At 36.9% G+C, this 72089-nt stretch overlaps 1 protein-coding gene and 1 pseudogene across 1 annotated transcript; one reads left to right on the top strand and one right to left on the bottom strand.

The window, feature by feature from the left end:
* Positions 1-27430: 27430 nt before the first annotated feature.
* Positions 27431-52663, bottom strand: LOC136168722 (olfactory receptor 1165-like; annotated as a pseudogene).
* Positions 52664-59660: 6997 nt separating this feature from the next.
* LOC136168721 (olfactory receptor 4C13-like) lies at positions 59661-60590 on the top strand. The gene has a single exon (XM_065936418.1). It carries the CDS (start codon positions 59661-59663, stop codon positions 60588-60590), a length of 930 nt encoding a protein of 309 aa, XP_065792490.1.
* The last annotated feature ends 11499 nt before the right edge of the window (positions 60591-72089 follow it).

Raw genomic sequence — 72089 nt, 5'->3', positions numbered from 1 at the left:
GGCTCAGGGATAAAAAAGAAGTTGCCTGCAATGCAGGAGATGTAGGTTCTATCCCTGGGGTCGGGGAGAAACCCCGGAGAAGGAAATGGCTACTTACTCCAGTATTCTTGCCTGGGAAATACACAGGACAGAGGAGCCTGGTGGGCTGCTATCCATGTATTTGCAAAAGATTTGGACATAACTTGTTGACTAAACAACAACAGCAAATGTTTTCCCTAGGCTCCTGACAACTTGCCAGACTCTACCAGGAAGCCATAACACACCAGAGGCTGTTTCCCACCAGGCACAGAATTATTGTACATAGTGTGATGTTGATCCAAAATCCCACAAAGTCATTATGGCTATTCTTCCACTGAGATAGGCTTGAGGTCCACAATGCATCTTCCCCACATTGCTGACACCTCTGTACCCTGGACTAGCTTTGAAGTCAATATCTACACTCTAGTCACCCAGAGTTAGCAACCTTGTTGGATATTAGTTTTCCATGCTGCACAACAAATTGCCACCAACTTAGAGACTTAAGCTGCTATCACAGTTTCTGTAGCATAATAGTCTGGGAAGTGTTTGCATAACTTTATAAGATACTGCTAAACTATTTTCAAAGTTATTTAACCTTATATTCTTTTTTTGAAATACATAAGCATTCAACTTGTTCCACATTTTCACCAAGATTTGAAACTCTTATTCATTTTAGCTATTCTAAATAGGGTACAGTATTTTCTCCTTGTGGTATAAGTTGTAATTTTAATAAGAATGTCATTGATGACTTATGATGCTTAGTATTTATTCATGTGTTTATAGATGGTTTGTGTGTTTTGTTTTGTCAAATGTGTGCTCAGATAGTTCATCAAACCTTTAAGTAGTTGTTTTTCTTATTTTTTGACTATGAAGACTTCTCTGTATGTTTTACATACAAATAATTTATCAAATATAAGTTTTGCAAATATTTACTCACAGTCTGTAGCTTATATTTTCATTTTATTAAAGGTGTCATTTATGCTTAAGAAACTTTTATCAAATATTTTAATGGTAATTAAGTTCCTTTTACTGTTTTTTAAAGATCCATCATTTTTATGTTCATTCAAAAAATTCTCACCCCAAGTTTTGAAAGATATTTTGTTTTATGCTAAATTTTTTAGTTTTAATTTTTATGTCTACATCTATGATTCATTCATCTATGACTTCTTGGAAGGAAAGCCGTGGCAAGCTTAGCGAGTGTATTAAAAAGTACAGGCATAAATTTGCTGACAAAGGTCTGTATAGTCAAAGTTATGGTGTTTTCAGTAGTCACGTTCAGGTGTGAGGGTTGGGCCATAAAGAAGGCTGAGTGATGAACAACTGTTACTTTTGAATTGTGGTACTACAGAAGACTCTTGAGAGTCCCTTGGACAGCAAGGGGATCAAACTAGTCAATCCCAAAGGAGATCAACTATGAATAGTCATTGGAAGGATTGATGTTGAAGCCAAAGCTCCAATACTTTGACCATCAGATAAGAAGAGCCAACTCATTGGAAAAGACCCTGATGTTGGGAAAGGTTGAGGACAGGTGAAGGGGGCAACAGAGGATGAGATGTTTGAATAGCATCACTGACTCAATGGACATGAGTTTGAGCAAACTCTGGGAGATGGTGAAGGCTAGAGAAGCCTGGTGAGCTGCAATCCATGGGGTGGCAAAGAGTTGGACATGACTTAGTGACTGAACAATAGCAACGATTCATTTCATTTCATTCATGTTAACAGTTGTGTATGCTATTAAGTAAAAATAAAAGCTTATTCCTCCATGTGGATACTCAATTATCTCAGTCTTGTTTATTGAAAATTATTTCTCTATTGAATTATAATAGCGGATATTTTTGAAATTTAAATGACCAGAGACACTTGAGTCCATTTTGGTATCCTATTAGTCTAATATCCTAATGCCTTGATTACTGTAAAAGTTTTTATAATAAAATAAGGATATGAACATGGGGAAGGTAGAATGATATTTTAATTTTGCTTGCTGGTCAGCTGGCTATACATTCCATGAATAGAAATTGACTTCCATCATTTATTATGCAATGATTAGCAAATGATTCATTATAAGCTACAATATGCTGAAACCAGCTCTGCTTAAGCCAGCTCTGGAGTATGATTACTAGTCTAGGGACTTAAGTTTGACATGCACATATCTAATGAACTGAGAATCAGTTTTTCTTTGGAAGGGAAAGTTGCTCAGTCATGTCCAACTATTTGAGGCCTCTTTGGAATTCTCCAGGCCAGAATATTGTAGTGGGTAGCCTTTCCCATCTCCAGGGGATTTTCCCAATGCAGGGATCAACCCAGGTCTCCAGCATTGCAGGCGGGTTCTTTACCAGCTAAGCCACAAGGGAAGCCCTTTCTCTGGAAACACACATATAAAATTATACTATATATGGTAAAGAATTTGTAAAGCAATTGTACTCCAATAATAAAATAAAATAATTAATAATAGTCACTGAAAAGCTTTGTTTAACAATTACTCTTACTATTGTTGACATTTTTATTATCAATAACAAAACATATGAAGTAAAATTGCTTTTCATGGGTTGTAAACTCTAACTGATGGTACCTAATTGTTTTCATAAAGTACAAGTTTGAACCCTAAAAAAATAATAAAGAAACAGGGTTACCAGGGGCCAAGGTGGGAACAAAACCTAATACATTTCATCAAGCTCTCTTTTCCCTGCTAACTCCAGGTGTCTTCTTTTCTAGATTGCTGTCATATGTACCTAAACACCGTAGTTTAAGACAACATTTGGTCTTCGTATGATTAGCATAATTGTGTTGTTGGTTGGTTACTCATGTTTTATTGCTGACTGATGTAGGGATCTGAGCAGGAGACAGAAACAATTTCAGAGTGGTCACAGATAAAACTATTTATGGTGCTAAACTTGCAATAGGATAATGCAAGAAGAAAGTATGTGAGTGTCATGGAGCACACTACACCCCATGAGTAAAAGCCAGCCACCAAGAGAGCACAGCGCTTCGGAGACATCGCAGGGGCATAGAGCAAGTGGTTGCAGACTGCCACAAAGCAGTCATAGACCATTGCTGCTAACACAAATGTTTCTGCTAAACCAAATAGGCAAGCAAAACAAGACTGCACAATGTAACCAGAGAAAGAAATGGTTCTGTCCTCCACGATCAAATTCTGAAACAGTTTGGGTGTAACTACAGTAGAAAAACAGAAATCGACAAAGGACAAGTGACTAAGAAAAAAGTGCATAATCATGTGGAGTTTTGAACTGATCTTGATGATTATGATCATGCCTAAATTCCCTACCACAGTGATCATGTAGATAGACAAGAAAATAAGGAAAAATGGGACCTGGAGTTCTGGATATTCTGAAAAACCCAGGAGAATAACACGGGTATGATACTCTGATTTCCTTCTGATAGCAGAATGATTCCTGTTGGACAAAAGACCAAACATTATTCCTGAAAAATAGAAATGAATAGAAAAGAGAAACAGAGAAGGCAGAAGCTTCATATGTCTCTGGGGAGTTTGTATATATTCACCAGGTATGGTCCTCAAACCAGCAGCAGCAGGGACACCTAAGAATATGTTAGGGATGAAAATTCTAAAGCCCCATCTCCAACTTCCTGAATAAAAAACTCTGGAATGGAGCCCACAATTTGTGATTTATCCAACCCTCCAGGTGATTTCCAATGTGTGATAACTTATGAGAACCACTAAAATACAGACTACTCATGCTATCATTTAAAATTTAACCCTTACTTAGTATTTTTAATATACAACTAAAATATAAATTTGGAACACAAAAGAAAATGTAAATCTCAAAATTTTGAGACCCCCAAACGAAGCAGAGTACTTTGTTATGGTTTGAACAGTTACACTAAAGATCAAGGAGATCACATGATATGTAAAACGTGCCATATAAATCTTAGTATAATTTTTTTATTCTAGTCATATTAAAGAATTAAGCACCCATAAAGTTTGTGAATTGGCATAAATCTTAAGTTGTAACTATTTCATGCCTTCTATCTTGTGCTTAAATTAATTATAGAATCTTATTCATGAAATATGTACCTTCAATCAAAACCTCCATTAAGGTTATACTGCCTCCTGGGGTAATTTTTGGGTTTTTTATATTGACATTTTGCTTAACATTGATTCATTCATTAATTGAAGCTAATTAACTTATATTAATTATTTGTAAATATGATTTTAGATCATCTATTTTAATATAAAAGGCTTCCACAGTGGCTTGATGGTAAGAATCCACCTTCAGTGTAGGAGGCACAGATTCGATTCCTGGGTGGGGAAGATTCCCTGGAGGAGGAAATGGCAACCCACCCCAGTATTGCTGTGGGCCTCTCTGGTGGCTGAGTCAGTAAATAATCCACCTGCAATGCAGGAGACCACCTGCAATGCAGGAGGCCTGAGTTCAATCCGTAGGTCAGGAAGATCCCCTGGAGAAGGAGATGACAACCCACTCCAGTATGACTTAGCAGTTAAACCTTTTTGATATATAATAAAATTATAAGTGAGTGTTAATTGCTCTCTCATGTCTGACTCTTTGCAAAACCGCGGATTTGTTTTATGCTAAATTTTTTAGTTTTAATTTTTATGGCTACGCGGATTGTAGCCCACCGGGTTTCTCTGCCCATGTGATTCTCCAGGTAAGAATACTGGAGTGGATTGCCATTCCCTTCTCCAGGGGATCTTCCCAACTCAGAGATCAAATCCAGATTTACTGCAGACAGACTGTTTACTGTCTCAGTTACCAATATATGGTTAAATATGAGAAACAGAAAGATATAATTATATTTACCAACAATAATTTTATGCAAAATGCATTCAAAAACAATGAAAATTACATATTTTCTCTACCAATGAGTAAACCTCTGCTAGGATGAGGCAAACTTGGACAAGATGGAGAAGCAAGAGCTGCAATGCCTTAAAATGAATGGCCATGAGATACAGACATAAAACTTCAGTAAAATTAGATGGACGGTTAGTTTCATCTTAGTTTTGTCTGGATCAAGTATCAGGCTACAGACTCAGCTCCATGAAATTCTGCTTAATAGTCACTATAAACAACCCTAGATATAAATAATGTGTCATCAGAATATTTTTTTTTCCAATAGCAAGTGGGACTGGGCAGATACATTGTAAATATCCATTATTGTTCAGACTGTTTTAATAAATGGCTTTCCTTTAACATTTGAAAATATTAGCAACACCTTGGTATATTAGGAAGACTGGAATCACTGCTTTAGTTTATTGATGCAATACTCACATCAATAACAAAAGAGACTGAAAAATTGATTTGGTGTTCAACCTTAGCAATTTTAAATAATTTTGGAGAAAATCAGTGGATTAATGATTGGTTTGTACTCAAATTGGAACTAGCTTTATGGAATTACAAAATTCTGTGTATTTTTGCAATTTCCCTATTGCTCATTGCTGCCAGTTTCAGTAATACAAATCTTAATTGTCAAAAACACTTCATGCCATATTAGTGCAAATTGAAATGTCTCTGATCATAGAAAGGGATCCTCTATAGTTTGTGGAATAATCTACATGAGCTGTAGCTCCATCTTTTCCACGTCATTTGAAAGATACAGAAAGTAACATAAGTGAAGTCGCTCAGTCGTGTCTGACTCTTTGCGACCCCATAGGCTGTAGCCTATCAGGGTCCTCTGTCCATGGGATTCTCCAGGCAAGAATACTGGAATGGGTTGCCATTTCCTTCTCCAGGTGATCTTCCCAACCCAGGGACCGAACCTGGGTGTCCCGCATTGTGGGCAGATGCTTTGCCATCTGAGTCACCAAGGAAGCCCAAAAATAACATAAACTGACCTTAAACCAGATGTTCTTTATTAATTTACTGAGAATTTCTTTTTAGGATTAATGAATCTCAGGCATATTTCTTCTCAGTATTCAAACATTCTTTAAGATATTAAACAACAACAACAACAACAACAACAAACTTTAGCTAGCAAAAATGGTAATATATTTCAATGATCATGCCAAAAAATGGCATTTTATTTCTAGGGATATTAGAGGTATAAAAAACTGCAAAGAGAAATTTAAAAGCTGAATTCACAGTCTAAATTCTGCCAAGCCCTGGGTCTTATATTGCCCGCCCCCATGACCATGAAGATATGAAGTACACAGAATTGTAATTGGAGTATTACTCAGTTCAGTTCAGTTCAGTTGCTCAGTCGTGTCCAACTCTTTGTGACTCCATGAATCGCATCACGCCAGGCCTCCCTGTCCTTAACCAACTCCCAGAGTCCACCCAAACCCATGTCCATTGAGTCAGTGATGCCGTCCAACCATCATATCCTCTGTCTTCCCCTTCTCCTCCTACCCTCAATCTTTCCCAGCATCAGGGTCTTTTCAAATGAGTCAGCTCTTCGCATCAGGTAGGCAAAGTATTGGAGTTTCAGCTTCAACATCAGTCCTTCCAATGAACACCCAGAACTGATCTCCCTCAGGATGGACTGGTCAGATCTACTTGGAGTTCAAGGGATTCTCAAGAGTCTTCTCCAACACCACAGTTCAAAACATCAATTCTTTGTTGCTCAGCTTTCTTTATAGTCCAGCTCTCAAATCCATACATGACCACTGGAAAAACCATAGCCTTGACTAGATGGACCTTTGTTGGCAAAGTAATGTCTCTACTTTTTAATATGCTGTCTAGGTTGGTCATAACTTTCCTTCCAAGGGGTAAGCATCTTTTACTTTCATGACTGCAATCACCATCTGCAGTGATTTTTGAGCCCAGAAAAATAAAATCAGCCACTGAGTATTACTCAGTGGACCACAAACCATGTAATTAGTCAAAACACTGTTTCTTGTGTCATTTTACTAGATGCATTTTCTTCTAAGTCATTAAAGATAATTACACCACTACATGTATCCCATTAATTACTATTTTGACATTGAACTTTTGAAATAATAGGTATTCATCAAATAAACATGAAATGTGGACTTTGAAATATGAAAAAATATGGAAATAATTGTTATCAACTACATTTCAAATCCAGTTTTCAAGTTTAGAGTAGAGAAACTTGGCCAGCTCTGCATTAAGCAAAATATAAAGGTGGTCTTCTCCAATGATGTAATGTGGGTATAATTCACCCCTGATATGATTTCATGAGAAAAGCTTCACCTCTGTGATAAAACCATACCAAAAATCTGCAATCCCAGTTTAATGTGAGAGAATCATTAGGTAAACCCATATCTGGAAACATTCTTCAGGATACCTCACCAATATTACTTAGAATTCTCAAAGTCAAGAACAAAACAAGAAAGGAGTGAAAGAGTCTTTCAGACCAGAGGATTCTGAGGAGATATGAAAACTAATTCAATATGGTACCCCAGATTACATCTCAGAAAGAAAAGAGTGTATTAGTGGGAAAGAACAAACTGGATGGAATCCAAATAAAATTTAAATTTTAGTCATCATAAAGTACCATTAATTCTTTCTTAAATTTTATTTTACTGTGGTAAGACACAATATGAGATCTACCCTCTTAAGATATTTTAAGTGTACAGTACAGTACAGGTCAGGAAGCAACAGTTAGAACTGGACATGGAACAACAGACTGGTTCCAAATAGGAAAAGGAGTACGTCAAGGCTGTATATGGTAACCCTGATTATTTAACTTATACGCAGAGTACATCATGAGAAATGCTGGGCTAGATGAAGCACAAGCTAGAAGCAAGATTGCTGGGAGAAATATCAATAATCTCAGCTACGCAGATGACACCACCCTTATGGCAGAAAGTGAAGAGGAACTAAAAAGCCTCTTGATGAAAATGAAAGAGGAGAGTGAAAAAAATTGGCTTAAAGCTCAACATTCAGAAAACTAAGGTCATGGCATCTGGTCCCATCACTTCATGAGAAATAGATGGGGAAACAGTGGAAACAGAGTCAGACTTTATTTTTTTGGGCTCCAAAATCACTGCAGATGGTGATTGCAGCCATGAAATTAAAAGATGCTTACTCCTTGGAAGGAAAGTTATGACCAACCTAGATGGCATATTAAAAAGCAGAAACATTACTTTGCCAACAAAGGTCCGTCTAGTCAAGGCTATGGCTTTTCCAGTGGTCATGTATGGATGTGAGAGTTGGACTGTGAAGAAAGCTGAGCATCAAAGAATTGATGCTTTTGAACTGTGGTGTTGGAGAAGACTCTTGAGAGTCCCTTGGACTGCAAGGATATCCAACCAGTCCATCCTAAAGCAGATCAGTCCTGGGTGCTCATTGGAAGGACTGATGCTGAAGCTGAAACTCCAATACTTTGGCCACCTCATGTGAAGAGTTGACTCATTGGAAAAGACCCTGATGTTGGGAGGGATTGGGGGCAGGAGGAGAAGGGGATGACAGAGGATGAGATGGCTGGATGGCATCACCGACTCGATGGACTTGTGTTTGAGTAAACTCCGGGAGTTTGTGATGGACAGGGAGTCCTGGCGTGTTGCGATTCATGGGGTCGCAAAGAGTTGGACACGACTGAGTGACTGAACTGAACTGAATTGAACAGTATTGTTGACTACACATAAAATTTTGTACAGTAGTACTGTATGTGACTTGCTACACTGAAACCTTTTGACCATTAATTTGTAAATCCCTGCTTCCCTCTCCTCTAACCTCTGGTAACTATTATTCCACTCCTTGATTCTGATATATCATATAAGTGGAATCCTGCAGTATTTGCCTTTCTATGACTGACATTTTCATTTAGCATAATGTCCTCGTTTCATCCATGTAGTCACATATTACACAATTTCCACCTTTTTAAATGTCAGATTGTATTACACTGTTTACATATGCACCACATTTTTATCCAACTATCTGCCCATAGACATTTCAGTTGTTTCTACACCCTGGCTATTATGAATGGTTCTACAGTGAAGGGTGGAATCCTAACATATTTTTGAAAGCCTGACCTCAAATTTTTAGGATAATACCCATAAGCAGGATTTCTGGATCATGTACAATTCAATTGTTGACTTAATAAAGAATCTCTATACCATTTCCCACAGCAGCTGCAACATTTTGCATTCCTACTAACAATGTACAGTGAGGTGTGATGAAAACTATGAAATATCTTTGCAACATATTTTTAATTAAAATTATATAATTTAATTTTAAAGTGTCATCATTCACATTAGTAGTCCCATTTTATTGTATCTCCAACACTACAACCAGCTCTGCTTTATGCAAACATACTATCAATTCTGAACTGAAAAAGTGTAAATGTAATAACTACCTCTCAGTATCCCCACTTTGCATCATTTTGCTACAACATTTGCCAGACTTTGCTTTTATTATCTGTGACTGTCAGTGTTGGGTCCAGGTTGAGAGGTAGTTTTGGGGGTAGTAAGCAATATTTTTAACTTATATACACATATTTTTAACTAAATAGCAGCTAATTAGTGAATGCAAACTTACAATTTCCTAATAATGTTGGGCTGGACATAAAAGTTCATTCCAGTTTTTCCATAATATGTTACAGAAAAACCAGAACAAACTTTTTGGCCAACCCAATATACACATTCCACAAAGAAGTAAGCTAGATACAGCAATTTTATTTTCCTGGGCCAGAAAATTGGTATGTGAAGTAAGGGTTTGAACACTATTTTCTTCACATAAACAGATACTACAAAATGACAGGAGCTTTAGGGTCTCTTCCCCTAACAGGTTCTCTGGTGGCTCAGACAGACAACTTTATTGTCAAGCTGCCAGGTGGAAGAAATGGGTCCAATCCCTGGGTGAGGAAAAATCCCTGGAGGAGGGCATTGCAACCCACTCGAATATTCTTGCCTAGAGAATACTGTGGACAAAGGGTCCTGGTGGGCTACAGTCTCTGGGGTCACAAAGAGTCAGACACAGCTGAGTGAATAAGCACACCAGTAATAGCCATTACTGGAGTAGTTGCTTGGAGTACAGTAATTGACCTAGGAGTACAGAATGAAGCAGGGCAAAGGATAATAGAGTTCTGCCAAGAGAACGCACTGGTCATAGCAAACACCCTCTTCCAACACAAGGTGAGGAGCTAAGATGGTGGAGGAATAGGACGAGGAGACCACTTTCTCCCCAACAAATTCATCAAAAGAACATTTGAACGCTGAGCAAACTCCACGAAACAACTTCTGATCACTAGCAGAGGACATCACATGCCCAGAAAAGCAGCCCATTGTCTTCGAAAGGAGGTAGGACAAAATATAAAAGATAAAAAGAGAGACAAAAGAGCTAGGGATGGAGACCCGTCCTGGGAAGGGAGTCTTAATAGAGGAAGTTTCCAAACACCAGGAAACCTTCTCATTTGTGGGTCTGGGGGAAGTTTTCAAATCTCAGAGGGCAACCTAACTGGGAGGAAAAAAAAATAAAACCCACAGATTACATGCCTAAAAGCAACTCCCAGCAGAAATGTACCCCAGACGCTTGCATCCACCACGAGCAAGTGGGAGCTGAACGGAGAAAAGCGGGAGGCATTGCTTAGGGTAATGACCGGACCGAATGCCCTGAGAGCAATCTGAGGGAGCTAACAAGAGATAGCAACTGTAACTGTGGGATAGCAAGAGAGAGAGAAAATTAACCTGCAAAAAGCGCTAACCGAACACACTGCCATCCCGTTGGTAGAACAAAGGAAGGACTGAGCAATTCCAGAGAAGAGCTAGCCGGCTGCGGACCGGCGCATCCCCCACCAGAGGCAGGAGGCAGGGGGGAGGGGAAAAGGGAAAACGTGGCCCCAGAGAAGCATCCCCTACCAAACTTTCAGTTTCTAACCAAAGACCTCCTGAGATTCTGGAGGGTTGACATCCACTGGGAGGGTCACAGCTCCCTCAGAACAGACACAAGGAGCACCCAACCTGCGCGTGCAGACACTGAGGCTGGGACCGCAGAGGGGAGATGGCTCCCTGCACCCGGGGAGAGTGTGCTTGTCAAACTCTTGGCTGCCTGAGCTGCTCGGGCGGGGAAGGCACAAAACGCAGGCCCAACCGAGTCTGCGCTTTTGTGGAGTACCCGAAAACTGGAACCGCATGCAACCCAGGGCCCGCTCCCTGGAGAGCAGCCTGGAGCCTGAGCAGTGTAGACGGGGAAAGCACACTGCGAGTGCTCCCCACACACACCAGTGACATTTGTCTGCAGGGCCCCTCCCTCCCCACAGCGCGACTGAACAAGCGAACCTAAACAAGAGACCACCTCTGCCCGCTTGTGTCAGGGTGAAAATTAGACACTGAAGAGACCAGCAAACAGAAGCCAAATAAACAAAGGGAACCGCTTCAGAAGTGACAGGGGCAACAGATTAAAATCCCTGTAGTTAACACCGACTACACCAGAAGGGGCCTATAGATATCAAGAAGTGTAAGCTGGAACAAAGAGCTATCTGAAACTGAACCAAACCCACACTGCCCGCAACAGGTCCAGAAAAATCCCTAGATATATTTTTACTTTTTTTTTAATTAAAAATTTTTTTCTTTTTTTTCTCTTTTATTTTCTTTTAAAATTCCCTATTACTCCTCAATTTTCATTTTCTTTTATTTTCTTATAAAGTCCTCTATTACTCCTCTGCTGCTGCTGCTGCTAAGTCGCTATGGTCCTATCCAACCCTGTGCACCCCGTAGACGGCAGCCCACCAGGCTCCCCTGTCCCTGGGATTCTCCAGGAAAGAACACTGCACTGGAGTGGGTTGCCACTTCCTTCTCCAATATTACTCCTCTATTACTCCTTAATTTTCATTTTCATATATTTTTACTATTTTTTAAATTAAATTTTTTTTCTTTTTTCTGTTTTTCTTTTATTTTCTTTTAAAGTCCTCTATTACTCCTCTATTACTTCGTAATTTTCATTTTCATTTCACTATAATCTTGCAAAAAAAAAGACCCTATTTTTAAAGCGAATTTCATATGTATTTCTTAAATTTTTTTGTTTTTGTTTTTAATATTGTATTTTTAAGAGTCTAACCTCTACTCTAGATTTTTAATCTTTGTTTTTAAGTATTTGGTATCAATTTTGGACATTTAAGAATCCAATATTCAGTACCCAGGTTTACTCAGAAGTGTGATGATTACTCTCTCCCCCTTTTGACTCTCCTTTTTCTCCCCCAGATCACCTCTATTTCCTCCCTCCCCCTTCTCTTCTCAATCCAATTCTGTGAATCTCTCTGGGTATTCTGAGCTTCTGAAAACTCTTAGGGAACAGAGTACTGCGTAGATCTGTCTCTTTCCTCTTGAGTCCCCCTTTTCCTCCTCTTGCTCAACTGTATCTCCCTCCTCTCTCTCCTCTTCTTCATGTAACTCTGTGAACCTCTCTGGGTGTCCCTCATGGTGGAGAATCTTTTTACCATTAACCTAGAAGTTTTATTATCAGTGCTGTATAGTTGGAGAAGTCTTGAGACTACTGGAAGAATAAGACTGAAATTCAGAGGCAGGAGACTTAAGGCCCAAACCTGAGAACACCAGAGAACTCCTGACTACATAGAACATTAAGTAAAAAGAGATCATCCAAAAGCCTCCATACCTACACTGAAACCAACCACCACCCAAGAACCAATAAGTTTTAGAGAAAGACATACCACACAACTTCTCCAGCAATGCAGGAACATAGCCCTGAGCATCAACATACAGGCTGCCCAAAGTCACACCAAACACAGAGACCCATCTCAAACTCACTATTGTACACTCCATTGCACTTCAGAGAGAAGAAATCCAGTTCCACGCACCAGAACACTGACACAAGCTTCCCTAACCAAGAAACTTTGACAAGTCAATCATCCAGTCCCATCCACTGGGAGAAACCTCCACAATAAAAAGGAATCACAGACCACCAGAATACCAAAAGTCCACTCCAACAACACAAGACTCTACACATGGACATCACCAGATGGTCAACACTGAAATCATATTGATTATATTCTTTGCAGCCAAAGATGGAGAAGCTCTATACAGTCAACAAAAGCAAGACCAGGAGCAGACTGTGGCTCAGATCATGAACTCCTTATTGTGAAATACAGACTTAAATTGAAGAAAGCAGGGAAAACTACTAGACCATTCAGGTATGACCTAAATCAAATTCCTTGTGATTTGACAGTGGAAGTGACAAGTAGATTCAAGGGATTAGATCTGATAGACAGAGTGCCTGGTGAACTATGGACAGAGCTCTGAGACACTGTACTGGAGACAGGGATCAAGACCATCCCCATGAAAAAGAAATGCAGAAAAGCAAAATGACTATCTGAGGAGACCTTACAAATGGCCGTGAAAAGAAGAGAAGTGAAAAACAAAGGAGAAAAAGAAAGATATGTCCATTTGAATGCAGAGTTCCAAAGAATAGCAAGGAGAGATAAAAAAGCCTTCCTCAATAATCAGTGTAAAGAAATAGAGGAAAACAATAGAATGGGAAAGACTAGAGATCTCTTCCAGAAAATTAGAGAAATCAAGGGAGAATTCCATGCAAAGATGGGCTCAAAAAAGGAAATAAATTGTATGGACTTAACAAAAGCAGAAGATATTAAGAAGAGGTGGCAAAGTCAGGATGGGTGCTTTCCAAAAGTCTACAAGCAATAAATGCTGGAGAGGGTGTGGAGAAAAGGGAACCCTCTTACACTGTTGGTGGGAATGCAAACTAGTACAGCCACTATGGAAAACAGTGTGGAGATTTCTTAAAAAACTGGAAATAGAACTGCAATCCCACTCCTGGGCATACACACTGAGGAAATCAGATCTGAAAGAGACATGTGCACCCCAATGTTCATCGTAGCACTGTTTATAATAGCCAGGACATGGAAGCAACCTAGATGCCCATCAGCAGACGAATGGATAAGGAAGCTGTGATACATATACACCATGGAATATTACTCAGTTGCTAAAAAGAATTCATTTGAATCAGTTCTAATGAGACGGATGAAACTGGAGCCCATTATACAGAGTGAAGTAAGCCAGAAAGATAAAGAACATTACAGCATACTAACACATATATATGGAATTTAGAAAGATGGTAATGATAACCCTATATGCAAAATAGAAAAAGAGACACAGAAGTACAGAACAGACTTTTGGACTCTGTGGGAGAAGGCGAGGGTGGTTGTTTCGAGGGTGGTTATCTAGGTGGGATGCATGAGACAGGTGCTCGGGCCAGGTGCACTGGGAGAACCCAGGGGAATCGGGTGGGGGGGGGGGAGGTGGGAGGGGGGATCGGAATGGGCAATACATGTAACTCCATGGCTGATTCATGTCAATGTATGACAAAACCCACTGCAATGTTTTGAAGTAATTAGCCTCCAACTAATAAAAATAATTGAAAAAAAAAAAAAAAAAAAAAAAAAGAAGAAGAGGTGGCAAGAATACACCAAAGAATGTACAAAGAAGATTTTCACAACTCAGAGAATCACGATGGAATGATCACTCACCTAGAGCCAGGCATCCTGGAATGCGAAGTCAACTAAGACCTAGGAGGCATCACAATGAACAAAGCTAGTGGAGGTGATGGAATTCTAGTCGAACTATTTCAAATCCTGAAAGATGATGCTGTGAAAGCGCTGCACTCAATATGCCAGCAAATTTGGAAAACTCAGCAGTGGCCACAGGACTGGGAAAGGTCAGTTTTCATTCCAATCCCAAAGAAAGGCATTCCCAAATAATGCTCGAACTACCGCACAATAGCACTCATCTCACATGCTAGTAAAGTAATGCTCAAAATTCTTCAAGCCAGGCTTCAACAATATGTGAACCGTGAATTACCAGATGTTCAAAATGCTTCTATAAAAGGCAGAGGAACCAGAGAATAAATTGCCAACATCTGTTGGGTCATCAAAAAAACAAGAGTTCCAGAAAAGCATCTATCTCTGCTTTATTGTTTATGCCAAACCTTTGACTGTGTGGATCACCACAACTTCGGAAAATTCTGAAAAAGATGGGAATACCAGACCACTTGACCTGCCTTTTGAGAAATCTGTATGCAGGTCAGAAAGCAACAATTAGAACTGGACATGAAACAACAGACTGGTTCCAAATAGTAAAAGGAGAACATCAAGGCTGTATATTCACCCTGCTTATTTAACTTATATGCAGAGTACATCATGAGAAACTGGGCTGGATGAAGCTTAAGTTGGAATCAAGATTGCTGAGTGAAATATAAATAACCTCAGATATACAGATGACACTATCCTTATGGCAGAAATCGAAGAACTAAAGAGGCACTTGATGAAATTGAAAGAGGAGAGTGAAAAAGTTGGCTTAAAGTTCAGTATTCAGAAAACTAAGATTATGGCATCTGGTCCCATCACTTCATGGGAAATAGATGGGGAAACAGTGGAAACAGTGGCAGACTTTTTTTTTTTTGGGGTGGGACGGGGGCTCCAAAGTCACTGCAGATGGTGACTGCAACCATGAATTTAAAAGAGGCTTACAGGGGAGGTCCTAAGATGGTGGAGGAATAGGATGGGGAGACCACTTTCTCTCCCACATATTTATTGAAAGAACATTTGACTGCTGAGCAAATTCCACACAACAACTTCTGAATGCTGGCAGAAGACATCAGGCACCCAGAAAGGCAGCCCGTTGTCTTCAAAAGGACGTAGGAAAAAATATAAAAGATAAAAAGAGAGACAAAAGAGGTAGGGATGGAGATCCCTTCTGGGAAGGGAGTCTTAAAAACGAGAGAAGTTTTCAAACACTAGGAAACACTCTCACCAGTGAATCTGTGGCGAGCCTTGGAACCTCAGAGGGCAATACACAGGCTGCCCAAAGTCACACCAAACCCATTGACATCTCAAAACTCATTACTAGACACTTCATTGCACTCCAGAGAGAATAAATCCAGCTCCACCCACCAGAACAGCGACACAAGCTTCCCTAACCAGGAAACCTTGACAAGCCACACGTCCAACCCCACCCACAGTGAGGAACCTCCACAATAAAAAGGAACCACAAAGTGCCAGAATACGGAAAAGCCACCCCTTAACATAGCAACATAAACAAGATGAAAAGGCAGAGAAATACTCAGCAGGTAAAGGAATAGGACAAAAGCCCACTAAACCAAACAGAAGAGGAGGAAATAGAGTCTACCTGATAAAGAATTCTGAATAATGATAGTGAAAATGATCCAAAATCTTTATTTATTTTTTTAATATTATTTTATTAGTTGGAGGCCAGTTACTTTACAACATTTCAGTGGGTTTTGTCATACATTGACATGAATCAGCCATATAGTTACACGTATTCCCCATCCAGATCCCCCCTCCCACCTCCCTCCCCACCCAACTCCTCAGGGTCCTCCCAGTGCACCAGGCCCGAGCACCTGACTCATGCATCCCACCTGGGCTGGTGGTCTGTTTCACCATAGATAATATACATGCTGTTCTTTCAAAACATCCCACCCTCACGTTCTCCCCCAGAGTTCAAAAGTCTGTTCTGTACTTCTGTGTCTCTTTTTCTGTTTTGCATATAGGGTTATCACCATCATCTATCTAAATTCCGTATATATGTGTTAGTATACTGTAATGTTCTCTATCTTTCTGGCTCACCTCACTCTGTATAATGGGCTCCAGTTTCATCCATCTCATTAGAACTGATTCAAATGAATTCTTTTTAATGGCTGAGTAATATTCCATGGTGTATATGTACCACAGCTTCCTGATCCATTCATCTGCTGATGGGCATCTGGGTTGCTTCCATGTCCTGGCTATTATAAACAGTGCTGGGATGAACATTGGGGTGCACGTGTCTCTTTCAGATGTGGATTCCTCAGTGTGTATGCCCAGAAGTGGTATTGCTGGGTCATATGGCAGTTCTATTTCCAGTTTTTTAAGAAATCTCCACACTGTTTTCCATAGTGGCTGTACTAGTTTGCATTCCCACCAACAGTGTAAGAGGGTTCCCTTTTCTCCACACCCTCTCCAGCATTTATTGCTTGTAGACTTTTGGATAGCAGCCATCCTGACTGGCATGTAATGGTACCTCATTGTGGTTTTGATTTGCATTTCTCTGATGATGAGTGATGTTGAGCATCTTTTCATGTGTTTGTTAGCCATCTGTATGTCTTCTTTGGAGAAATGTCTGTTTAGTTCTTTGGTCCATTTTTTGATTGGGTCCTTTATTTTTCTGGAATTGAGCTTCAGGAGTTGCTTGTATATTTTTGAGATTAATCCTTTGTCTGTTTCCTCATTTGTTATTATTTTCTCCCAATCTGAGGGCTGTCTTTTCACCTTACTTATAGTTTCCTTTGTTGTGCAAAAGCTTTTAATTTTCATTAGGTCCCATTTGTTTATTTTTGCTTTTATTTCCAATATTCTGGGAGGTGGGTCATAGAAGATCTTTCTGTGATTTATGTCGGAGAGTGTTTTGCCTATGTTCTCTTCTAGGAGTTTTATAGTTTCTGGTCTTACATTTAGATCTTTAATCCATTTTGAGTTTATTTTTGTGTATGGTGTTAGGAAGTGTTCTAGTTTCATTCTTTTACAAGTGGTTGACCAGTTTTCCTAGCACCACTTGTTAAAGAGATTGTCTTTTTTCCATTGTATATCCTTGCCTCCTTTGTCAAAGATAAGCTGTCCATAGGTTCGTGGATTTGTCTCTGGGCTTTCTATTTTGTTCCATTGATCTATATTTCTGTCTTTGTGCCAGTACCATACTGTCTTGATGACTGTGGCTTTGTAGTAGAGTCTGAAGTCAGGCAGGTTGATTCCTCCAGTTCCATTCTTCTTTCTCAAGATTACTTTGGCTATTCGAGGTTTTTTGTATTTCCATACAAATTGTGAAATTATTTGTTCTAGTTCTGTGAAAAATACCGTTGGTAGCTTGATAGGGATTGCATTGAATCTATAGATTGCTTTGGGTAGAATAGCCATTTTGACAATATTGATTCTTCCAATCCATGAACACGGTATGTTTCTCTAACTGTTTGTGTCCTCTTTGATTTCTTTCATCAGTGTTTTATAGTTTTCTATGTATAGGTCTTTTGTTTCTTTAGGTAGATATACTCCTAAGTATTTTATTCTTTTTGTTGCAATGGTGAATGGTATTGTTTCCTTAATTTCTCTTTCTGTTTTTTCATTGTTAGTGTATAGGAATGCAAGAGATTTCTGCGTGTTAATTTTATATCCTGCAACTTTACTATATTCATTGATTAGTTCTAGTAATTTTCTGGTAGAGTCTTTAGGGTTTTCTATGTAGAGGATCATGTCATCTGCAAACAGCGAGAGTTTCACTTCTTCTTTTCCTATCTGGATTCCTTTTATGTCTTTTTCTGCTCTGATTGCTGTGGCCAAAACTTCCAACACTATGTTGAATAGTAGTGGTGAGAGTGGGCATCCTTGTCTTGTTCCTGATTTCAGAGGAAATGCTTTCAATTTTTCACCATTGAGGGTGATGCTTGCTGTGGGTTTGTCATATATAGCTTTTATTATGTTGAGGTATGTTCCTTCTATTCCTGCTTTCTGGAGAGTTTTAATCATAAATGAGTGTTGAATTTTGCCAAAGGCTTTCTCTGCATCTATTGAGATAATCATATGGTTTTTATCTTTCAATTTGTTAATGTGGTGTATTACATTGATTGATTTGCGGATATTAAAGAATCCTTGCTTTCCTGGGATAAAGCCCACTTGGTCATGGTGTATGACTTTTTTAATATGTTGTTGGATTCTGTTTACTAGAATTTTGTTAAGGATTTTTGCATCTATGTTCATCAGTGATATTGGCCTGTAGTTTTCTTTTTTGTGGCATCTTTGTCTGGTTTTGGAATTAGGGTGATGGTGGCCTCATAGAATGAGTTTGGAAGTTTACCTTCTTCTGCAATTTTCTGGAAGAGTTTGAGTAAGATAGGTGTTAGCTCTTCTCTAAATTTTTGGTAGAATTCAGCTGTGAAGCCATCTGGTCCTGGGCTTTTGTTTGCTGGAAGATTTCTGATTACAGTTTCGATTTCCTTGCTTGTGATGGCTCTGTTAAGATCTTCTATTTCTTCCTGGTTCAGTTTTGGAAAGTTATACTTTTCTAAGAATTTGTCCATTTCATCCAAGCTGTCCATTTTATTGGCATAGAGCTGCTGGTAGTAGTCTCTTATGATCCTTTGTATTTCAGTGTTGTCTGTTGTGATCTCACCCTTTTCATTTCTTATTTTGTTAATTTGGTTCTTCTCTCTTTGTTTCTTAATGAGTCTTGCTAATGGTTTGTCAATTTTGTTTATTTTTTCAAAAAACCAGCTTTTAGCTTTGTTGATTTTTGCTATGGTCTCTTTAGTTTCTTTTGCATTTATTTCTGCCCTAATTTTTAAAATTTCTTTCCTTCTGCTAACCCTGGGTTTCTTCATTTCTTCCTTCTCTAATTGCTTTAGGTGTAGAGTTAGGTTATTTATTTGGCTTTTCTCTTGTTTCTTGATGTGTGCCTGTAATGCTATGAACCTTCCCCTTAGCACTGCTTTTACAGTGTCCCATAGGTTTTGGGTTGTTGTGTTTTCATTTTCATTTATTTCTATATATACTTTGATTTCTTTTTTGATTTCTTCTATGATTTGTTGGTTATTCAGAAGCGTGTTATTTAGCCTCCATATGTTGGAATTTTTAACAATTTTTTTCCTGTAATTGAGATCCCACTCCAGACACAGCAATCTGAACAAGATGAAAAGGCAGAGAAATACCCAACAGGTAAAGGAACATGAAAAAAGCCCACCAAGTCAAACAAAAGAGGAGGAGATAGGGAATCTACCTGAAAAAGAATTTAGAATAATGATAATAAAAATGATCCAAAATCTTGAAAGCAAAATGGAGTTACAGATAAATAGCCTGGAGACAAAGATTGAAAAGATGCAAGAAATGTTTAATAAAGATCTAGAAGAAATAAAAAAGAGTCAATTAAAAATGAATAATGCAATGAATGAGATCAAAAACACTCTGGAGGGAACCAAGAGTAGAATAATGGAGACAGAAGATAGGATAAGTGAGGTAGAAGATAAAATGGTGGAAATAAATGAAGCAGAGAGGAAAAAAGAAAAAAGGATCAAAAGAAATGAGGACAACCTCAGGGACCTCTGGGACAATGTGAAACGCCCCAACATTCGAATCATAGGAGTCCTAGAAGAAGAAGACAAAAAGAAAGGCCATGAGAAAATACTCGAGGAGATAATAGCTGAAAACTTCCCTAAAATGGGGAAGGAAATAGCCACCCAAGTCCACGAAACCCAGAGAGTCCCAAACAGGATAAACCCAAGGCAAAACACCCCAAGACATATATTAATCAAATTAACAAAGATCAAACACAAAGAACAAATACTAAAAGCAGCAAGGGAGAAACAACAAATAACACACAAAGGGATTCCCATAAGGATAACAGCTGATCTATCAATAGAAACCCTCCAGGCCAGAAGGGAATGGCAGGACATACTGAAAGTAATGAAAGAGAATAACCTACAACCTAGATTACTGTACCCAGCAAGGATCTCATTCAGATATGAAGGAGAAATCAAAAGCTTTACAGACAAGCAAAAGCTGAGAGAATTCAGCACCACCAACCCAGCTCTTCAACAAATGCTAAAGGATCTTCTCTAGACAGGAAATGCAGAAAGGTTGTATAAACGTGAACCCAAAACAACAAAGTAAATGACAACGGGACCACACCTATCAATAATTACCTTAAATGTAAATGGGTTGAATGCCCCAACCAAAAGACAAAGATTGGCTGAATGGATACAAAAACAAGACCCCTATATATGCTGTCTACAAGAGACCCACCTCAAAACAAGGGACACATACAGACTGAAAGTGAAAGGCTGGAAAAAAATATTTCACGCAAATGGAGACCAAAAGAAAGCAGGAGTCGCAATACTCATATCAGATAAAATAGACTTTCAAATAAAGGATGTGAAAAGAGACAAAGAAGGACACTACATAATGATCAAAGGATCAATCCAAGAAGAAGATATAACAATTATAAATATATATGCACCCAGCATAGGAGCACCGCAATATGTCCGGCAAACACTAACGAGTATGAAAGAGGAAATTAATAGTAACACAATAATAGTGGGAGACTTTAATACCCCACTCACAACCATGGATAGATCAACTAAACAGAAAATCAACAAGGAAACACAAACCTTAAATGATACAATGGACCAGCTAGACCTAATTGATATCTATAGGACATTTCACCCCAAAACAATCAACTTCACCTTTTTCTCAAGTGCACACGGAACCTTCTCCAGAATAGATCACATCCTGGGCCATAAATCTGGTCTTGGAAAATTCAAAAAAATTGAAATCATTCCAGTCATCTTTTCTGACCACAGTGCAGTAAGATTAGATCCAAAATCTCTAAAACAAATTGGAGTTACAGATAAATAGCCTGGAGACAAAGATGGAGAAGATACAAGAAAGGTTTAACAAGGACCTAGAAGAAATAAAAAAGAGTCAATATATAATGAATTATGCAATAAATGAGATAAAAAACACCCTGGAGGGAACCAACAGTAGAATAACAAGGCAGAAGATAGGATTAGTGAGGTAGAATATAGAATGGTAGAAATAATGAAGCAGAGAGGAAAAAAGAAAAAAAGAATTAAAAGAAATGAAGACAACTTCAGAGACCTCTGGGACAATGTTAAATGCCCCAACATTCGAATCATAGGAGTCTCAGAAGAAGAAGACAAAAAGAAAGACCATGAGAAAATACTTGAGGAGATAATAGTTGAAAACTTTCCTAAAATGGGGAGGAAAATAGTCACCCAAGTCCAAGAAACCCAGAGTCCCAAACAGGATAAACCCAAGGCAAAACACCCCAAGACACATATTAATCATATTAACAAAGATCAAACACAAAGAACAAATATTAAAAGCAGCAAGGGAAAAACAACAAAAAACACACAAGGGGATTCCCATAAGGATAACAGCAGATCTTTCAATAGAAACTCTTCAGACCAGAAGGGAACTGCAAGACATACTTAAAGTGATGAAAGAAAATAGCCTACAGCCCAGATTACTGTACCCAGCAAGGATCTCATTCAAATATGAAAGAGAAATCAGAAGCATTACAGACAAGAAAAAGCTGAGAGAATTCAGCACCACCAAACCAGCTCTCCAACAAATACTAAAGGATCTTGCCTAGACAGGAAACACAGAAAGGGTGTATAAACTCGAACCCAAAACAATAAAGTAAATGGCAATGGGATCATACTTATCAATAATTATCTTAAATGTAAGTGGGTTGAAAACCCCAACCAAAAGACAAAGACTGGCTGAATGGATAAAAAAACAAGCCCCCAATATATGTTGTCTACAAGCCAAGGTTTTTCCAGTAGTCATGTATGGATGTGAGAGCTGGACTATAAAAAAAGCAGAGCACCGAATAATTGATGCTTTAGAACTGTGGTGTTGGAGAAGACTCTTGAGAGTCCCTTGGACTGCAAGGAGATTCAACCCGTCCATCCTAAAGAAATCAGTTCTGAATATTCATTGGAAGGACTGATGTTGAAGCTGAAACTCCGAAACTTTGGCCATGTGATGTGAAGAGCTGACTCATTGGAAAAGACCCTGATGCTGGGAAAGATTGAGGGTGGGAGGAGAAGGGGATGACAGAGGGTGAGATGGTTGGATGGCATCACTAATGCGATAGACATGAGTTTGAGAAGGCTCCAGGGGTTGGTGATTTACAGGGAGGCCTGATGTGCTGCAGCTCATCAGGTCTCAAAGAGTCAAATACTACGGGACAACTTAACTGAACTGAATAGCAATTAACTTATAGTATATATATATATATATATATATATATATATATATATATATATATATATATACTGTCCTTGTGTATCTTCCTATCACATTCTCTTTTTCTTTTCTACATAATATTCCCTGAATTGAATAAGAAGACTCTGTTACCTTTTTTGTTTTAAGAGACAAATATAATCTTGGTGGGAAAAACTAAGAGGTAAAGGACAATAAAAGAAAATTACAGAACAATCTAAGAATTTTAATCATAGAATTTTATTTTAAAATATACTTAAAATATTGACACATTAAACTAATCAACTAATAAAAAGTAAATATATAATGCTTCCAGTAATTTTCTCAGGAAAAAAACACATATTTTGATTATAAATTTTTTAAAAATTTAATTTACCATATCAAAATATTAAAGGAGTTAAAATGAGGGAAATTAGCTTGATAGATTCAACATTCACTCACTAAAAAACAAAATATAACAGACACATACAAAATAAAAAGAAATACATGAAATAACTTTGCTTAACATTTTAAGCATGAAATGTTAAGTATTGATACTTTCCTTGTTAGATGAGGAAGTCAAGGATACCCACTTTTTCTGTTTATTCAAAATTGTACTAAAGTTTCCAGCTAGTTAACCAAACACAAGAAAAAAATAAAAGGAATAACATTGGAATCAACATATCTAGAAAATTTTTAATTAGAGATTGTATGATATGCATGTTGAAAATCGAAAATAATCTACAAATGTTATAAAATTATTGAGATATTTTTAGAGTTGCCAAAATGCATTGAATCCTAATTGAAAAACAATGCACACATTTGACAAATGACACTTACAGTAGCATGAAAAATAATCCCACATCCTGATTAATTAAAAAATATATTTAATAACTTTATAAAAATATGATATATCTTACATTGTAAAAAGTGAAGTAGATCTAAATAAACATAATGTAGCATGTTTATGATTTGGAAGACTTGAGGATGCAAATTTATCATTTTCTGCAAATAGATCTACAATTCTACTGTATTTCTACACAAAATCTATACAAGAATAATTCTAAAGTTTGTTTTAAAAGGTAAAATAAAGAATATCTTAAGCACTCTGCAAGATGAAGAGTAACTTTTTAGGAGTTGCTCAACTTGATATCAAAGTTAAGGGTAGTTCTGATTATAAAACAGCTAGAAGCATACAGAAAGTTTAGAAACATAACTGTAGATATACTGATATTTACTTTATGAATATTCTTGCACCACAGAGCAGTGTTAAAATGAGTGAATTTTTCAATAAGTATTCCTGGGGTAAATATGCACCAGTAAGTAAAAATATAAAATTAGCTTATAATCATGCACCATCAAAATTTACTTTCAGTTTGAAATAAATTTAAAAATCAATGTAAAAAGAGAAAATAAAGCCCCAAATTGAAAATAAAAGTAGAATGTAAAATATAATACTGTATGAAATTTTTGATAATGTAGCACATAAAATATGAGAATATCTTTATTATTTTGGAGGTAAGAAGTGAATCTTAAATAAGACATTAGAGGCACTTCACTGTGTAAAGAAACAGTTTGATAAACATTGATTCATTAAACATAAGGAAATGTGTGCACCTAAATACATCACCAAGCAAGTGAACAGACCAGCCACAGTCTAGGAGAAAATATTCATGATACACATATCAAAGGATTTTTATTTAGAATACATAATGAAATACATATTTCATAATAAAATATTAACAACCTAATAGAAATATAGGTTAAAAAAATAAAAACCTGAATAGGCCCTTCACAAAAAAGTAAGACAAGTCAAATGATTAATAACTAAGTTATAGGAATTCAACCACATTAGTAAAGTGGAATTGAATTCATCACCAAAATGAAGTACCCCTACTTACCCACCATGAAAATATTAAAATGTCTACTATGACAATATTAAATGTTGGCAAGAATGGACAATAATTAGAACACACATGCAATATCGTTGGAATTTAAACGAATACATCTATTTTGGAAAATTGTTTGATGGCACCTAGCAAAAGATAAGAAACAAGTGCCCTTTGATCCAGAACATTCAGAGATAGGGCATACCTCAGACAATGAGTGCTCATGTGCAATGCAGCACATTCTTGTGTAAGAATGTTCATGCAGCATTTCCATTAAAGATAAAAAGATAGAATAACCAAGAGTGAAATTGCTGGATCATATGGTGGTTCGATATTTAGCTTTTGTGTGTGTGTGTGTGTGTGTGTGTGTGTGTGTATAAAACTCCATGCAGTATGTAACTCAATCAGTTCAGTTCAGTTCAGTTCAGTTCAGTCACTCAGCCGTGTCCGACTCTTTGCGACCCCATGAATCCCAGCACGCCAGTCCTCCCTGTCCATCACCAACTCCTGGAGTCTACCCAAACTCATGTTCATTGAGTTGGTGATGCCATCAACCATCTCTTCCACTGCTGTCCCCTTCTCCTCCTGCCCTCAATCTTTCCCAGCATCAGGGTCTTCTCAACTGAGTCAGCTCTTCGCATCAGGTGGCCAAAGTATTGGTGTTTCAGCTTCAACATCAGTCCTTCCAATGATCATCCAGGACTGATCTCCTTTAGGATGGACTGGTTGGATCTCCTTGCAGTCCAAGGGACTCTCAAGAGTCTTCTCCAACATCACAGTTCAAAAGCATCAATTCTTCTGCACTCAGCTTTCTTTATAGTCCAACCCTCACATCTCTCTTATAGTCCAACATCTCACATCACTCTCATACATGACCACTGGAAAAACCATAGCCTTGACTAGACAGACCTTTGTTGGCAAAGTAATGTCTCTGCTTTTTAAAATGCTGTCTAGTTTTGTCATAACTTTCATTTCAAGGAGTAAGCATCTTTTAATTTCATGACTGCAATCACCATCTGAAGTGATTTTGAAGCACAAAAAATTAAAGTATGTAATTGGCTATACCAATTTACATTCCCACCCACAATGCACAAGATTTCCCTTTTCTCTAATTCTCTGCAATAATTGTTATTTGCTTTATATATAGAGGAAAGGAGGAGGGACAATTTAGGAGTTTAAAGTCTACAAAATAATCTGTATAAAATAGATAAGCAACAAGGATACTGTTGTATAGCACCGTAAGTTATAGCTATTATCCTTTGTGTGCTGCACTGGGCTCAGTAACTTCAGTCGTGTCCAACTCCTTGCAAACCCATGGACTGTAGCCGACCAGGCTCCTCTGTCCATGGGATTGGGTTGGCATGCCCTCCTCCAGGGGATCTTCCCTACCCAGGAGTCAAACCCATATCTCAGACATCTCCTGCATTGCGGGCAGGTTCTTTACCCACTGAGTTTGAATAGTGTATAATTGAAAAAAATAATGAATCACTATGCTATGCATCTAAAATTATTATAGCACTGTAAATCAATAATACTCCAATAGGGAAGAGGAAATAGGCAAAGTCCATTAGTCGTAGTATGAATAAACATATTATCATATCAATATATCTTATGGAATATTCTTCAGCAATAAAAACAGAACTACTGTTACAATCACTTAAAAATTCTTTTAAAACAAAGCACTGAGCCAAATTAGCCAGACAAGGGAATGCAATCTAAAATTTTATTAAAACAAATTTCAAAAGCAGTAAAGTTAAGTTTTATACTCTCATAACCTATTCTCAGTTAGAAGAAAAAGTTTTGAACACAGCAATGAAGTTTGCTCCTAGAGGCATCAGAGGGGCACAGTGACTAGAAAAATGCTTACAGAAATGCTGCAAAGAGCTGATAATGTCTTTAATTTCTTGGAGAAAGTAACATACAGGATGATTATACAGAATTATTTGTCTACCTATCTATCACATTTCATAATTCGAGAGAGAGAGAAGAAAGAAAAGGAAGAGAAAAAGAAAGAAAGAAAGAAAGAAGATATGGAACAGAACTCACTTGCAAGTTCTGAGGATTTTAGGATGTGGACAGCCTTTTGCTGTGCTGTGTGCTTAGGCTCTTAGTCGTGTCTGACTCTTTGTGACCCCTGGACTGTAGTCCCCCAGGCTCCTCTGTCCATGGGAATTTTCCAGGCCAGAGTACTGGAGTGGGTTGTCATGCCCTCTTCTAGGGGATCTTCCCTACCCAGAGAAAGAACCCAGGTCTCCCATATTGCAGGGAGATTCTTTACCATCTGCGCCACTAGGGAAGCCTATGGACAGCATTAGATGATCATTATTTAGCCTATAACACTCTGAAAGTGAGACATATACAGAATTTTATTTCTTTTTATTCTTTTAAACTGAAGGTGATATTTTAAAAGAATAGTGCAGTTTAAAAATCACATTATATTTATATGATAGATATCACATATGTGTGTGTGTGTGTGTGTGTGTGTGTATATATATATATATATATATATATGTATATATAATTTTCTCAAAAGATTGTATCCCACTGTGGCTCAGTCACTGAAGAATTCACATGCACTGTGGGAGACATGGATTCCATCCCTGGATTGGGAAGATCCCCTGGAGGAGGGCATGGCAACCCACTCCAGTGTTCTTGGCTGGAGATTTCCCATGGACAGAGAAGCCTGGCGGGCTGCAGTCCATAGGGTCACAAAGAGGAGAACACGAATGAGCAAATGAGCACACGTTTGAAGAAAAATGTAATAACTGCCAAAACACTGTATAAATTACATTTAAGAAAGTGCTTTCCTCTATCTCTCTTCTCACTCAAAATTACATTGGGTGAGAAAACATTTCGGTGTTGGCTAATTTTCTGATGGTCTCCTTCACATCATTATTTCTAAGGCTGTTGATAAGGGATTTAGCATGGGGATCACTACCGTGAAAAGCACAGTGGCTACTTTGATAAAAAGCCATGAGTTTCTGGAGTTGGGTACACATTAGAGAAGAAGAATGACCCCATGGAAAACGGTGATGGCAGTCAGGTGGGAGGTACAGGTGGAGAAGGCTTTTCAGAGTCCACTGGCTGAAGGCATCTTGTTGATTGTGACAACTATGAAAACATAGGAGGCGAGAATAATCAGGAAGCAACACACCTCATTGAGAGTAGAAATGGTAAAACATGTCATCTGACTGAAGTAAGAGTCAGAGCAAAAGGCAGAGACGACGCAGAATACTCACACCCAAAGTGATGTATGACATTAGAACCGCAGAAAGACAGCTCCAAAAGAGAACGTGTGATTGTCAAGGAACACATTCCACCCCACGTGTAGGTTCCAGCGACCAGGAGGCTGAGAGCTTAGGAGACACAGCAACTGTGTAGAGCAGTGGGTTATAAACAGTCACAAACCAGTCATAGGCCATCACTGCTAGCATGGACATTTCTGTAATCACAAGTGTGCAACCAAAGAATTGCATCATGCAACCCATGTAGGAGATAGTCCTTATGTCCACAAACAGGATCCCTAAGAGTTTGGGTGTGGTTACAGAAGAGTAACAAAAATCTTGAAAGGAGAGGTGGCTGAGAAAGAAGTACATGGGGGTGTGAAGCTTGGGACTGATTCTGATGATCACAATCATAACCAGGTTCCCCAGCACAGAGACTGTATAGACAGGGAAGAAGACCAAGAAGAGGGGCACATGGAGCTGTGGGTATTCTGAGAAGCCTGAGAGGATGAAGGTGATTCCAGCACTCTGATTTCTCTCATCCATCACTATGGTTCCTGCAGAGAAAATCAGAGAGTCCACCCTAAACAACCAGACATGACAGAAATAGAGGGTATTTTTTCCCCAGCTTGGACAGGGGACTGGTCTGCAGTGGTGAAGTCTGGGGTTTCCCAGGAATGCAGATAAGGCATGTTAGGAGCCCAAATGGTATCCCGTGTGTCTACAGGTGTGGAGAGTGCAAGTCAGCTTCTGATGGAGGGGCAAGGAGAGGATGGACTGGGATGAACTGAGTATCACAGTGACTCAGAAAATGCCCTTGTTTGAATTTTCTCAACCTTCTCAGTTCTGTCTCCCTTTTCTCCACATGGATATTTCCTTTATTTAGCTTCATTTAATTGAACTTGTTGATTACACTTGCAAATTCTTATGTTTGTTCAGGCCATTCTAACTGCTCAAGATGTCTTCTGTTTCTCACTTTTCCTTAAAGCTCTCTGATCAGAGAAAGGGTTCTCAGGTAGTGCAGTGGTAAAGAATCCTCCTGATAGTTTAGGTGATGTAATAGGCATGAGTTCAATTCCTGGGTCAGGCATATCCCCAGGGGAAAGAATTAGCAACCCACTCCAGTATCCTTGCTGGTGAAATCTGATGGGTGGAGGAGTCTTGCCGGCTACAGTCCATGCAGTCACAAGTCACACAACTGAGAGATTCAGCACCCACCTTATCAGGGAAGCCTCAGATTTATGTCCCCTTAATGATTTCACCAACTGGCTAAACCTTGGTAAAAAGTCACATATTGAATCTCCTATAGAATATGAATGATTTCTTGTTAACAAACTAGACTTTTTAATCAAGTCAACTTGCCTTCAAGTTTAACCTCAGTCACTTATTAATATGTCGCTGTCAAGTTAAACTCTCTGAAACCTTACCTATAGAATATAATTCTATTATAAGAATTTGTTTTTACTACACAATTATGTATAAAACATAAATTAGTGAATTATTTTCTAAAATGTTTAAGACTTTAATTTCACATGTAATAATTGCCCCCCACCAAATTTAGTTTAGAATACTGGAGTGGGTAGCCATTCCCTTCTCCAGAGGATCTTCCCAACTCAGGGACCGAACCTAGGTCTCCCACATTACAGGCAGATTTTTTACCAGCTGAGTCACAAGGGAAGACCAGGAATACTGGAGTGGGTAGCCTATCCCTTCTCCAGCAGATCTTCCTGACCCAGGAATCAAACCGGGGTCCCATACATTGCAGGCAGCTTCTTTACCAGCTGAGCTATCAGGGAAGTCCAACTTTAATTATTTTCTAAAACATTTAAGACTTTAATTTTGCATGTAATAAATGGCCCCCACAAAATTTAGTTTCTTCTCTTGTATTTCTAATGCTGTTTTTTGTGTTTATTTTGAATTTGAAATATATGACCTCAAAATATCCTACAATGTAGCACCACCTATAATTTTATGAAGTCTGAAATGGTGCAAATAGTGACTAAGAAGTAGAAAAAATGCATACACAGAGGAAATCTTTTTCTTACTTATTTGTTAATGTTTCCTTCTTAGCTGCACATTTCCATTAATGTCTCAAGCCATCAAGTCATAAGCTTTGTGTTGTCCATTTTTCTTTGTCCTTGTCTGTATCTCTATGATTTCCTTTTCATCCAAGGTTAAGACTGTGAAAAGTATATTTAGGGCAAAATGAACATATTCTTCAAAATACACTCCCATCTTTATTGCTAGCTACCACACATCTATTAAGCAGCTATCTTTATTTAGTCTACCTACGGCCATCCTTCAGGACTAATTGTGTTTCAACATTAGTTTAAAATCATGCTCAAATGCTTACCCATATTCAAAATCATCTTCATACAAATTACTTGCAATCTGAATGATTCTGTCTGGATTTCTGTGATATCTAAAACCTAAACTACCAATGCAGCAGATTTAAGGGACCCAGGGTTCTATCCCTGGGTTGGGAAAATCCCCTGGAGGAGTGTATGGCAACCCACTGCAGTATTCTTGCTTGGAGAATCCCATGGACAGAGGAGCCTGGAGGACTACAGTCCACAGGCTTGTAAAGAGTCAGAAAGGACTGAAGTAACTTAGCATGCACAGTATCACTGCATTATCTAGATTCGATAGCTACTTCTTTCATTTTACTTTGATTTTTGTGCACAAAATACACACATTTTGGTATGTAAAAGTATTATTATATTTTAATATCCAATACCAGGGAACATATTTCAGATTACTTTGGGGTTTAATTCAGAACTCAAATTTGCTGTACTGCTCCAACTTGCTTTCACCTGCATGATTTTCAACTCAAAAAATTTAACGCAAAGTCTGGCATATTTCTCTACAATTTTATAGATTTCTTTTATTTCCCTATTTTTTAAAATTTTTAATTGAAAACAAATACTACTACTTGAATGTCCAATGCACGATGCAAGAATCCTTAACAAAATTCTAGCAAACAGAACCCAACAACATATTAAAAAAATCATACACCATGACCAAGTGGGCTTTATCCCAGGAATGCAAGGGTTCTTTAATATCCGCAAATCAATCAATGTAATACACCACATTAACAAATTGGAAGATAAAAACCATATGATTATCTCAATAGATGCAGAGAAAGCCTTTGGCAAAATTCAACACTTATTTATGATTAAAACTCTCCAGAAAGCAGGAATAGAAGGAACATACCTCAACATAATAAAAGCTATATATGTCAAGCCCACAGCAAACATCACCCTCAATGGTGAAAAATTGAAAGCATTTCCTCTGAAATCAGGAACAAGACAAGGATGCCCACTCTCACCATTACTATTCAACATAGTTTTGGAAGTTTTGGCCACAGCAATCAGAGCAGAAAAAGACGTAAAAGGAATCCAGATAGGAAAAGAAGAAGTGAAACTCTCGCTGTTTGCAGATGACATGATCCTCTACATAGAAAACCCTAAAGACTCTTCCAGAAAATTACTAGAGCTAATCAATGAATATAGTAAAATTGCAGGATATAAAATTAACACACAGAAATCCCTTGCATTCCTATATACTAACAATGAAAAAACAGAAAGAGAAATTAAGGAAACAATACCATTCACCATTGCAACAAAAAGAATAAAATACTTAGGAATATATCTACTTAAAGAAACGAAAGACTTATACATAGAAAACTATAAAACACTGATGAAAGAAATCAAAGAGGACACAAACAGATGGAGAAACATACCGTGTTCATGGATTGGAAGAATCAATATTGTCAAAATGGCTATTCTACCCAAAGCAATCTATAGATTCAATGCAATCCCTATCAAGCTACCAACGGTATTTTTCACAGAACTAGAACAAATAATTTCACAATTTGTATGGAAATACAAAAAACCTCGAATAGCCAAAGTAATCTTGAGAAAGAAGAATGGAACTGGAGGAATCAACCTGCCTGACCTCAGACTCTACTACAAAGCCACAGTCATCAAGACAGTATGGTACTGGCACAAAGACAGAAATATAGATCAATGGAACAGAATAGAAAGCCCAGAGATAAATCCACAAACCTACGGACACTTATCTTTGACAAAGGAGGCAAGGATATACAATGGAAAAAAGACAATCTCTTTAACAAGTGGTGCTGGGAGAACTGGTCAACCACTTGTAAAAGAATGAAACTAGAACACTTTCTAACACCATACACAAAAATAAACTCAAAATGGATTAAAGATCTAAATGTAAGACCAGAAACTACAAAACTCCTGGAGGAGAACATAGGCAAAACACTCTCTGACATAAATCACAGCAAGATCTTCTATGACCCACCTCCCAGAATATTGGAAATAAGAGCAAAACTAAACAAATGGGACCTAATGAAAATTAAAAGCTTTTGCACAACAAAGGAAACTATAAGTAAGGTGAAAAGACAGCCCTCAGATTGGGAGAAAATAATAGCAAATGAGGAAACAGACAAAGGATTAATCTCAAAAATATACAAGCAACTCCTGAAGCTCAATTCCAGAAAAATAAAGGACCCAATCAAAAAATGGACCAAAGAACTAAACAGACATTTCTCCAAAGAAGACATACAGATGGCTAACAAACACATGAAAAGATGCTCAACATCACTCATTATCAGAGAAATGCAAATCAAAACCACAATGAGGTACCATTACACGCCAGTCAGGATGGCTGCTATCCAAAAATCTACAAGCAATAAATGCTGGAGAGGGTGTGGAGAAAAGGGAACCCTCTTACACTGTTGGTGGGAATGCAAACTAGTACAGCCACTATGGAAAACAGTGTGGAGATTTCTTAAAAAACTGGAAATAGAACTGCCATATGACCCAGCAATACCACTTCTGGGCATACACACTGAGGAATCCACATCTGAAAGAGACACGTGCACCCCAATGTTCATCGCAGCACTGTTTATAATAGCCAGGACATGGAAGCAACCTAGATGCCCATCAGCAGATGAATGGATAAGGAAGCTGTGGTACATATACACCATGGAATATTACTCAGTTGCTAAAAAGAATTCATTTGAATCAGTTCTAATGAGATGGATGAAACTGGAGCCCATTATACAGAGTGAAGTAAGCCAGAAGAATAAAGAACATTACAGTATACTAGCATATATATATGGAATTTAGAAAGATGGTAATGATAACTCTATATGCAAAACAGAAAAAGAGACACAGAAGTACAGAACAGACTTTTGAACTCTGTGGGAGAAGGTGAGGGTGGGATGTTTCGAAAGAACAGCATGTATATTATCTATGGTGAAACAGATCACTAGCCCAGGTGGGATGCATGAGTCAAGTGCTCGGGCCTGGTGGACTGGGGAGACCCAGAGGAATTGGGTAGAGAGGGAGGTGGGAGGGGGCATCGGGATGGGGAATACGTGTAACTAATGGCTGATTCATATCAATGTATGACAAAACCCACTGGAAAAAAAAAACAAGCAAACAGTAAAGCAATGGAAAACCACAAATAACATACAAGGGAATTCCCAACAGGCTATCAGCTGATTTCTCAACAGAAACACTACAAGCCAGAAGGGAATGGCACAATATATTTAAAGTGATGAAAACGAAGAACCTACAACCAAGAATACTATATCCAGCAATACTTTCTTTCAGATTTGGTGGAGAAATCAAAAGCTTTCCAGACAAGCAAAAGTTAAGAGAATTCAGCACCACAAAACCAGCTTTACAATAAACGCTAAAGGAACTTCTCTAGGCAGGAAACACATGAGAAGGAAAAGACCTACAGAAACTCAACCCAAAACAATTAAGAAAACGGCAATAGCATCTTACATATTGATAATTATCTTAAATGTAAATGAATTAAATGCACCATCCAAAAGACATAGACTGGTTGGGTGGATGAAAACATGTGCATGCATGCACTTCCATTTACTGAAACTCAGTTTGAGCCTCCCCCTCCCCAAATTGTATGTAATTATTTTCTATTGTTAAGTTAATCATGTTCCCAATATGGCTTGCAATTGTAATTATCTTTTAAAAAGAATAAATTTTTAATTGAAAACAAATACTACTACTTGAATGTCCACCAAGGACATCATTCAGCTATATAAGTAAAGTTCAAGACTAAGTGAATCCCATGAATCTTAAAGATTTAAGAAATAAGTTCAATATCTTGTATTCTTACCCTTAAATGAATTAAATGAATACCACTTCATTGCTACTAGGATTGCATAGGTGTTTCTCTGTCAAAAATATTGTTAATTTCGGAGTTTCCCCCATCAGAATTAAAGTAAATCACTTAACTTAAACAAGTCACCAGAAGCCATATAGTCTTAGATTGATTTACTGAAGACTTCTTTGATTTAAATAAGGATCTTGAAAAGCATTTAACAAAAATACTTACATTTAATAAAAATTGTTGTAACGTGTAATAAGGGCATTGTAACCTCTTCTGAAGTATATTTCAGTAAACTCATCAAGAAAATTACATTTTTTTCTCATTAAAAATAGACACTCTCAAAGGTAAACCATACTTACCTAAACTAAACTTAAGGATCATGCTGTATATTTATGTCTACCTGAGTGACTTTGGGGATTCACACCCCAGAGAATTTTGATTGGCTACATGAGCTACAAACAAGACAATTTAAAGAAAATCCCATATTCCTCATTTAGAGTATAATTTATTTTAAATCATTAAATCATATATTATCTTGCCATCTTTAGAAAAATAACACTACCAATCAACATGTTTGTATTTATATTTATCATGGAAGATGTGAATTCCAAAATTCAGAAAGAGAAAATCACAATTACTGTCCAATAGGACAAGCATAGTGTTGTTCCTGCATTATGTTTATTTTGGTCTTTCCTCTAAGTTTTCTTATTTGGACATCTACATTTTTGTAAAAAACACATTCAGTATCACACTGAATAGAAATATGATATCATGGCATTTGCAGTTATCATTGTATCCCAATGTTTCCCTGTTTTATTAAGACTTGTTGAATATACATTTTTTGATAATTCAATTGATAGGTTTGCTGAATTATGCAGTATATTAACGGTCTATTTCATCATAATAAACTGCTACAGATTTGGTGGCTTGAAAAACACTCATTTATGAACTCACAATTTTCTTTTTTTAAAAAAATTTTAAAAATTTTTAATTTTTTCCATTTATTTTTATTACTTGGAGGCTAATTACTTTACAATATTGCAGTGGGTTTGTCATACATTGACATGAATCAGTCATGGATTTACATGTATTCCCCATCCCGATCCCGCCTCCCACCTCCCTCTCTACCCGATCCCTCTGGGCCTTCCCAGTGCACCAGGCCCGAGCACTTTTCTCATGCATCCAACCTGGGCTGGTGATCTGTTTCACTATAGATAGTATACATGTTTCGATGCTGTTCTCTTGAAACATCCCACCCTCGCCTTCTCCCACAGAGTCCAAAAGTCTGTTCTGTACATCTGTGTCTCTTTTCCTGTTTTGTATATAGGGTTTTCATTTTTATACATATTTTACATATTGGGAAGTAGAAGCTTAGAGAAGTTAACAATTCTACCTAAACTCAGGGAGCTACAAAGGACAGAGGTAAGATTACTTTAAGTTACACTTTAATTTGTTGATACAAATTGTTAAACCATAACCTATAAAATTATTACAATATACAATGCTGAATTAGTAAACCTTTGAAAATATAATCAATATAGTCATATTTATGTTTATCCTACTTCAGAGGCATATATATATATATATATATATATATATATATATAGAGAGAGAGAGAGAGAGAGAGAGAGAAATTTAATCAAATAGTTGAGCTATTTCAAATCCTAAAAGATGATGCTGTGAAAGTACTGTACTCAATATGCCACCAAATCTGGAAAACTCAGCAGTGTCCACAAGACTGGAAAAGGTCAGTTTTCATCCCAATCCCAAAGGAAAGCAATGCCAAAGAATGTTCAAACTACTGCACAGTTGCCCTCATCTCACACACAGGTAAATGCTCAAAATACTCCAAGCCAGGTTTCAACAGTATGTGAATCATGAAATTCCAGATGTTCAAGCTGGGTATGGAAAAGGCAGAGGAACCAGAGATCAAATTTCCTATATCCATTGTATCATCACAAAAGCAAGAGAGTTCCAGAAAAACATTTACTTCTGCTTTATTGAATATGCCAAAGGCCTTGACTGTGTAGATCACAACAAATTGTGGAAAATTCTTCAAGAGATGGGAATACTAGATCAACTGACCTGCCTCCTGAGAAATCAGTATGCAGGTCAAGAAGCAACAGTTAGAACTGGATATGGAACAACAGACTGGTTCCAAATTGGGAAAGGAGTATGTCAATGCTGTATATTGTCACCCTGCTTATTTAACTTACATGGAGAGCACATCATTCGAAATGCTGGACTAGATGAAGCACAAGCTGGAATCAAGATTGCTGGGAGAAATATCAATAGCCTCAGATATGCAGATGACACCATCCTTATGGCAGAAAGCAGAGAAGAACTAAAGAGCCTCTTAATGAAAGTGAAAGAGGAGAGTGAAAAAGTTGGCTTAAAACTCAACATGCAGCAAACTAAGATCATGGTATCCAGTCCGATCACTTCATGGCAAATAGATGGGGAAACAATGGAAACAGTGGCAGACTTTATATTTGGAGGCTCCAAAATCACTGCAGATGGTGACTACAGCCATGAAATTAAAAGACATTTGCTACTTGGAATAAAAGTTATGACCAACCTAGACAGCATATTGAAAAGCAGAGATATTACTTTGCCAACAAAGGTCTGTCTAGTCAAGGCTATGGTTTTTCCAGTAGTCATGTATGGATGTGAGAGCTGGACTATAAAAAAAATGATTGCCAAAGAATTGATGCTTTTGAACTGTGGTGTTGGAGAAGACTCTTGAGAGTCCCTTGGACTACAAGGAGATCCAACCAATCCAGTCCATCCTAAAGGAGATCAGTCCTGGGTGTTCATTGGAAGGACTGGTGCTTAAGCTGAAACTCCAATACTTTGGTCACCTGATGTGAAGAACTGGCTCATTGGAAAAGACCCTGATTCTGGGAAAGATTGAAGGTGTGAGGAGAAGGAGTTGACAGAGGATGAGATGGTTGGATGGCATCACCAACTCAATGGACATGAGTTTGAGTAAACTCTGGGAGTTGGTGATGGACAGGGAGGCCTCGCGTGCTGCATTCCATGTGATTGCAAGAATCTGACAGGACTGAGGGGCTGAACTGAGCTGAATCAACCTATACACAGGCTCAGAGATGTACACTCATATTATAACTTACTAAAGTAATTAATATTAATCAATATTAATAACTATATGGTACTGCTTTCATTTAATGGTCTGTTTTATTGTTTTCTCTTCCCTACCCACATTCTTCCATTGAAAATTCCCCTATATAGAATGAACTCACATTCTTCTGCAAAATGTTGCAAATGACATTGAAAATGGCAATCCCATTCGGTGAGCATATTGGTTTGGTTATCAGAAGGTTCAGATTAGAATATTTTCTCGCTTGCTACTTGTTGATCTGAAGTGTATTTCTTGGAATCTTACATTTTTGCTTTTCAATATCAAGTGAGAAGTATAATTCACCTCACCTCACAGGCTTATGAGAACTGATTGAAGAAACATTGGAATGTGTACTCCACACTGTTGAGGACACACAGAGGACGTTCCTTACTTTTATGGCTATTAATGCACTCAGCATTAGGATGAATTGATATTTTTGGCAATAATACATCTAAACATTTGACCTTACAATGGGCTGAGGAAGAATTATCTCCAATTTTACTTTTAAAGAAGTCACAGAGATCCATATTATATTTAGCATTTACTCCCAGGAAGTTCTTCATATTCATGTGTGAACTAAATAAGTGATGGTTCATATCATCTAATATTCACATTGATATTTTTTATGTGTGAAATTCATTTAAGTTTTGTTTTCATACTCATGAGTAGTCTTAATTATTAAAATAATTGTCCAATGACAAAATAAGTATATCTGATGTTAAAGAAAAGGGTCTTAACAAATTTCTTAATCTCAGGGAGATTAGTATTTTCTTCTGTCAAATTGAGTTTGTGACATTTGCTAAATATCTTTTGAAGAAAGTGGATTTATCATTGTATTTGAAAAGTATTAAAATATAACAATTACTATATATGAAAAGCAATCTTTACTAAACAATGGGACTTTTGAAAAACTTACCTTCTGGTCTTAGATGATATTAATGATATTTGAGGTTGTTCAGAACTAATTCCATTTTAAAATTGCCCTCCTCTTTGGATGAGAAACTTTCAATAGGAAAGATGTGACATGCTCAGAAAGAGGCTATTCAGATAATTTAATATCAAGTCAATAGAAGGTAAGTAAATCTTTGTATAGGTCTAAATCTTTTCTTATAGCCTAAAGACTGAAAAATATTTCACAGAAAGTATGGGACTTGAATTTAGAATAAATTCACTTAGAATACCAAGGCAAAATGATCTTCCATGAATGGTCTGATCAAAAGCTAGGAGGCAGAATGTGTGGTGGAAACATATTCAAATGGGTCCTTCCACTCTTGACAAAACTTTCTCTGGAAATCTAAGCAACAAGGAAAGACATTTTCAATTGCATATGTGTCTATTTACCAAGTTTGCCATATAGGTTCTAGGACCTGGTCTATAGCTGCAATTTTCTCTCCCTGGAACTAATTATCTGCTTTGATGGAAAGACTTTGTCTTAGAAGCAAGTATTCTCTAGGGACATGTTGGGAAACACTCATTCTTGAGTAAGGAATTGTATTCCCTGCACTTGCAGCCAAAAGATATGAGCGCCCCTTCTCTATCTGAACCTGGCTTTCTAAGTAGGCTGACTGTTGTCTAAATAACAAGGATGGTGTAATTCCTTCACAGTAATATTTGTGATGTAGTTACCCTGTGAGTTCACGTCAGAGAGAAAACTTCCATTATATATAGGTACTGTATCTTCCTTATCCATTCATCTATTGATGGACCCTTAATCGCTTCTTTGTATTGGCTATTGTAAACAGCACTGCGATGAACACTGGAGTGCATGTATCCTTATGAGCCATGTTTCCTCCAGATAAATAGCTGGGAGTAGGATTGCTAGATCATATGGTAGCTTTATTTTTAGTTTTTTTTTTTTTTTTTTTTTTTTTAAGAAAAATCCATATTGTTCTCCATACTGGTTGTATCAATTTACATTCCCTTCAACAGTGTTGGGGTGTTCTCTTTCCACCACACTCTCCCCAGTATTTACTGGTTGTAAATTTTTATGATGATGGTCACTCTGACAGGTGTGGGTTGATGTTTCATTGTAGTTTTAATTTGCATTTCTCTAATACTTAGCAATATAAGCATTTTGTCATGTGCCTCCTGGCATCTGTGTGTTTACATTGATGAAATGTCTATTTAGATCTGCTCATTTTTTGAGTTTTTTTTTTTTTTTTTTTAATTGAGCTGCCTGAGGTTTTTGTAAGTCTGGGGATCTAATCCCTTTTTAGCTGTGTCATTTGCAAATATTTTCTCCCATTCTATGGGCTTTTTTGTTGTTTTGTTTTGTTTATGGTTTCTTTCACCATGAAAAAGTTTTGAATTTAATTAGGTACTGTTCTTTATTCTCGTTTTTAAATTTCCTTTACTCTAGGGAGATGGATTGAAAACTATTTTGCTCTAATTTATGCTAGACAGTATTCTGCCAATATTTTCTAAGTTTTATAGTATCTTATGTTTAGTTCAGTTCAGTCGCTTAGTTGTGTCCAACTCTTTGTGACCGCATGAATCACAGCACTCCAGGCCTCTCTGTCCATCACCAACTCCTGGAGTTTACTCAAACTCATGTCCATTCAGTCAGTGATACCATCCAACCGTCTCATCCTCTGTCGTCCCCTTCTCCTCCTGCCTTCAATCTTTCAGAGCATCAGGGTTTTTCCAATGAGTCAGTTCTTTGCATCAGGTGATCAGATTATTGGAGTTTCAGCTTCAGCACCAGTCCTTCCAATGAATGTTCAGGATTGATTTCCTTCAGGATGGACTGGTTTGATCTCCTTGCAGTTCACGGGACTCTCAAAAGTCTTCTCCAACACCACAGTTCAAAAGCATCAATTCTTCGGCTCTCAGCTTTCTTTATGGTTCAATTCTCACATCCATACGTGACTACTTGAAAAACCGTATCTTTGACTATATGGATCTTTGTATTGGTAATGTCTCTGCTTTTTAATATGCTGTCTAGGTTGGTCATAGCTTTCCTTCCAAGGAGCAAGCATCTTTTAATTTCATGGCTGTAGTCACCGTCTGCAGTGACTTTGGAGCCCCCAAAATAAAGTCTTTCACTGTTTCCATTATTTCCCCATCTATTTCCCATGAAGTGATGGGACCGGATGGCATAATCTTTGCTTTTTGAATGTTGAGTTTTAAGTCAGCTTTTTCATTCTCCTGTTTTAATTTAATCAAGAGGTTCTTTGGTTCCTCTTTGCTTTATGCCTTATGGGTGATATCATCTGCATATCTGAGGTTATTGATATTTCTCCTGGCAATCTTGAATCCAGTTTGTGCTTCATCCAGCCAGGCATTTTTCATGATGTACTCTGCATTTAAGTTAAATAAGCAGGGTGACAATATACAGCCTTGACGTACTCCTTTTCCTATTTGGAACCAGTCTCTTGTTCCATGTCCAGCTCTAACTGCTGCTTCCTGACCTGCATATAGGTTTCTCAAGAGTTCACTTAATCTCCTACCAAATATGTGTAGACTGACTACAATCCACAACTTGTCAGCACTATATATTAACACACTACATCACAAAGATTGCTTTATTCAAAAATGGGTTAAAATGTTACCTAATTTGATATTTAATTTGAATGTATTTAACTGTGAATGAAATTAAGCATCTTTACCTATGTTTAGTTGAACAACACAGTATAATTTAAATACTAAAATTAAAAAAAAATAGGAGCTGAATTTAAGATTGTCAACATCTGGGGACTTTCCTGGTGGTCCAGTGGTTAAGATTTTGCCTTCCAACACAGGGAGTGTGGGTTCAATTCCTGGTCAGGAGCTAAGATTACACAAGCCTTGCATCCAGGAAAATCAAAACAAAAAACAGAGGCAATATTGTGATCAATTCAATGAAGATTTAAAAATACTAAAAAAAAGAAAAAAAAAACAACTTAAAATTGAAAAACTTTAAAATTGTAAACAACTGAAAGGTTTAAGAAGTAAACTAAAAATTAAACTTAGTCAAGGCAACAGATTAAAATAAATTTAATGATAGACTGGATCAACTGGCTGTTACTCATTGCTAAAATTTTATGCTTTTTTTTTTCCTCTCCACTCAGTCTACTATCATATGTGTCTATGTGTGTAATGCAGTGTGTGTTTGTGCATATATTTTAATGTGTGCTCTCTTGTAGTTCAGTCACTAAGTTATATCTGACTCTTTACAACTGCAGGTACTGCAGCACACCAAGCTTCCCTGTCCTTCTCTATCTCCCAGAGTTTACTCAAACTCATATTCTTTGAGTCTGTGATGCCATTCAAGCGTTTCATCCTCTGTTATCCTCTTCTCCTGCTTTCAATCTTTTCCAGCATCAGGGTCTTTTCAATGAGCCAGTTCTTCTCATCAGGTGGCCAAAGTATTGGACCTTCAACTTCAGCATCAGTCCTTCCAATGAATATTCAGGACTAATTTCTTTTAGAATTGACTGGTCTGATCTCTTTGCTGTCCAAGAGATTCTCAAGAATCTTCAGGTTTTATTATGAAAGACATTTTGAAACGTTTAGACAATCACTACTCAAAACAATATTGACTAGAAGAGTATTTTATCACTGGACATTTTGTTGAAGATGTGACAGCATATTGAGTAAATTAGGTAAACTCTTTCTCTACTTCTGCAATACAAAACATTAATTCCGATATGTTCTTGATAGAAACTGAAGAAAATCTTCAGCTGAAAAAGTTATTCACTCTTGTGAAATAACTCAAATTAAAATTCATGGCATCTGAAGAATTATTTACTTTTTTGTTATTTTCAATTTCTTATATTATTATTTTCAGATGCATTTGATAAACAGGTTGAATGAGTATTATGAATTCCATTTAATTCCTTTTTCCTTCCTTTCTTTCTTTCCTTCTTTCCTTCCTCTTCCTCCCTCCCTCCCTCCCTCCCTTCCTTGATTCCTTCCTTTCTTTCTTTCCCAGGGAATATTAGCCTCTTTCCTTCTTTCACTTTCTCATTGTCGACTCCAGACCACCAGGTTCTGATCCATTAAAGGACCAACATATGACCATAAAATTCAGCTGGACACTTGGGAGCCCCATGTACTTTTTCCTATTTTATTTGTCTTTGGTTGATACCTGCTTTTCAACTTCAATAGCCCCAAGATTAACCTGTCTGCAAAGAAAAGCACATCTTGCAATGAGTGCCAGACTCAAGCCTTTGCGCTGCATTTATTTGGATGCATGGAGATCTTTGTCTTTGTCCTCATGGCCATGGATCAGTACATGGACATCTGTAAACCCTTGAATTATGCAACCAACATGAGCTGGCAAGTCTGCATCATCCTGATTGTTCTTGCATGGATAGGGTCTTTTACACATTCTATGGCTCAGATTATTCTGGCCTTGAAATTGCCCTTCTGTGGATCCAATTTGATTGATCACTATTGCTGTGATATGCAGCTACTGTTGAAACTTGCCTGCATGGATATTTATGTCACGAACTTACTCGTGGTGATTAACAGTGGGGCACTTTGCTCAAGCAGTTTTATAATTCTGATGATCTCTTATATTGTTATCTAGCATTCTCTGTGAAACCACAGTGCAGAAGGGAGGAAAAAGGCCCTCTCCACTTTTACCTCCCATGTCATTGTAGTTGTCTTATCGTTTGGTCCATGTATGTTTACATATATATCCGGCCCCCAACCACATTCCCCATGGACAAAATGGTGGAAGTATTTTACATGATTGGAACACCCTTGCTCAATCCACTCATCTACACACTGAGAAATACAGAAGTGAAAAATGCCATGAGAAAGTTATGGCATGTCAGAATTACCTCAGAAAGCAAAAGATGACTTGTGAACCTGGATTGATTATTGAGTCATAGTTTTAGTGAATCTGTACAAATTATCATATATGACAATGATTGACTCTTGTGGGAATAGCATAAATAAAATCAAAGTAAGCTTTGCTTTATTTATTTATTTATTAGTTCACAGGCAAGATGAATACCAAGGCTTCTCATTCTTACAGGGACAAAACTTGCCAATTCTAATCATGATCCCCTGTCAAAGTTTATTTTTCAATCAGTTCAGTTCAGTTAACTCACTCAGTTGTGTGCGACTCTTTCCAACCCCATGGATTGCAGGACACCAGGGTTCCCTGTACATCACCAACAGAGTAAAAATAACATGAGTTTTTTTTTTTTAATTATCATATATTTGTACTTTTTGGAACATTGCAAAGTTCAGTGTCTAAACTGGTGGCTCGAAAGATTCATGTGATGCATCAGGAGGCCCGTATGTATAAAAGAGAATAGAAGTGTCATGATTTTGTTACAAGCTCATCTAGTCTAAATATCCCTCATGTCAATACACAAACAGGCACAGACACATACACTTACTATACAGGGGTTTGTGGTTATTTATACTTCAGATGATTTAATGGGTGAACAAATGTAAGAGATAAAAAAGAGAAGAAAATAGCTCACATGCAGATAAAAAAAAAAGTTTAGACAATAGAATAAGATGTTATACAGGGGAAGAAAACTAGGAAATTTTTATGTGGTTCAGAAGTATTTGCAGCCAAATTAAAAAGGGGAAATGGTGTAATATTAAATGATTTTTGGAAGATGCTATTATTATAAACAGAGTGTATAATTGTGAATAGTCATCTGCCCTCAAAAGTGATTCACCTAAAGGAGAAATTCTCAATTCTAAGTATACTTTCATTTCTCTCAGGAAGAAGTAGAATTCCTGATAAGTTTCCTGTGCTTTTTTTCTATCTCAGTTATGTCTCAAATATATTATAAAGTTTAATATGTCTTTCAAAAACATACAAATAGCAAATTCAGAACAAATAGCAATTCTCTGAAGTTCCCAGAGTAAACCCATCCTCAAGATTGTTCTGCTGAGAAATATAAGAAATATAAGAAGGAAGGTTTCAAAACAGTTTCATATGTCTTCCTTATCTCTAATCCATAATAAATGCCTCTAATCCACTTTATTTAAACATCTGCAATGTGAACTAAAACACAGGAAACATTAGGAATTGATGAAGTGGTCATGAACTGGTTTTAGTCTAGCTTTGAAATGGGGAGTAGAATATAATGATTAAGAGCATTAGCTTTGGATTCAGTCTAGATGAATCCAAATCATTGTTCTATTACCTCATAGACCTGTAACTTCAGGAAAGAGAGATGGACTTCTAGGCCGCAATGTTTGTCTATAAAATGGAAATTAAAATAATCTCTATGTTATTGGCTTGTCATGAGGGTTCAAGATTGCATACATAACAAAATTTAGCATGGGTTATTGTTATCATAAATGAATTTTAAAATACTTGCTAAAATTTATGTTTTTAATTAATGGCCACCACATATGTCTGCCAGCAATATTTTATTTTATTCAGAGAATACAAGTTACAGTCATAATGGAAGGAAAATCAAACTGAAGATATTCATCAAGCATTGCTTTTGTGTGTGTGTGTGTTGTTTTGACATTTTAAAATATATTGGTACATTGTCAATTTACAATGATCTGTTGGTTTCAAGTATATGGAAAAGTGAATCTGTTATGCATATACATATATCCACTCTTTTTTTTAGATTATTTTACCATATAGGCCATAACAGAGTGTTGAGTAGTTCCCTGTGCTATATAACAGGTCCTTATTAGTTATCTAGTTTTTATATAGTAGTGTATACATGTCAATCCCAATCTCCCAATTTATCCTTGCCCCTTCTTATTCCCTGGTAAACATAAATTTATTTTCTACATTCATGACTCTACTTCTGGTTTATAAATAAGTTCATTTATACCCTTTTTTTTGTTCCCTTCAAAATCTTTTTAAAAATCCCACATATAAGTGATATCATATGATATTTGTCTTTGTCTGACTTTCTTTACTCAGTATGACAATCTCTAGGTCCATCCATGTTGATTCAAATGGCATTATTTTGTTCCTTTTATGACTGAGTAGGGCTTCCCTGGTGGCTCAGAAAGTAAAGAAAAGAATCTGTCTGCAATGCAGAAGACCTGGATTCAATCCCTAGGTTGGGGAGATCCCCTGGAGGAAGGCGTGACAACCCACCCCAGTATTCTTGCCTGGAGAATCCCCTGAACAGTGGAGCCTGGTGGACTACAGTCAATGGGGTTGAAAAGAGTTAGACAGGGCTGAGCAAATAAGCACAGCACAGCATGATTGAGTGACATTCCGTTGTATATTTGTACCACAACTTCTTTATCCATTCCTCTATTGATGCGCATTTAGATAGCTTCCATGTCCTGACTATTATAAATAGTGCTGTAATGAACATTGTGGTGCATGTACCTTTTAAAATTGTTTTTTCCTAGATGTATGCAAAAGCGTGGGATTGATAGGTTTATGGTAGTTCTATTTTTAGCTTACATCATGAGAAACGCTGGACTGGAGGGAGCACAAGCTGGAACCAAGATTGCTGGGAGAAATATCAATAACCTCAGATATGCAAATGACACCACCCTTATGGCACAAAGTGAAGAAGAACCAAAGGGCCTCTTGATGAAAGTGAAAGAGGAGAGTGAAAAAGTTGACTTAAAGCTCAACATTCAGAAAACTAAGATCAAGGCATCCGTCCCATCACATTGTTGCAGGAAGGGGGAACACTTCTAGGACCGGAAATTGGGCTCTTGTCTAACACTCGGAAATGAATTGCCCGAGGAGACACATTTGCTGACAAAGCAAGAGATTTTATTGGGAAAAGGCGCCCGGGTGGAGAGCAGGAGAGTAAGGGAACCCAGGAGAACTGCTCTGTCACATGACTCTCAGTCTCAGATTTTATGGTGATGGGATTAGTTTCTGGGTTGTCCTTAGCCAATCCGTCTGAGTCAGAGTCCTTCCTGGTGGTGCACGCCTTGTTCAGCCAAGACGGATGCCAGAGAGGATTCTGGGAGGTGGTCGGAACAGGTGGTGTCTCCTTTTGACCATTCCTGAACTCTTTTGGCTGGTGGAGGCTTATTAGTTCCCTGTTCCTTACCAGGACCTCCTGTCAGAAAACAGCTCATGTAAATGGTTACTATGGTGCCTGGCCAGGGTGGGTGGTTTCAATCAGTGTGCTTCCCCTAACAACTCCCCTCTGAGAGACTTCATACTCAAGATACTTCTTGGGAATTGGGGTGGAGGTCTCTTTCTTCTGTAACTTCTTTCTGCTGTGCATGGACGTAGGCCTGCCTAGCAGAGCAGAAGTCTCTCTCTACCTGATCTAAGTCAAGGTATTTTTTGGCTTAACTGAAACTAGCATTCACCCTTATAATATAGCACTTTAGTTAGAAACTGTTGGCTCCTCTCAAAGATGAAATAGACAGGGGCCAACAGGAGACCTTACAAGATGGTCATCAGTGATTCCCAGAAATAGGAGGCAATATTTGGGGTGAGGGTTGCAGGGTTTGTGCTTTTTTTTTTTTTTTTTTTTTTGATTTGTTGGCAGTGAAGCAACAGAGCTATGCTCCAGGAATCTTGTGTTTAGTCTGACATTACCATCCTCCACCTGGGTGGGGGCTCCAGTTCTGTAGAAGAACTCAAAGACATTGTTATGCATATTTCTTTGAATAGGAACCAGGACCTTGTCTCATTGTACCACCATTTGATTGTTTCTCCTTGGTTTCTGTATTCCCTCCCTTCCCTGATTAGCAATTACCTGAATCCACACTTTGGAACTCAGGGAAGGTCAAGGAGGCTGAATGAAGCCTATATCATACAGAGAAGAAATGGAGAACACACAGCAGATCTGTACTCCAGGGTCACCACCCCACAGAGTCCTGCTCAGTTTTAATTTAGGGAAGTGGGCAACTATGACTGTGATAACTTCCTGTCAAAATGGGGCATAGGACTACCTCAGCTTGGTGAATAGACACAGAATTGGAAGTATTCCTGAGTTCCAAGTCCTAGATCTGAGCCTTGCATGATTAAAATCTCAATTCCTTGGTCTGCCATTGTGTTGTAACAGACCCAATTAGAAATAGCTGGAGGAGGGATAACTGGAATTTTAATAGACAAAATAAATCTCATTTCTTTTAAGAATAATAGGTCTGAAACCCAGTCTGGACCTGGCACTTTGGGGAGGCTTGTAGCCAGGTAGCCAGTTGCCTAGTTTTATAAAAAGTAAGGTAGAAGTTACTAGCTTCCAGCAGACATTGTTTTGAGAATGGTGTCATCTAAGTCTGACACAACTCAGAAAACTCGTGTTTAGCAATATATCTAATCTGAAATTACACCCATAGTGTCACCTAGTTATTTCCCAGGATGTCTGAACCATAGCTACTCTATTTTGACTTTTAATTGTAAAATTTTCCTTAGCAGCCAAGGCAGATGTCACCATTAATGACGTCAGAGTTTCTCTAGGTATGAGAAGATGCAAGAATTGGAACTCATAAAATCTTCTCCTGAAAAGATCTAACTATCTGAAGGTCTGTCCTGCCAGTTTTTCCCAGAGCACGGAGTGCCTCATTCCTGATTTTCACCCTGAACTCCTTTCAGGGGTGTTGAAAGTCAGCAGTTGCAGTGGCCATGATTTAATCTTTGTAGACATAGATGGCAAGTATCAGTTTTCAGTTGGCAGAGCCCCTTTTTGCTCATAAACTTGACCATGATTTTGAGGGGGGCACTTCATGACCATTTTATCCCATGGTGTTGAGAATGTCCATTCTCAGGTTTGGCAAAGATTTTGTTGACAGGACACTCAATGTGCTGTTACTGGACTAGGCCATAAAACAGTATCCAAAATTCTCTGGAACACCTGTCATACTATCTTCTTGGTCCAGGAAAATATTCCCTCTTGTTGCTTCTTCCCATATCCAGAGTTACACTGTTGCTATCATCGATCTCATAGGGAACTATATATTATTCTCTCAGAGGCCTCAGTCACACATTTGGCAGTGTAAGAAACAGCAATTTTGTAAAACAGGTGAAATACAAATAACATAGCCAGCAGTATTAGTAAAGTCAAGAGTAAGACTTAAGCACTTCCATTAGATGTAGCCCAGTATATCTCAGGTCATCTGACTTAGTATACTCTGTAGAATCTTTATCTTCTAGGGAAATTACATATTTGCACCGTCTATAAGGCACATAGCTCAATTTTCTAGTGCTACTAGACTGGTTATTCTTAGTATGATTTAATTGTCTCCAACACAGAGGAGGCTTTAAACCTAAATTACCATAACCTGGTGTTATCTATATAAATCCCTCCCATAATTGTGGGTGATTTTTTCCTCTTTTGTTGAAACTGCTTGTGCTCAGAATTAGCTTGAGTAATAGAAGAAAGCTCAAACTTAAGGCCAGAGTCAGAGAAGGCATTATTAATTGGTCCAGTGAGGGGATCACATCTAGTAATATCATAATGACCTGAATATGACTATTTTTTTTTTAAAGTAAATTTTCTCAGGGCCAACAAGTTAGAGCCTTGTAGTAGAGAAAGTTACGAAGGTAACCCAGAACTAGACACAGGTAATTGGCCACAAATCCAACAATTGGATTGACTTCTAAAACTAGCATAGGATCAAGCCTATGATAGAAAAACATTTGATTTATATGCAAAGGTATAAGAAGTCAAGAAAGCATTATAAATGATCATACGAATCAGGTCCACATCTTGGGCAAACTGTCTACCTCTGGTGTCATTATTATCTCATCCTTGTGTAGTGTAGTTTCTCCTCTGTTTGAGTATCATTTTAAGGTGAGATCACGTCAGCTGTCTTCTCTCTAGACCAATCCAGTGTAGGGGTGATTGGAAATGGGAATTAATCTAAAAACTAATTTCCCTTTGTGCATGAGCTAGTTAAGAGTACCTGATTAAAAAATCCTTCCATCCAGGTTGGAGACAGTCCCATAAATTTTGTCTTTATGGGACAAAATCTTCTTCCAAAGATAGATTACTGAAATAAACTTCAGAAACAAACTTAGGGTGTTTTTAAGAATTAAATTGAATTTTACATTATTACACAAAACAGCAAAGAACTATCCAACAAATGAGTCTTACTACATGCAGACCTCCATTAGCAAACTGGAATTTAACATTTATTGAAACATCTTTTTCTCCCTAAAATTATCCTCATTTTTATCAAATATAACCAAATTAAGACTAGCTAGTTTGCAAGATAGGTCTGTTCTCACTAAATTTAGTCTGATGATTTCAGTTCAGTTCAGTAGCTCAATCATGTCCGACTCCTTGCGACCCCATGAATCACAGAACGCCAGGCCTCCCTGTCCATCACCAACTCACAGAATTTACCCAAACTCATGTCTGTCGAGTTGGTGATGCCATCCAGCCATCTCATCCTCTGTCGTCCCCTTCTCTTCCTGTCCCCAATCCCTCCCAGCACCAGGGTCTTTTGCAATGAGTCAATTCATCACATCAGGAGGCTAAAGTATTGGAGTTCCAGCTTCAGCATCAGTCTTTCCAATGAAAATCGAGGACTCTCAAGAGTCCTCTCCAACACCACAGTTCTAAAGAATCAATTCTTCAGCACTCAGCTTTCTTCACAGTCTAACTCTCATATCCATACATCACCACTGGAAAAATCATAGCCTTGACTAGATGGACCTTTGTTGGCAAAGTAATGTCTCTGCTTTTTAATATGCTATCCAGGTTGATCTTAACTTTCCTGCCAAAGAGTAAGCACCTTTTAATTTCATGGCTGCAATCAACATCTGCAGTGATTTTGGAGCCCCAAACACAAAGTCTGTCTCTGTTTCCACTGTTTCCCATCTATTTCCCAAGAAGAGATGGGACCAGATGCCATGATCTTAGTTTTCTGAATGTTGAGCTTTAAGTCAACTTTTTCACTCTCCTCTTTCACTTTCATCAAGAGGCTTTTTAGTTCCTCTTCACTTTATGCCATAAGGGTGGTGTAATCTGCATATCTGAGGTTATTGATATTTCTCCCAGAAATCTTGATTCCAACTTGTGCTTCTTAGCCCAGCGTTTCTCATGATGTACTCTGCATATAAGTTAAATAAGCAGGGTGACAATATGCAGCCTTGACATACTCCTTTTCCTATTTGGAACCAGTCTGTTGTTCCATGTCCAGTTCTAACTGTTGCTTCCTGACCTGCATATAGGTTTCTCAAGAGGCAGGTCAGGTGGTCTGGTATGCCCATCTCTTTCAGAATTTCCCACAGTTTATTGTGATCCACACAGTCAAAGCTTTGGCATAGTCAATAAAGCAGAAATAGATGTTTTATTCTGGAACTCTCTTGCTTTTTTGATGATCCAGCCGATGTTGGCAATTTGATCTCTGGTTCCTCTGCCTTTTCTAAAACTGGCTTGAACATCTGGAAGTTCACGGTTCACATATTGCTGAAGCCTGGCTTGGGGAATTTTGAACATTACTTTACTAGTGTGTGAGATGAGTGCAACTGTGTGGTAGTGTGAGCATTCTTTCCCATTGCCTTTCTTCTGGATTGGAATGAAAACTGGCTTTTCCCAGTCCTGTGACCACTGCTGAGTTTTCCAAATTTGCTGGCATATTGAGTGCAGCACTTTCACAGCATCATCTTTCAGGATTTGAAATAGCTCAATTGGAATTCCACCACCTCCACTAGCTTTGTTCATAGTGTTGCTTTCTAAGGCCCACTTGACTTCATATTCCAGGATGTCTGACTCTAGGTGAGTGATCACACCATCGTGATTATCTGGGTCATGAAGATCTTTTTTTTGTACAGTTCTTCTGTGCATTCTTGTCACCTCTTCTTAATATCTTCTGCTTCTGTTAGGTCCCTACCATTTCTGTACTTTATTGAGCCCATCTTTGCATGAAATATTCCCTTAGTATCTCTAAATTTCTTGAAGGAATCTCTAGTCTTTCCCATTCTGTTGTTTTCCTCTATTTCTTTGCATTGATTGCTGAGGAAGTCTTATTATCTCTCCTTGCTATTCTTTGGAACTCTGCATCCAAATGGGAGTATCTTTCCTTGTCTCCTTTACTTTGCATTTCTCTTCTTTTCACACCTATTTATAAGGCCTCCTTAGACAACCATGTTATTTTTTTGCATTTCTTTTCCACGGGGATGGTCTTGATCCCTGTCTCCTGTACAATGTCACGAACCTCCATACATAGTTCATCAGGCACTCTGTCTATCAGATCTAGTCCCTTAAATCTATTTCTCACTTCCACTATATAATCATAAAGGATTTGATTTATGTCATACCTGAATGGTCTAATGGTTTTCCCTTCTTTCTTCAATTTAAGTTTGAATTTGGCAATAAGGAGTTCGTGATCTGAGCCACAGTTAGTTTTGGTCTTGTTTTTGCTGACTGTATAGAGCTTCTCAATCTTTTGCTGCAAAGAATATAATCAATCTGATTTTTGCATTGACCATCTGGTGATGTCCATGTGTAAAGTCTTCTCTTGCGTTGTTGGAAGAGGGTGTTTGCTATGACCAGTGCGTTCTCTTGGTAACACTCTATTAGCCTTTGCCCTGCTTCATTCCATATTCCAAGGCCAAATTTGCCTGTTACTCCAAGTATTTCTTCATTTCCTACTTTTGCATTCCAGTTCCCTATAATGAAAAGGGCATCTTTTTGGGGTGTTAGTTCTAAAAGGTCTTGTAGGTCTTCATAGAACCATTCAGCTTCAGCTTCTTCAGCATTACTGGTTGGGGCATAGGCTTGGATTACCGTGTTATTGAATGGTGTGCCTTGGAAACAGACAGAGATCATTCTGTCATTTTTGAGATTGCATCCAAGTACTACATTTCAGACTCTTTTGTTGACCATGATGGCTACTCCATTTCTTCTAAGGGATTCCTGCCCACAGTAGTAGATATAATGGTCATTTGAGTTAAATTCACCCATTCCAGTCCATTTTAGTTCACTGATTCCTGGAATGTCGATGTTCACTCTTGCCATCTCCCGTTTGACCACTTCCATTTTGCCTTGATTCATGGACTTAACATTCCAGGTTCCTATGCAATATTTCTCTTTACAGCATCAGACCTTGCTTCTATCACCAGTCCCCTCCACAACTGGATATTGTTTTGCTTTGGCTCCACCCCTTCATTCTTTCTGGAGTTATTTCTCCGCTGATCTCCAGTAGGATATTGGGCACCTACCGACCTGGGGAGTTCCTGTTTCAGTATCCTATCATTTTGCCTTTTCATACTGTTCATGGGGTTCACAAGGCAAGAATACTGAAGTGATTTTCCATTCCCTTCTCCAGTGGACCACATTCTGTCAGACCTCTCCACCATGACCCGTCCGTCTTGGGTGACCCCACACGGCATGGCTTAGTTTCATTGAGTTAGACAAGACTGTGGTCTGTGATCAAATTGGCTAGTTTTCTGCGATTGTGGTTTCAGTGTGCCTGCCCTCTGATGCTCTCTCGCAACACCTACCCGTAGGATTTCTCTTACCTTGGACGTGGGGTATCTTTTCACGGCTTCTCCAGCAAAGTGCAGCCCCTGCTCCTTACCTTGGACGAGGCTGCCCCTCTTGATCTTGAATGTGGAGTATCTCCTCTCGGCTCTCCTGTGCCCGCTCAGGTCCCACTCCTTGGACATGGGGTTGCTCCTCTCGGCCGCTGCCCCAGACCTGATTTATACAACCATAATTGATCATAGACTTTTTATTTTGCTGAAATATTTATAGAGTCTCAGACTGAACTTTTAAATATTACGTGGCTGGGAAACTTACACCAGAGGCTTATCACATTTTTTGTCGAACAAATCTAGGTGAATTCTTCCCTTTTTAAGGTCTCAAAATTTCCTTGAGATTTTTCTACCTGTTAGTGAGATAACCTTCCTAACTCATTTGATAAACTTACTGGAAACCTAAGAGTTTCAAATTTCTGGAGGAGTCACATAGAGAGAAAATATAATTGTTTTGTTTATAACATATAATTTTACCAAATTATTATCATAATTAGTTTGAGAGGAAAATTTTCCCTACTTCTGGAAAACACAAGACTCAAACTTGTAATTTTTCAGATAGAAACCATAAAAGTTATAAAAATATTTGCTGGTTCATTCAGTCCTTTGTTAACTTTTGTGAAGTCATCAGGTTTTTCATTAGAATACCAGGACACATCAGAATGTTAAGAGCTCCATATAATTTCCAGGATATCTATATTAGTAATGTTTACTATACATTATAATATGAGAGCGTTTATTGCTCCTTTGATAATGCTTTTCATGTAATCTAACCAACCAAATAAACAATGTTTAATATTTCTCTTTGGGGTGTTTCAGGGGCTCTTTGAAGCACCCCAAAGTTAGCTAGAGGCCAAAAGAACTTCAAAAGGATTCAATTTAGGAAGTTGTGTCAAAAAATCAGTTAAAAAGATTTAGAACATTTGGTCAGATTTAGTCAATGTTGATAGGTGTATCATTTAGCTTGCTGATAAGTCATGATGGGCTTTTATACTGAGGCTCAAAGTCTAGTGAAAGTCAACTCCACCATCTTGAACCTAACCAGCTATGGCTCTAACTAGTTTTCTATGGCTGTGTAATTCCTAACAAAATCCATTTATCTAACTAATTGTAATCCATTTTTAAAAAATCCTGATCATGCATAACTTTTTTTAGTATTTTTTTATATATGTATTTTTTTAACTGAAAACACACTTCCTACTTTCCTTTAGCAATCAAGAATTCTTATATTAGCATTTTATAGATAGGTGGTCATAAATACCAGTGATAATTTCTAAAACCCTTGCTTTCTTTAAACATTTTAAGATGGCACCTAGCATTATTCATTTATAGTCCCAAACCTCTTTAGTTTTTCTGTGAAAGGAAATCAGTGTTTAGTAGTAAATGTTTCAAAATCTTATTTTATTTGTAAATGATCCAATTATTTAATAGACTTCCAATACTTAGTTTAGCACGACCCTTAGAAATACAAGTTACTCCAATCTGGAAAACCTATGTTAGACAGATATCCCTAAAGCATAACTATTCATAGAAGAGCTTATCTAAAAGCTCATACTCATTTACATTTTTTAGAAGTTTCTTTACTTGAAGTAATGTCTTTGTTGACAAACTTGTAACAGATAGGATAATATTTAACTTATATTAAGCCTAGGTACAATGAAAATATTCTACTTAATATTAATTACTCTAAGACATGTCTACATTAGATAGGTCAACAAACAAACATTAATATCAGGTATTTAATACTGAATATTTATCAGTTCACATGATCCTGGAATTTATTATTTAATTTAGAGAATTATTTGATTGTAAGCACTTACCTTTCTTTAAGCCGATTAAATAGAGTTCATTTACAAATTAACCTCAAAAATATTACCCAGAGACACAGATATACCAAGACATATTTAGATAGACACAGTTCAAGATCTAGCTTCATTTTCTAAGTTTAGTCATGAATTAGATAATACAATATAAAAATTACTAGTTTATAAAAAACAGTTGGAATAAGTAAAATTTTTAAAGGCTTTTCCCCATTTTTCCTCAGTCTCAGAAGTTAGAGATGTTCTAGATAAGTGTTCCTGAGAGCCTTGGTCTCAAGGCACAGGGAAAGAAAATCAAGTTCTAATAAAATGGCAGCAGGTTTAAACCAAATGGTGGCCAGACAAAGTAAAATGATCATCACAAATCATAACACAGAACACAAAGTTAAAACACACACATATAAGCCTGGCAGTCCTCATCAGACACTCCCTTAAATACAAGAATACTGTCTCTCAGAAAACCTCCTATAAAGACACATAACTTCACATCCAAATACTAATAGAGTAAAGGAAAATATCTCAGATCTTAAAATATTTCAAAGGGAGGAAAGGAAGTCAGGTTGAAAGAAGAAGAGGGGAGGAGGTGGGAGAGGGGGGCAAAAGGGGTGGCCTTACAGACATCTCCTGCCACCTGCAGACACCTGGGCATTACGGGACTTTACCCTGGGCTCCAGAGAAGGAAGGATGGGAACTCAGCCCTGCCAGAAAACAGACCAGAAGAGACCCAGAATTAGAGTTATCTGCCAAGAGCAGGTGATCAGTCTCCAACCCTCAGCTCAGGCCTAGGCCCTTCAACCAGATTCCTGCGTCCAGGGCCAGGGAACAAAAAAAAGGGGAAGGATAGGAAGGGTTAAGGAGAGGAAAGAGAGAAGGAACGGGAGAGGGTCAATGAAGTCTCTTGTTCCTTACTGGTCAGGGCACTATGGCCAATTGTCCGCGTCAGGAGGAGATCAGGGACAAAAGGGTCCCAGTTGCGGTTGCTGGGTCTGGTCCATTGGCAGGCAAACTGGCCCCTGAGTACCCCAAGTGGTCAGGATGTCAGTCTCAGTGAAGAAGAGATTTGTCATAGGTTTCTTTCCAAAGAGCAAGTGTCTTTTATTTTCATGGCTATAGTCACCATCCACAATGACTTTGGAACCCAAGAAAATAAAATCTGTCACTGTTCCCATTGTTTACCCATCTATTTGCCTTGAAGTGATGGGACCAGATGTCATAATTGTAGTGTTTTGAATGGTGAGTTTTAAGCCAGCTTTTTCACTCTCCTCTTTCACCCTCAAGAGTCTCTGTAGTGCCTCTTCACTTTCTGCCATTTGAGTTGTATTATCTGCATATCTGAGCTTGTTGATTTTTTTTTTCTCCCAGCAAACTTGATTCCAGTTTCTGATTTGTCCAGCCCAGATTTTTCATGATGTACTTGCATATAAGTTGTACCAGCAGGCTGACAATATACAGACTTGACCTACACCTTTGCCAATTTTAAGCCAGTCTGTTCTTCCATATCCAATTCTAACTGTTGCTCCTTGGCCTGTATACAGATTTCTCAGAAGACAGATAAGGTAGTATGGAGGAGGGAATGGCTAATTACTCCAGTATTTTTGCTGTGAGAATCCCATGAACAGTAGGAAAAGGCAAAGAGATCTAGAGGTTGATCAATATTTATTAGATATGACAAGAGAAGCATGAACCATAAAACTACAAAAAAAAAAAAGACTTTAAAAAATTAAAGAAAATTCACAGACTAGGGAAAAAATGTGTCTGTGTACAACAGATCTATCTTGCATAGCATTTTATATACAAATACCTCATATGTTGTATATGTATAATAAATATGACAAAACACATATGTCTGGAATACATAAAAATCATTAACAACCAAGTTAAAGATACTGACTCAGTGGACATGAATCTAAACTATGGGAGACAGTGAAGGACAGGGAAACTGGTGTGCTGCAGTCCAGGAATCGCAGAGTCAAACATGACTTGGTGACTGGACAAAAAGATACTCAGAGCTCATATTTTTAAATTGTGCAAATAACCTGAAAAGAAATTTCACAATGAAAACATATGCCCATAAAAATAGTTTCTAAAAATGCTCAAAATCATTAGTCATCAAGAAATGCAAACAAAAATTTCAGTAACTTATTGCTTCATAACTCTTAACATAACTAAATAGAAAAATAATACATAGTGATCAGAATGTGGAAAGAAATTGTTTGATGTAGGCTTCTATTCTTGTGTTTTAGATATCTCTTCAGATGTTTAATGTGTTCCACGCTGACCATCATATATGTCCCAAATATTAATCATCTGGATCCTATTAGAGTTTCTGTTTACTTTCATTACTCTCTGATGAAAGGGGAATAAAATGTTTTGATTTCAGGCACTTTGAAATGGTTTCCACTAATTTTATGCCCTCACTGCTCTAACTTACAAGCAATCAGTCCTTGATTTCCAGAAAAGTTTAATATTTATAAGAAAATAAAAGTTTTCTCTTTGAGGTGAGTCTACAGGTTAACTATACATCACAGGTACCCATGCTAGAAATATGCCACCCTTTCTATCACATGCCATTAAATTTTCTTTGAAACCCATATCATATACAGATTATGGACTCACATGACATGGTTGCAAGTGCAGAGAATACAATTTCCCACTCTAGAATGGCTGTTTCTCAAGTATGTCTCCCCAGAATACCTACTTCTAAGACAAAGCCATTCCATCAAAAGAAGTAATTAATTCCCGGGAGAGAAAAAGAAGCTACAAGACAAGGTCCTTGAATGTTTGTGGAAATCTCTTTAAATATCCATGCATTTATGGACATTTTCATGTATTTTGTTGTTGTTGTTGCTGCTGTTTACCTCTCTAGAGCAAAGTTTGTCAAGGATAGATAAACCATTTGAAAGTGTATTCACCATGCATTCAGCCTTCTGCCTATGGAACCAGCACCATGTATAGAAGATCATTTCTACATCGTGTTATGAGTGAATGCATTCTAAATTCAAGTCCAGGGTTTTCTGTAGAAAGCTTTAGAGGTTTATGCTAGGAGGAAATAGTTAGACTCATAAAGACTTACTTCTCTACTGTTGATTTGATACAAATTATCTGAACATTCTCTTTTAAGTGTGCTATATTTTTTATATTAAAAATTACTTATCCAAGAAGCAGTCTACTGCAATACAGGATTGTTTCTGAACACTTTGAAATATCACTAAGATGATCTAAGACAGAAGGTAAGCCTTTCAATACTGCCAATGATTATTAAATATGGTTATACTGCTGTTCTTAATTGTTGTTTCTTTTTATATAAAGCGAACTTGATGTTCCAACATTTTGAAATAGAGTAATAGAGCATTTCATCTTCAGGTTTTGTTCACAATATGGTTGGTAAATATCATTAACCTAACTTGACAGATGAAAAATTTTGAGGCTCATAGAGATAAAAAATTTAGAAGATACAGCTCTCTAATACCAGATACAGTCCTTTTGCCATGAGATACTTAAGATTGATCTTGTGAATGAAAAGAAAATTTAAATACTCTTCACACAGAAAAAAAAAATTAATGTGAATATTAAATGATATAAATCATCATCTGTTTAGACCAACAGGAATATGAAGAACTCTTCTTGGGATCAACCACGGTGTATAATATGGGTCTCTGTGGCTTCTTTAAAAGTAAATTGGAGATGACCATTCTTCAGTTTATTGCATGGCTAAATGTCTCTTTGCATTGTTGTTCAAATGTCTATTATTCCTATAACAAGGTGCACAGACAGTCAAATATAAGTGAAGGTCCTTTGTGTGTCCTCCATGGTATGGTGAATATGTTCATATATGTTTCTTCTATCAATTTTCATAACTGCTTCTAAGGTGGACATTAGTCTTCTCACTTGATTGTAGAGGAAACAGGATGTACAGTGCCAGAAATATGCTCCAGATCAAGAAGCTGCAAGTGGAGAAGCACCTGATGATATGGTCTTTCTGATTCTCAAAACAACAAGCTTCCCTGCTGCGCCACAATTTCCAACGTTGTGCGAGAGAGTCTGCAGGACTACTTATTGCAGGGGAATTGAAGAAGGAGAAAGGAAGGTGAGGAAAATAAGATGAAATGAAACATCAGTGAAAACAGTGCCACACAGTTACTGACATTAAAGAGCTCAATATATTATCCTGTGTGAGTGTGGTGTGTGTGATTATATGTGTATTTGTGTGTTGACAAATTTGCCTCATAGATATGTTTCTGAAGTTATATTGAAGTAACTATAGCAATTATGATCTTATCAAAAGGAGTTTACTAGTTAAGCATTGTTTATTGTAGTATAACAATCTAGACAATGGTTAAGCATACAGAGAAAAAATCTAATAATATTCGGATATTAAATATCTTCCTAACCTTGCACAAGATCCTTAACTTTTCTAGGCTTCTATTCTTTAATGTGTAAAATAAGTATAAAGTGACAGTAGTGATCAGACCACAAATTTTCAATGAGAATTGCAACCAATTTCTGCAAAGAAAAATTAGAGCACTGTGAACACTGAGGAAGTGTTCAGGAAGATTTAGCCAATATTAATATTATCATTATTTACATATAACATGATTTCCTCAGATTGTTTTTCATCTGCAAGAGGAATGAAATAATAATACACACACATGTTGCTGCCATGTCATGCATATATTCATTAGTTATTATAAAGTCACTGGATTTAGGTGATATGCTTTATCAAATATATTGTGGTAGCTCCGGTATTCTGCCATTACTTTCCATTCAATATCTATTAAACTTTAGGTCAACAGTTATAAATATCTGGTATCAGAGTTTCTTTTCTCTGACTTCTATCTCCATACAGAACCTCAACCAGCTTCATCAAGATCACACAAAGATCTTTACTAGAGTTAAAGCCAATGTTCTCACTTTTTCAAACGTCTCTGTTTCTTTATGCTCGTATTCTAAATTACATTTACAGGTTGGCCATTTCCTAAATGTAAAAGAGAAATTGCCCAGCTTTAAATGCATAGTCTTTGCATTTTCTACCTCTCTCTTCAGGCTTAGCTGCCACTGTGTATGAGATTTACTCCTTCACCTTAGACTGTGAGTCATCTCACAAGCACAGATCATTTCTTGCTTCTATCTGCATATTTTTCATGTTCGAACTTTAAAAAAATCACCTTCCCCAGGAGAGAATCTGAATAATTGCTGTCTTTTCTTGAATGTTTACTGTCTCTTGTTCTATTTCAGATAAGTCATAAGAATAAAAACCCATAGAATTTAGGCATTCATTATTAAATTGGCAAGATTAATTAATTCAAGGTTGAACTAATAAATTGTGACACTTTTTCAGGTAACATAATTAATCATAACCTGAGATTCATGGATAACCAAAACAATGTGACAGAGTTTGTTTTACTGGGACTCTCACAGAATCCAAAGATGCAGAAGATCATATTTGTTTTGTTTTTGGTCATCTACATTGTCTCTATGGTAGGAAACATGCTGACTATGGTCATCATCAAAGTCAGTCCACTGTTAAGGTCCCCCATGTACTATTTCCTGGCCCATCTCTCTTTTGTTGATGCCTGCTATTCCTGTGTCACTACCCCTAAACTGATCATAGATTCCCTCTATGAAAAGAAAACCAGCCCTTTCAATGAATGCATGATGCAAATCTTTGGGGAACATGTCTTTGCAGGAGCTGATGTCATCCTGCTCACTGTGATGGCCTATGACCGCTACGTGGCCATCTGCAAACCCTTGCACTATACAACCATCATGAATCGGCGACTGTGTGGGCTGCTAGTGGGAGTGGCATGGATGGGAGGCTTTATTCATTCAACCATACAGCTCCTCTTCATCATCAGATTACCTTTCTGTGGCCCCAACATCATAGATCACTTTATGTGTGACTTAATATTTTTGCTCAATCTGGCCTGTACTGACACTCACCTTCTAGGACTTTTTGTTCCTGCCAACAGTGGTTTCCTCTGTCTGTTAAATTTGCTCCTCTTGATTGGCTCTTATGTGGTCATTCTGCATACCCTGAGGACCCATAGCTCGGAGGCCAGATGCAAGGCCCTCTCTACCTGTGTCTCCCACATCACAGCAGTCATCCTGTTCCTTGGGCCCTGCTTATTTGTATACCTGAGACCAGCAGTTACTTTGTCTGTTGATAAATCAGTTGCTGTATTCTACAGTATGATAACTCCCATGTTAAATCCCTTAATTTATACCTTGAGAAATGACCAGATGAAAAATGCCATTAGGAAATTGTGTAGCAGAAAAGTGATTTCAGATGATCAATAAGATGTCCATGAAGCCCAAAGTTCAGTCAACTGATGCAAAAATGTCATTGTCGGTGACATCCAACAAAAATATCTATGAGATATAGGAAAAAAAAATAATAGCCCTTATAATCATAGATTCTGAAAGGGGAAAAGAAGAAATGGATACAACAAAAAAGACAAAAACCTAGCCTAGGACTATTCTTTGAATATTTGAAAAGCTCTACCAAATTGGAACTCAGTTTTACTAGCTTCATCCAGTGTATATGTGTTCATGAGATTTAATTCCAATAAAGTTAATTAAAGAACTTTAAAAAATACAGTGAGGAGCATTCCTGGTGGCCCCATGGTTAAGAATCCAATTACCAATACAGGGGACATGGGTCCAGAAAGATCCCCCAGGCCAATGGACAAATAAGTCCCTATGTCACCTCTACTGAGCCTGTGCTCTGGAGCTCACAAGCCGCAACTACTGAAGCCCAAGCACCTGGAGCTCTTGCTCTGAAACAAGAGAGGACACCTCAGTGAGAAGCCTGAGCACCACAATGGAGAATAGCCCCTACTCATTCTAATCAGAGAATGCTGACAGGAAGACCCAATGCAGTCAAATTAATTAATTAATTAACTTAAAAAATAAAAATAAAATAAAATAAAGTGATAGCAACAATCCTTATAACAGTACAAAGAGGTAGGCACTGCTATTATCCTCATTTCCAGGTGAGAAAACAAACAGAAGTATGTTTTAAAATAGAAATATTCAAGAACAAGGAACCAGAATCTAACTGAAATTTCAGACCATGTTCTTGACTACTGTGATAATATGGCCAGGCAATGATGACAATAAAGTACATAATTATATCAGTTACCATTTATTGATATAGAGACTTTGCTGAAAATCTACCTTTCTGTTCATATACATACATATATACATACATGCATGAGTGCAGCGCTGTGCTCAGTCATGTCCAAACCTCTGTGACCCCACCAGGCTCCTCTGTCCATGGGGATCTCCAGGCAAGAATACTGCAGTGGGTTGCCATTACCTCTTCCAGGATATATATATATATATATATATATATATATATATATATATATATATATATATATAATATTTATATAATTATTATAGTTATATGTATTAGTATATATACTATTTTACATACATATATTAGTTATATATCTTCATAATCAAATAATTATAAGACTTTTTATTAATGACTCTGCACATTTTAATACACTAGAGTTGATGGTGATTGTGATATGTTGACTGTATCCCTGGAATATTTAGCTATTTTAGGAAATAAAGGCAATAGGACATTTAACTTATAAGGGGTAGAGTATTACACCAATTCGAAATTTACTTTTAGCATCAGAATCATTTGAGTATTGTTTGTATCACTAACTTAGGTTCATAAATCATCAGAAAGAATGATGATTCAAATAAAATAATATTTTAATGTCAGAAAGTTCAATGTACTCAATAAATGGTCATACTCTGTAAAGCAATTACCTACTTGATTACAATAATTCTGTAGCAACACAATGATGGTTCATGATAAATACTGAATGCACAAATGTATGTATAAATAAAAACAAAAATCCATTAAAACACACAAAAAAAGTAGCAATGTAGACTTGGAAATTTTTCCTACTTTGCCTTTTTCAAAATCAAAGAATTCTGCTTCTGTTGTTGGAAACCACTACTTGTTTTATTCCTGCTTAAACTCGGACATATCTGAAGTGATGTAGCATGTAAGCTAGGAATAATAAATTTATTTTTAAAAATTGAAAATTATGGTACCATTATAAGAACAAAACCTCTATGTTGATATTCCTTCTGCTCTTGGAAAGATTATATCATCTTAAAGAGATTGGTGGGTTTTGTTATATTTTTCTGTTAATAAGTTTGCTTTCTCATAACATTGTGTTATGAAGAGTGTTTTTAAAAGTAGCTCTGCCTAAAACAAAAAGAAAGAAAACTTAGTCTAAATATATTCAAATCATCTTATTTATTCTTCATTCATTAAAAAACAAATAATTTTGTATTCAAGAAGTGTATCCAGCACATTAATAGTTGCTAGGATTCAGTTGTGAATAATGAGAAAGAGAAATGAAACTTTCACAGTACTTAAATCCATTGAGAGATCCCAAAAGGGGGAAGAAAAGTATAATGCAGTTGCATGGGGCATGTCAAGCTACCCCTTTGAAGCTGAAAATATTGTCTTCATTTGTCTGCCCGTGGGCAGGAATCCTTTAGACGAAATGGAGTAGCTATCATAGTCACAAAAAGTCTCTGAAATGCAGTACTTGGAATGCAATCTCAAAAACGACAGAATGATCTCTGTCCATTTCCAAGGCAAACCATGGTAATCATGGTGATCCAGGGCTATGCCCTGACCAGTAATGATGAAGAAGCAGAAGTTTAAAGGTTCTGTGAAGACCTACAAGGCCTTCTAGAACTAACACCCGAAAAAGATGCCTTTCTCATTATACGGGGCTGGAATGCAAAAGTAGGAAGTCAAGAAACACCTGGAGTAACAGGCAAATTTGGCCTCAGAGTACAGAATGAAGCAGGGCAAAGGCTAATAGAGTTTTGCCAAGAAAATGCACTGGTCACAGCAAACACCCTCTTCCAACAACACAAGAGAAGACTCTACACATGGACATAACCAGATGGTCAACACCGAAATCAGATTGATTATATTCTTTGCAGCCAAAGGCAGAGAAGCTCTATACAGTCAGCAAAAACAAGACCGGGAGCTGACTGTGGCTCAAATCAAGAATTCTTTATTGCCAAATTCAGACTTAAATTGAAGAAAGTAGGGAAAACCACTAGACCATTCAGGTATGACCTAAATCAAATCCCTTATGATTATACAGTGGAAGTGAGAAATAGATTTAAGGGACTAGACCTGATAGACAGAATGCGTGATGAACTATGGATGGAGGTTCATGACATTATAGAGGAGACAGGGAGCAAGACAATCCCCAAGAAAAATAAATGAAAAAAGCAAAATAGTTGTCTGAGGAGGCCTTACAAGTAGCTGTGAAAAGAAGAGAAGTGAAAAGCAAAGGAGAACAGGAAAGATATACCCATTTGAATGCAGAGTTCCAAAGAATAGCAAGGAGAGATAAGAAAGCCTTCTTCAGTGATCAGTGCAAAGAAATAGAGGACAATAATAGAATGGGAAAGACTAGAGATTTCTTCAAGAAAATTAGAGATACCAAGGGAATATTTAATGCAAAGATGGGCTCAATAAAGGATAGAAATTGTATGAACTTAACAAAAGCAGAAGATATTAAGAAGACGTGGCAAGAATACACAGAAGAACTGTACAAAGAAGATATTCACAACTCAGATAATCACAATGGTGTGATCACTCAGCTAGAGCCAGACATCCTGGAATGTGAAGTCGAGTGGACCTTAGGAAGCATCAGTAAGAACAAAGCTAATGGAGGTGATGGAATTCCAGTTGAGCTATTTCAAATCCTAAAAGATGATGCTGTGAAAATGCTGCACTCAATATGGCAGCAAATTTAGAAAATTCAGCAGTGGTCACAGGACTGGACAAAGTCAGTTTTTATTCCAGAGCCCCTCCCCCCCCCCAAAAAAAAGGGAATGACAAATAATTCTCAAACTATCACACAATTGCATTCATCTCACACGCTAGCAAAGTAATGCTCAAAATTCTCCAAATTTCAGCAATATGTGAACCATGAACTTCCAGATGTTCAAGCTGGTTTTAGAAGAGGCAGAGGAACCAGAGATCAAATTGCCATCATCTCCTAGATCATTGAAAAGGCAAGAGAGTTCCAGAAAAACGTCTATTTCTGCTTTATTGACAATGCCAAAGTCTTTGACTGTGTGGATCACAATAAACTGTGGAAAATTCTGAAAGAGATGGGAATACCAGACAACGTGATCTGCCTGTTCCCCCCTCCCCCCAGAGGCAATGGTGATAGTTTTACACAACAGAGGATTTGACATAGCAACCATAGACTTTCTTCACTTGAATACTGGGACATAATGCTCTTGACCTGCACCAAGTTAAGTGGATTTATGGGTTACATTAGCTTAAATTATATACAGGTCAGGAAGCAACAGTTAGAACAGGACATGGAACAACAGACTAGTTCCAAACGAGAAAAAGTGTGTCAAGGCTGTATATTGTCACCCTGCTTATTTAACTTATATACAGAGTACATCATAAAAAAACACTGGGCTGGAAGAAGCACAAGCTGGAATCAAGATTGCCAGGAGAAATATCAATAACCTCAGATATTGATGACACCACCCTTATGGCAGAAAGTGAAGAACTAAAGGGCCTCTTGATGAAAGTGAAAGAGGAGAGTGAAAAAGTTGGCTTAAAGCTCAACATTCAGATAACTGAGATCATGGCATCTGGTCCCATCACTTCTTGGGAAATAGATGGGAAAACAGTGGCTGACTTTATTTATTTATTTATTTATTTTGGCTCCAAAATCACTGCAGATGGTGACTGCAGCCATGAAATTAAAAGACGCTTGCTCCTTGGAAGAAAAGCTATGACCAACCTAGACAGCATATTAAAAAACAGAGACATTGTTTCCAAACAAAAGTCCATATTGTCAAAGCTATTGTTTTCCCAGTAGTCATGCATGGATGTGAGAATTGCACTATAAAGAATGATGAGTGCTGAAGAATCCATGCTTTTGAACTGTGGTGTTGGAGAAGACTCTTGAGAGCCCTGTGGACTGCAAGGAGATCCAACCAGTCCATCCTAAAGGAAATTAGTCCTGAATATTCATTGAAAGGACTGATGTTGAAGCTGAAACTCCAATACTTCGGCCACCTGATGCGAAGAACTGACTCATTTGAAAAGAACCTGATGCTGGGAAAGATTGAAGGCAGTAGGAGAAGGTGATAACAGTGGATGAGACGGTTGGATGGCATCACCGACTCGATGGACATGATTTTGAGCAAGCTGGGCATTGGCAATGGACAGGGAAGTCTGGTTTGCATGGGTTCCATAGGGTCTATGGGATCCACGGTGTTGCAAAGAGTCAGACACAACTGGGCAAGTGAACTGAAGTGATGATAATGTATAGGTTACCCCAGGAATACAATATTGTTTAAAATTAGAAGCACAATCAATTATATTCACTAACCTAACAGAATAAAGGAGAAAATTACCATTTCAATAAATACATACAAATGAATGCATTACTATTTAGATTTATGAATAAAAAAATGTTACCAAATAAGGAAGGAAAAATAACTTACTCAACCTGATAAAAGAGCATCTGTATAAACCTATAGCCATACTTAATGGTGTTTTTCCTCTAAGATTGGAAACAAGACAAGACTCTGCAATGCAAATTCTGTTCTGGATTGTACTTTAGACTCTAGCCACTGAAACGAAGAAAAAGCAAATAAGTGAGTTACATGCGAGAAAATAAAAAGGCAAATTTTTACACGTATATTTTTGCCAGATATTATCATTTTATAGGTATAAAATATTAAGGACACTACAAAAATATCAAATATACTTAAGCTGTTAATTTATCATGTTTATAGGATATAATGTCAACACAAATATCAAATGAATTTCTATAAAAATGATTAATGTTGAAATTAGAAACAATGGACTACGTAAAATACTATTAAACACAAAATTTGATGGATATATTTAAAAATAGTTTTAAGGTTTTTATATGAGAAACAAAAAATAATGTTGATAAAATAATAAGTAAAGGTAGAAATATATCTGTTGATAAGAGACTTAATATATTCACCTTATCAATTTTTCTATTTCAATGTAATTCCAGTAAATATATCACAGTATCTTTAAGAAACTGGCAATCATATTTTAAAATGTAATAATATATAGAAATATACAAATTTACATGAACTTGCTATAAAAATCACTGAGGGAAAAAGTAAAGCAAAACACAGACAGCTTATTCTACCTTAACTCAAGATTGACTATAAGACTCCCACAAACCATGCTGTGTAGTATTGAAGCATAATAGAATGTTCATAAATAAAAGTAAATATAGGACTTTATTTTTTAAGATATCAAGGCCATTCAATGCAGGAAGAACAGATTTTTCAACGAATTCTGGTTCTATTTGATATACATATATAACAACAACAACAACAACAAAAATGAACCTCAACCATTGCCTCACACTGTATATTAAAACTAATACAAAATGAGTCAGAGGTACATTAAACTCAAGCCTGGAAAAATTCTAAAAGAAATACTTTTGAGCTTGAACTAGATCAAGAATTTAGACATGACACCATAGCCCAAGCCAAGAGAAAAACTGAAAAATTGAAATTTGTCAATAATTTAAATCTTCTGCTAGTCATATACTGTTTCTTTTAAATGAAAAGGAAATTCACAAGCTATGAGAAAAAGAATGTATGCACACATACATATACATAAGTGAAAGTGAAAGTCACTCAGTCATGTCTGACTCTGTGACCCCATGAACTATACAGTCGATGGAATTCTCCAGGCCAGAATACTGGAGTGGGTAGCGGTTCCCTTCTCTAGGGGATCTTCCCAACCCAGGAACCAAACCCAGGTCTCCCACATTGCAGGCAGATTCTTTATAGCCGAGCCACAAGAGAAATTCACACACACATATATATATATATATATATATATATATATATATATATATATATAATATAAACACACATTTATACACAGAATAGAACAGAGATCTCACAAATAGACCCACACACTTATGGTCAATTAATCTTAAGTTATACATTAACATAAGGAGGCAATAATATACATTAGAGAATAGACAGTCTCTTTAGCAAACAGTATTGGGAAATTTGGAAAGCCGTGTGTAAATAAATGAAATTCTGGAGCCCTGGGTTCAATCCCTGGTCAGGGAACTAGATCCCACATGACACAACTAAGACTCAGTGCAGCCAAAAAAAATCAATGAAATTAGAACACAATTTCACATTATATATAAAAATAAACTGAAAATGACTAAAGACTGAAATATAAGACATGTCACCATAAAACTCCTGGAAGAGAACATAAGCATAACATTCTCTGATACAAAGTGCGCCAATGTTTTCTTAGGTCAGACTCCCAAAGTAAAAATAAATAAAATAAAAGCAAAAATAAACAAGTTGGATCTAATCAAACTTGGAAACTTTTGTAAGCAAAAGAAACCATAAACAGAACAGAATCAAACCCAACAGAGAACCCAGAAATAAACTCACACACACATGGCCAATTAATCTTTGATAAAGGAGGCAAGAATATACAATGGAGAAAAGATATCATATGTGAAATTGACATAACATTGTTAATCAAGTATGCCCTAATATAAAATAAAACTTTCTTTTTTTTCTTAAGGGCAGTCACTTAATTAATTAGTTCAGGGATAACTGGACAGCTACATGGAAAAGATTAAAATTAGGGCATTCTGTAACATCTTATACAAAAGTAATACTGAAATGAATTAAAGACCTAAATGTAAAATTAGATACTACAAAAATTCTAGATGAAAACATAGGCAGAATGTTCTTTGACATCAATGGCAGCAACATTTTCTTGTTGTTGTTGTTGTTGTTTTCATCTGTCTCCTATAGCAAAGGAAATAAAAGCAGAAATCTCAATAGATCTTAGAATAGTTATATAAGCTTAGATTTTACAAGTGGAGTGAAACTTAAATATCCATTAATCACCAGAGATGAAAAATGGATGATCAGACTGCAGTAATAAAGCATTTTTAAATTCTTGTAAAAGCAAATATATTGGCTTTTGGAAAAGCTAGGATTAGGGAGGACAAAGAGAATAAACAGAAGATAGCTACCATTCAAATACAGATTATATATAGAATAATTATAATAAATATAGTAGGTAGATCAATAAACTGCAATATCAGGTAAGAACAAGTTTATTCATTTCCAGGGATTAAAATTGATGAAACTGACTGTTGGGACACAGAATATAGAAAGGAATGATAAAAGAATAGATACCTATACACAATTTAAGGTAGAAACAATATATCATAAGCTAAGAATCTAATGAAAATAGCAGACAAAATCAGTACTAAATGTACATTGGAACTTTTATTCAGTTTTAATTTTTATTTTTTAAATAAACATCCTTTGTTTTTCTTTTATGACACTTCAGTTTTGTAGGTTACATAGGCTCAGTGAAAATGTTTACCAATTCCTCTCTATGATACACAGGTCTATATTCTAAAAGTTTCCTCTGGATATACTTCAGACAACCTCTTACATTGATCTACTTGTCTATGCTTATAAAAAAATCTCAACTAGACCACTCTAGATTTATAATAACCATTTAAATTAGGTAGTGTAAGTTCTTCAAATCTTTTCTTTAACAAGGGAATTTGGGCTAGACTATATCCCCTCTATCTCAATATAATAATTAGAATATTCTTTTGAATTTCTCTCATATACATGTATATAAGTTCTGCTCTGATATTCTTGAAGGGGGTTTCTTTCAGAGTAATTGAAGGAGATGGATAGATTTTTAAAGTGAGATCTAGTTTTTTTGATATATAAACATGGAGCTCTCTATTTTTTAGATCTTCTCTACTTTTTGTCAAAATATTTATCTGAATTAATGTACATTTACTACATGTTTTTGGGGAAATTTATTCCTAAGTAATTAAAATAGTTGATTCCACTACATATGGCATTTAAAATATTGTATTGTTGATTATTTATTACTGGTATAAAAGTATTTTTTTATATTGATTTTATAAATTGAAACCTTACCAAATTCAATTTTTGTCTTTCTGTACTGTTAGACTCAATGAACATGAGTTTGAGCAAACTCTGGGATATAGTGAAGCACAGGGAAGCCTGTCGTGTACAGTTCATGGGGTCTTTCAGTCACAAAGAGTCAGACGGAACTTAGTGACTGAATAGCAACAAGAAGAAGACTTAAACAAACAAAAAAAATCACCCAGACTAGAAAATAAAACAAAATGATCTTTATTCACAGATGATATGACTGTCTCTGCTGAAAAATTTAAAGAATATGCAGATTTTGTAGAAAAATTATAAAAGTGGATAAGAGAAATACTGAACTCAAAAGAATGAATTCAGATGTATTCTTTTATGTTCTATTTTTGTCTAGCTTTGTTTAGGACAGATGTTATTTCTTTTATAATTTTAATGAAATTATATGTACAGTAAATTTATGAGGACTGGAAATTAGAAATTTAATTTATTTAAAACACATAGAGATACTGATTTTGTCTATTATTTGTTTTAATGAGTTTCATTATTTTATATAATTCTTGGAACTTCTCATTTTATATAAGTTGTATTTATTGGTCTTAGTGTGTTCATAACATGCCCTTATTGTCCTCATAAAATGGCATTAGGTATTGTAATTGAATCTCTATCATTAATAAATAAAATATTTTGATAATAAATGATCTAAGTCACCTAATTATCAAAACCTGAAAATTTGAAAACAGAATAAATCTAAAAATATTGATATATGATACTATAAATCTAGAGAATGAAATCAAAGACAGGGTTAAAAACTCCTAAGTAGAAAACAAGACAAAAGTCAAAAGTCTTTTTGTTGAAAAGATTAATAAAAGTCAGAAACCCATGGCTGATTCATGTCAGTGTATGGCAAAAACCACTGCAATATTGTAAAGTAATTACATTTCATTTAAAATAAATAAATTAATTTAAAGAAATCAATCAAGAGAAGAGAGATAAAACAATAAAGCTACCAATATGAGGAACAAAATATTTTATATAGCTGTAAGTACTGTAGATTTATAAATACATTTTGAAACATTTTTTGACAATACCCACTAAAGTGGCCATGGCTTATGATCTGACAATTTAATTCTAGGTAATGATTTATGATACCATAAATTTGAATGACTTTTCCCAATATATCTTCAATTAAAGGAGTAGATACAGAATTTATATAGTCTTAGAAAAAAGGATAATAAAATGAGCATATGTCTCCAGAACTACTGAGCACATGATATTGTTCACAATAATGTCAAAGAAGAGATGAAGAAATTAAGCTCAATTATGGGGAAATAAATTGCATTTGGCCTTAATGAGATTATATACCCATTTTAGATTGAGCAACCAAACACTTTAAGGCAAAATGGGAAATCTAAAGAGAAAGAATTTCATCTGCAATGGACATTTTGTTTTAGGGAAGGCAATTTTTGCTGAGACTGAGATCTTATTTCTCAACATTTCATGTGTCATAGTTTTACTATGGAAGTTATAATACTTTCATAACCAAATAGCATACTAATGATGTCTCATAAGTCAGAAAAAGAAAATACCCTCCAAACAAATTACAGCTTAATTATTATTTGTGGACAAAGAATGTCTCATGCCATTTAAATAAACAAAGGATGTTGCCAAGTTACCCATCACTGCAGTGACCCAAAGGTGTACCCTAAGGGAATTCAGGATAGAGAAAAATAGGATACTGGTTGTGGATAATAAAGACACATATCAGAGTGTGATTTCAATAAACCCAAACTCTTACTCCTTTTTATACTTAGAAAACACTAAAATTATGAACTTGTAATCATTGGTGATATTTTTATTTAGACTATATTTTGTTGCTGCTGCTGGATGAGAATTACCAGACTCATCAAAGGGGAAAAAAAGGAAGAAGACTGAAAACAGTAAAGTTAGAAATGAAAATGAAAAAGTTACAACAGACACTGCAGAGATACAAAGGATCATGAGAGACTACTACCAATAATTATATGTCAATAAAGGGGACAACTTAGAAGAAATGTACACATTCTTAGAAAAGTACAACATTTTAAGACTGAACAAGGAAGAAATAAAAAACACAAATAGACCTACTATAAGCACTGAAATTAAAACTATGATTAAAAATCTTCCAATAAAAAAATCTCAGGGCTAGATGGCTTCACAGGCAAATTTTATCAGTTATCTAGAGAAGAGCTAACGCATATCCTTCTCAAACTCTTCCAAACAATTTTGGAGGGAGGTATACTCACAAACTAATTCTGAGGTCACCATCATACTTATGCTAACAAAGATATCAGGAAAAATAAGATTACAGTCTAATATCACTGTTAGATGTAGATGCAAGCATTTTCAACAAAATGCTATTACTAGCAAGCAGAATCCAGCAATACATTAAAAGGAACCTATACCATGATCAAATGCGTTTTCTTGAACCACTTGAACCAAGTTCTCTTGAAGGAAGTTCTCTTGTACTGGACCAGTTTAGACAGCAAATTGATGACCTCAAACTCACCTTAAAATAATGCTCTAATAGAAAAGAAACATACACATCAGGATTAAAAATAGAGGATATCAGAAGTAGATAGGTATTCCAAAATTCTAAATCTGATCTATGTGATTATATTAAATGTTTTCTTGACTTCTTGGTCTTTTGTTCATGAATCTAAAGTTTCTGTATCTTGGTCACAACCATGTGTAAATTTTAGAAACCAATCAAATTGTTGGCTTGGTAATTGGCCCCAAAGCCAACAA

This window comes from Muntiacus reevesi, chromosome 5 (genome assembly GCF_963930625.1).
Source record: "Muntiacus reevesi chromosome 5, mMunRee1.1, whole genome shotgun sequence".
In the NCBI taxonomy this organism is placed as follows: domain Eukaryota; kingdom Metazoa; phylum Chordata; class Mammalia; order Artiodactyla; family Cervidae; genus Muntiacus; species Muntiacus reevesi.
This window is presented reverse-complemented; position numbering and strand designations above follow the sequence as displayed.

Excerpts from the sequence above, each read along its gene's own strand:
- LOC136168721 (XM_065936418.1), top strand. The coding sequence starts at position 59,661 with ATGGATAACCAAAACAATGTGACAGAGTTTGTTTTACTGGGACTCTCA.